This window comes from Copadichromis virginalis, linkage group LG10 (assembly GCF_057382275.1).
Source record: "Copadichromis virginalis isolate Kocher_CV1m ecotype Utaka linkage group LG10, C_Virginalis_male_GT1.1, whole genome shotgun sequence".
NCBI classification, from domain to species: Eukaryota; Metazoa; Chordata; class Actinopteri; order Cichliformes; family Cichlidae; genus Copadichromis; species Copadichromis virginalis.
The window spans coordinates 19986659-20058747 of record NC_140627.1 but is presented as its reverse complement, the minus strand read 5'-3'; the positions used below and the strand labels follow the sequence as shown (position 1 = coordinate 20058747).

The 72089-nt window shown below is 39.9% G+C and overlaps 3 protein-coding genes and 2 long non-coding RNA genes across 6 annotated transcripts; 3 read left to right on the top strand and 2 right to left on the bottom strand.

Moving 5' to 3' along the window:
- The first annotated feature begins 2235 nt into the window (after nt 1-2235).
- On the top strand, nt 2236-3885 carry LOC146700334 (claudin-4-like). The gene has a single exon (XM_085470504.1). It carries the CDS (start codon nt 2246-2248, stop codon nt 2849-2851), a length of 606 nt encoding a protein of 201 aa, XP_085326630.1. The 5' UTR covers nt 2236-2245; the 3' UTR covers nt 2852-3885.
- Nucleotides 3886-6380: 2495 nt separating this feature from the next.
- On the top strand, nt 6381-9424 carry LOC146700333 (uncharacterized). Its single transcript, XR_014922548.1, has 3 exons — nt 6381-6663; nt 7897-7999; nt 8847-9424. It is a non-coding gene; the product is annotated as an uncharacterized LOC146700333 (long non-coding RNA).
- Nucleotides 9425-23736: 14312 nt separating this feature from the next.
- LOC146700332 (uncharacterized) lies at nt 23737-27542 on the top strand. Its single transcript, XR_014922545.1, has 3 exons — nt 23737-23922; nt 25355-26364; nt 27041-27542. It is a non-coding gene; the product is annotated as an uncharacterized LOC146700332 (long non-coding RNA).
- An 897-nt stretch (nt 27543-28439) lies between these two features.
- On the bottom strand, nt 28440-33087 carry LOC146700331 (uncharacterized). 2 transcript variants are annotated; one of them, XM_085470503.1, is made up of 3 exons: nt 32907-32970; nt 32594-32674; nt 28440-31474 (listed from the first exon to the last, which is right to left on the bottom strand). In XM_085470503.1, the coding sequence occupies exon 3, from the start codon at nt 31448-31450 to the stop codon at nt 29699-29701; it is 1752 nt and encodes a 583-aa protein (XP_085326629.1). In that variant the 5' UTR covers nt 31451-31474; nt 32594-32674; nt 32907-32970; the 3' UTR covers nt 28440-29698. The 2 variants fall into 2 exon arrangements, with proteins under 2 accessions (XP_085326629.1, XP_085326628.1); XM_085470502.1 differs by lacking the exon at nt 32594-32674 and having other exon boundaries at nt 32907-33087.
- A 6646-nt stretch (nt 33088-39733) lies between these two features.
- On the bottom strand, nt 39734-41537 carry LOC146700330 (claudin-4-like). Its single transcript, XM_085470509.1, has one exon. It carries the CDS (start codon nt 41496-41498, stop codon nt 40950-40952), a length of 549 nt encoding a protein of 182 aa, XP_085326635.1. The 5' UTR covers nt 41499-41537; the 3' UTR covers nt 39734-40949.
- Between the last annotated feature and the right edge of the window lie 30552 nt (nt 41538-72089).

The window sequence follows — 72089 nt, the reverse complement described above, 5'->3', positions numbered from 1 at the left end:
CAGTCATAACAATACACAATATTTTATAATACACATATTTATCTTTAGTTGCACGGTCTTATCTGATTGTCTGTTTCTGAAAATATTTTTCTTTTTTGCTTATTTATTTGTTTTTTAAATTTGTTTATTAATCAAGGTCTGCATTTGCTAATGTGGCTGTTTAGGATTTTTGTTTTTGCTATACTTTTTGTTTTGTACTGTAAATGCAGAAAAGTAGTGTTCACATATTTTATATACTAATTTGAAACTAATGTACTCATCAAATAACTTTGACACAAGTCACAGAGCATTTGGATGTCCCCCTCTACAATTCAGTAAAGTGAGTAATAGTTGTATGCTATCTCATGCTAAAACAAAATGATCACAAGCTGAACAGGGAACGGAGCAACAAATTGCAAAGAGGGCTTCCCGAGATAAAGATAAACCTGATATCATTCAAACCACCAACATGTCAGTCCATGTGTGCCATATGTCCTTTCCAGGAACTTAACATTACCATCTGCTGTCAATAAATCTCACATTTCAGTGAAACTGAAGCAAAGACATTGTGGCAGTGCAAGGCGAGGAAAAGGGTGAGGTGAGGCAAAAAGAGAAAAGGGAACAAATGATGATGTTACAAACACAAAGGCAGTGGTGTGGTGATTGGGAGTCTGAAAGCTTCACAATTATAGAGTTGTGAAGTTGAACAACCCAACAACGTCACACTGATAATTTGAAACAGATAATCTGTAGTTTAACACTATGGTAATTACCAAGAAGGCACTCAGGTTGGTTATACAGAGATGTGGTTCAGAGTATAAAGTAAAAAATGTAATGCTTAAGTGAGGAACCCAGATTCAGCCACTTCCTGCAGAAGTCTTTTCTGCAGCTTTCAAGAAAAACCATCAGCTTAGCTTCATCATGACAGCTGGCTGTAGGCGGATTCTAGGTTTGGTCTTGGCTATCATCGGTTTTCTGGGGAGCATCATCACCTGTGCGGAGAGTTGGGTCAGAGTTGTGTTACATCAAGTGCAGCAGATATTCATATGAATTTTAGGTGATGATGCTGAGATCCATTCACTGAATTCCACCTTCATACCAACTTTAGAGTGTCCAATATAAAGACAGTATAAACAGTGTACTCTCGGTGTAGAGGATGGAAATCAACCATGACATATATACCTGTTTACACTGAACATATACTCACATATGTACTATGTCACCATATGTACTCGTATACACTGTATACATACCTACACTTGGATGTTTAGACCCACACTTTTAGATCAAATATTATTCACAAGTATATTAATGAAGTTTGTGCCACTTGTTGAATGAGCATATGTGATCAATACTGTCTGAAGTGTAGTGATTAGGAACAAAAAGTAACCTTTGATTGTATTATGGCCAGTGGTAACTAGTCCAAACAAAGAGTTAAATAAACTTGGTCCCACTAAGCTGCACCTGGGAGCCTATCCGCTGCCAGAAGGTGGTGAACCACCCATCTCTAACCCATGAAGTAAAGAAATTTTGACCACCTGAGAGTGCACCGGGGACACTTTTTGCCTGTCTCCAGTTGCCAAAGTTGTGAAAAACCCTTCTTTAACAGATATAGTAGCCCACCCCTGGCAGCAAACCTGACAAAGCTGTCAGGAGGATTCATTTTTTTCTGTCTGCAGTATGTTTGATATCTGACTTTTGCCCTTAAAACTGTCAAAAGGACCCAATTAAAATGATTGATGTTGGGAACAGCGCTCAGAGTTATGGAGTAATGCCAGAAAGTTATCTAACGCAAGGGGATGCATCCATTGCACTTTTGAATGTGTGTGACTGTTAGAAAGCACTTAAGAACAGAAAAAAGTGCTTGTGTGAATGAGTGAAAGAGGCATGTTGTCTGAAGCGCTTTGAGTGCTCTGGGAAAGTAGAAAAGAAGAATCAGTCCGCTTACCATTTCACAGATTTCTTGAAAAGTCTGTGTGGGTCATCCAATAAATAACTCCATATCTTTTTCAAATGATTGATTGATTGATTTTTTAAATCTGCTAATATCTAACATACAGATTTTCTGTATGAAATGTTCTTTTGGGGAGTGATTGGTCTTTATATGTAACTTTGCATGCATCAGTGAAGACGCAGTCAACTTCTCCTTTAATTATTACAAGCACCTAAAAACCACTTCCTGCCTGACTTTCATGCAGATAAATTACTGCAGCTCTCAAGAACACACCATCTTTCCTCTTTGAAGAGATCAGCAGATCTCATCACGATGGCTGACTGTAAGCTTCTGGGTTTGGTCTTGGCTATCATCGGCTTTTTGGGGAGCATCATCACTTGTGTGCTCCCCATGTGGAGAGTGACAGCCTTCATTGGTACCAACATCGTCACAGCTCAAGTAATCCATGAGGGCTTGTGGATGAGCTGTGTGGTCCAGAGTACGAGCCAGAAGCAGTGTAAGGTCTATGATTCGGAGTTGGCCTTATCTCAAGATTTGCAGGCTGCCCAAGCGCTCATCATCATCGCCATCCTGTTAGGGTTCTTTGGGATCCTGTTTGCTGTAGTTGGGTACAGGTGCAGTAACTGTATAATGCATCAAAGACAAAATAGCAATGTGACTATAGCTTCTGGGGTTATCGTCATCATTGCAGGTGTCTTGCTCCTAATCCCTGTAACTTGGACAGCCCACGCTATGATTAAGGATTTCTACAACCCACTCTGGTCCGCTTCTCAGAAGAGGGAGCTGGGATCATCGCTTTACATCGGCTGGGGCTCTGCAGGACTGCTGTTCCTGGGAGGAGGCCTCCTCTGCAGCTCCCGTCCTCGTATGAATGACACTGACTGTGAGGTTAGGTACTCCAACCATCGTGCTGTTTAAGTCCTACATTTAAATACAAAACTAATGAGAACAAGAAAAGTTTCATCTCCTGTTTTTCTCCTGAGTAAAACAACAAATTAGATATTTTATTTGTACGCTTTAGGAAAACTGTATTGCAGCAGAAATCACATTGTACTTCCGTCAATTAGGAAAGTAACATGATTCAAATAAGCAGCAATGTTTGCAGTACAAGTGTTTAACTTTACTGAAGTTTTTACTTCTTACTTTTTACTTGCATCCAGAATATATTGAGGGAACACAGTTCAGTGTTTTGAATCTCTTTGTGTGCTTAAAGAGATTCAAATACAGCAAATTGCAATACATTTTCTAAGATATTTTACACCATGATAGAGATTTAGTTCACATTTCTTTGTTGTTCATGCTGTGTAATATATATTATATAGGTTATTCTCACTGAGTTTTTTTTCTGGGCTCTTTAGGAAATTCAAAGGATGTGCATTAGAAACTGCCATGAAATCTGACTGTGTAGTCAGTGATTAAAGTCTAGAAGTCTAGGCCTCATCTTTGACTGGTCTTTCTTTTTTTGTTGAATAGTTTTCTTCTGTTTTTTGTGGCTTTCTTATAATGTATATGTAATATGAAATTAAGGTAAACATTAGAAGCATGTAAGATCATGTGTTTGCTTTTTTAATCTTAGCATAGCCACTCTTTTTTTTTCAAGAGTATAATAAACAGAGTAAAAAGTAATTCGTGTTTTCAGCTTATGGAGTATTTCTTATATTTATGGGACTAGATGCGAATTAAATTGAAATCAGTTTAAAAATATATTCTGTGTTTTTATTGGTTTGTTTGTAGTACATGAATTTTAGTCTTTCTGTAATTAACTGGTTCAATATTAATGATCATGTCACAGATTTGCATTTTCTAGCTGAATAGTTTTCAGATTGTATTTGTTTTGTGTTTGTTGTATTGCATATGCAGCAAAAATTATCAAGCATTTTTACAAGCAGGTGATTTCATGTGTTGTTGTTGTTTTTTATCATGGTGGGGGGTTTTGTCAAAAGGTGAAATAAAATGAGCGAACAAGTCTGTGTTTATAGACTTCTCCCTTTTTGAAAGACTAATGAGTTTTGTAGACTTTTTTTTATTCAAGAATGAGATGAAAGATGAAAGACAACGCTACCACACTTAGCTCTTATTTCCAAGTTTTATTAGAACATACTTGTTAAAAAGACTCAATGGTCATTTTGTTTCGTGTTCAGCATCTATCGAACTTAATACAGTTTATGAAATTTCTTTTTTTTTTAATTCTGTCACAAAGTTGAAGAGACTCAGCATTAAAAAATTCTACCAATTATGTCATGGTTCAGGTTTTATAGGGTTAGAATAATGGTTCAAATCTTTGGTCAAAACTACTCAATTTAAAATGGGTCCAAATGTCCAACACTTTTTACAGTTCTGGTAAATTTTATCACCCTGAATAAAGTCAAACACACAGTCATTTTTATTTCTTTTGATGTGTGATACAAAGGAGATGGAACCAAAAACCAGTGGTGATTAAACGAAGGAAACGAAAGCAATTATCGGAACATATAAACTTAATCAGATGGCAGTGATGACTGGAAAAGAACAAATGAGGAAAGTAAAAATTTAGAAAAACACACAGCCTGCAAAGTAAGCCAGAAAGGTCCAAACTCACACAGAGGGGAACAGTGGACCCGGCCCACTTAGAGCGCAAAGGCCGGGTCCTCAGGAGGATGCAGCCTCTGAATTTGGACACCCCCGCTGTTTCCGGCCGGACAGTAATAACGGTGACATTTAACTTATTTTATCCGATAAATAAACACTCTAAAATTACATTTTCTTGTATATGTATATATATATATATATATATATATATATATATATATATATATATATATGTATTACACCCCCCACCCCCACCCCCAACAGCACTGACGCAGTCTGACCAGAAAGAGAGTACCAGTGTGTTTATTTGGTAGTTCAATGAAAGGCGTCAGTTAGTTAGGAGGGAGGAAAAGAATCAGCGTTCATGTTTGCAGTTTTGCCTTGTTATATTTAAAAAAAACACACACACAAACACCACATTTTAGGAATTATGTGTTGGTGTTTTCTTGTTTGTTTGTTTTGTTTTTGTTCTAATTGAACACTAAAGCGACAGCTCCAGCAGTGGCCAATGGCTCATTTAAGTTTGAGACCCTTGGTGTAGTGGGTGATTTCAATTCCAAAACTTTTACTTTCATTATAATGATATGGGGAGGGGCTTGATTAAACACTTAACTTGCTAAAATTAGCTTTGGGCTTTTAATCATATGTTAGTTTGTAGTTATTTTAACTAACAATATTTTTAGGAATTCACATTATGTACAAATGAAATGAAATGAAAATTTAAAAAGTAGTAATAATAATAATAAGAAGAATAATAGCAATGACACAGAATATCTGCAAGGTGAAGCCTCGCAAGTGGGGGAAAATACAGGAACCACTATGAGGCCACTTCTTTTCCAGTTTAGAATATAATTTAGTGCCAGGTCTGATTATTAGTCTATTAAAGACACACAATCATCCTTTAATGATAAATCCTCAAAACAAAAATCGAATAAAAGTAAAGCCAAAGTAAGACGTCTTATTTTCTTTGTTACTTTTTCATTACTCTTCTCTTCTAGGCATAGCTTGAAATGAAAAAGTAAAGTGAGCATCAAACCATTGCTACAAACGTTTGTGGCATTTGCTGTTTGGACTGCGGTTATCTCTAAGCTGTTCTTTATATTTCAACCTACTTTCAGTGCTTTCAGGGTTTCTACGTAACCATGAAGTGAAGACGCAGTCAACTTCTCCTTTAATTATTACAAGCACTTCCTGCCTGACTCCTTTCATGCAGATAAATTACTGCAGCTCTCAAGAACACACATCGGCTGGGGCTCTGCAGGACTGCTGTTCCTGGGAGGAGGCCTCCTCTGCAGCTCCCGTCCTCGTATGAATGACAATGACTGTGAGGTTAGGTACTCCAACAGCTGCCCTGTGCAAGTCCTACTTTAAATGCACAACCCGCTATTGAGAACAAGAAAAAAGATTTTCACCTCCTTTGTGTGCCCCGGGTAAAACAACAAATTAGATATTTTATTTGTACGCTTAGGAAAATTGTATTGCAGCAGAAATCACATCATTTTCTGTCAATCAGGAAAGTAACATGATTCAAATAAGCAGCCATGTTTGCAGTACAAATGTTTAATCTAAGTTTTTACTTTTGCATATATATATCTATATATATCTATATATAGATCTATGTGTGTGTGTGTGTGTGTGTGTGTGTGTGTGTGTGTGTGTGTAAGAGAAACAAAAGGTAGTTTCAGACTCGGTCCAGCAGATGGCAGATATCTCTCTTAACTCAAATTGGTTGAATAAACGTTAGGTGATTACAGACATGGAAAATGAAGATAAAAAAAGAGGCGGGCATTCAGAGGTTTTTTTTACAGTTAGGAGGAGGGTTTCCAAACACCTGTGTTGTACCTCAAAGTGCTTTACAGTCAGAACGGTGCCTTAACGTCAGTGTGGCGCATCGCATACTTTTTTATTAAGAGGTGTATTTTATTTACTAGCTGTCAGCGATAAAGCCAATATCGACAATGTTCTTCTGTTGCCTACGAGGGCATTTTAGCAGACTTTTCGCGTTGGTTTTCTTCGTGCTTGCAGTTTTGGAAGCAACAGAGTTTGAGGGTCGACCCCAGAAGATGCGGGAGATTCGGGCAACCGTGGCTGATTTGGCCTGGCAGGGAAGGACCTACCTGGGCAGGCTAGTAGGGGAGCAGACTTTGCTGTCGGTGGAGAAGGTAGCTGCTATCTTTCTATATCTATCTATCTTAAAGAAAAACTATCTCTATATATTCATTGATTTATTTATTTATTCATTCATTCATTAATTTAGTATAGTTTTTCTTCAGGCTATGATTCTGTATTATTTTTTTCTCATTGTAGTTGGAATTATTTTTGTTTTTAATTCTTTATTCTGAGAATCAAGTTTTGATTTGTCTCTGTGTTTGTTTATCTTTCCCTCTTCGTGTCTGTTCCAGCGTGTTGCTTCTTCCTGTTTTATTTTGGCCGTCTTTTGTCTCTGGTGCTTTGTGCTAATAAGCAACTTCAGCAGAGTGTTCACTTGCACTTTGACATGTACTGTGTCCCTCGTGTGCTTTTCTAAGAAGAGTTATAGTTTAAAATTTTGTTGTTTTGACCTGCATTGTTACTTTACTGAGCAATACAGCTGCCTTCTAGTTTACCTTTTGCTTCTGAATGTTGCTGTTTGGGTCCAAGAATGGAAACAAAAAGGCCTTGGATTGTTTTTCAATTGATTGAGTCATTCATCCAGTTTATTTTGGATTAGTAAGGATAATAAAATTGAGAAAAAAAAAAGTAAGGATAATAAAAGTTTATCAATGTCGACATTAAGCCCACACACTTTTTTAAACAAACAAAGGGCCATCATTCAGGTAGGATTTCTCACTTTGCTCTGACTCCTACTCCCTGCTCTGGCATGTTTAGCTTACCTGGAGTCATGTGACTCAGTGGCACTGAGCAGGGCCATGTTGGCTGAAGGGAGTTGTAAATGGAACACTGCAAACATAATGTGTGCTGGAGAGAAAAAATTATACTTTGCCAAAATCACCAGTTTATATAAAGATGTGAAAAGACAACATGGTTTTTAAGAAATTTCCATTCCTGTTTTATCAGTGTCTCAGTGAAAAAAAGCAGAGGCAAACTGTGACCCCACTGCTAATGCATGGTGTGCATATATAGATTTAATGACTATGGACATTCCTAAATGGAATATCAGTAACCCCTCTTCATAGATAACTGTGTGTTTGTTTTGGCCCACAGTTACTGTATATGTCTAACAAGATCAAACTGACAATTCACATGAGTAGATGCTGTTTGATACACTGAGTAAATGCAAGCAATATGAGGTATAAATGAGGTAAATCTAGGCTGTAACTTACCATGTCTCCATCTGTCCACCCCCTTCTTTTTTTCTTTTTACTTCTATTAACCCCTGTTTCCCCACCTTCCAGGATTTCCTTCAGGTTATAGGTGTGGTTGCTGAAAGTGTGGCTAATCATCTAAATGCAGTACTACAGTACATCTTACAATTCCTGAAGGCTAATGAAATTCAAGGTAAGGATGTTTTTTTCTGATGGGCCAGTGACTAGAAAACTACAATGAAGTTTTAATTTTAGACATGCTCAAAAAGTGGCATTGCCCTTCACCTACCATTTACACTCACCAGGCTCTGGGGAGCAGATGCTTAGATAGCACCAACAAAGCATAGGCTGTATGTAAAGATGGAAGACTTGTTCCTTCTGCACAAAAGGGTAATTTAGACATTTCAGAAATAGCACTGCTATTGTGACTGGCAGAGGAAGGACTGTGTCCCCACAGCCTTTAACATTCACTTAGGCCTGTTGCTGCAGTATTGAATTTTCTTTGCTGTTTTGGAGCCTTACTTTTTTATAAAAAGAAAAGATTCAAGATTCAAACCCAGTATCCCAATGCACAGCAAATTGACTGAGCCCAGATTGTTGGGTTAGGCTCAAATCTACAAACAACATTCTCACTTGGATGTTTTTTCTGGTCTAGTTTTGTAAGAGCTGATGGAGAGCTGTGATGACTGCATCCTCTGTATGCTCGATATTCAAACTGGTGCGGGTGAACGTCAGCAGGGGGTGAGGATGTAAGAATGAGTCTCAAAACAAATCATAAGCAAACAACAAAAAAAGTAATATTAAATGTAGAAACTGATCTATAGTAAGATGTTCTGTTCAATGTAAAACTAAAGAAAAATCTTGGTGTTTCACTCCACCTGCTGATCGGACCTACCAGACTCGCATTCAGATGATTATTCCCAATAAATAATTGATTCAATTCAAATCATAGAGTGATGTGCTTTATAGGAAAGCTATTAATAAACACACAATAAAGGATTATTATATTAAATGTCATTGCTTGTGTTTGTTGTCCACAGTTAATCTCCCCATCAGCAAAGTCACCCCAGAAGGACTGATCTTTATTGCACAGTGGCTTCTCAAGGTTATTTTTTGGTACTGCTTAATTTCTCATGCCTTCCAGTTGATTGGTTGGTTGCTCGTACGGCTGCTGAGACTCATGCTAAAGCTGCTGAGAGTCATGGTGACTTGCTTGCTTCCAGGCTGGTCGGGAAAATTGTTGGCCTGGAGGAGCAAGTTGAAATCCTGGCCAAAGTTGAAGGGGGAAATAAAATTGAAAAAAAAAGAAGAGCAGCCAAAAAAATTGATTGAAAGATTGAAATCCCCCAGCTTATCTTTACCCAAAAAGTGAATAGAAGGACGCAACATTCGGCCTTTGTAACGGAAAAGTGTTAAAACTGAGTTTATTTACTTGTGTTTTTGCTAATAGTTAATCATGCTTAATTCTAATCATAGTATAATCAAGAATAAATCTAATCAATATGAGGAGTAAGATTATGTTGTTTGAGTAATGAAATAATTTTGATGCCTTGCTTTTTCACCTAGATTGTGGGAGCATTGTTATGACTATAGTGCATCCTTGGCTCTTTCTTTGTGAGTGAGTAAGATTGTCAAATACACAGTCATAACACAGTCATAAAGAGAAAAAGTATGTTTATATGTGATTGAGCTATTGAGAAATCATGTTGAAGTAAAACAGCATATAAACTGAATGAGACATGATGAAGAACATATTCATTCATGTCATATAAATGTACAACGAAATACAGTATATGTATGAGAAAATGTAACCATTTTAATGAATGATTGAACTTTTCTTTAGTTAATCTGTCTGAAAGGTTATAGAGAGAACAAAAGGGTGTGGCTTATCTTTGGGACAATGTGAATGTCATGTGGGCTGATGGTGGGGTTAAAGAGGGGAAACGGAGATGAGAACAACATGTATAAAAATCCCATGCAGATGGAAGAAGTTGTTTTTTGTTGCAGAGTGTTGTTGAGTGGAGAATTAGAAGACCTTGGAATTCACAGTTAGGATTTTTTGCAAGAAACCCAGAAGATTTCACCTTCTTTTTCCAAACCACCATGGATTATAAATTGGATTGACTATTTTGGGGATTTACTCTGCTCACTGCCACCATGTTGGATTGGAACTTCGAGGAAGTTTTGGGAATTTTGTACAGAGTTCTTTGAATGTGCGTCATTCTGCATGGTAAGGAAGAGACTCCATCTGTTGCTAAGGTGTTCTCTCTCTTCTCTTCTACAACAACATCAAGACCAGTAGTAGATATTTAGCAACATTTTAAACTTGATTATTTTTAGATTTCATAATCTTTTATACATTTTAAGATGATTAAGATGTTTTCATTGTTATTATCTTTTTGAGCTGTTTGTTTTACTCCAGCTACTGTTGCTTAATTAAACAAGCTTATCTGCAATTAAAGTTAATTTTATGAATGTTCCTTCTTTTGGGTTCTTTTCTTAAAAGTAAAGGTAAAACTTGTGAATGAGTACTAACATCATTTCAGGGTTCTGGGGCCTATTTTCCAGGCCACAAAAGTAAAACCTGGCAAACCATAGATCATTCGGGGGGAGCGAATGTTAATGGATGTGGCTGCTGATTAAATCGTACTGACAGTTGCTAGTGTTGTTGCATCATCTAGCAGACAGGGGGGTATTTAGGCAATCTAACATTTACAGTTTCACGGTTTGCCAGGGCAAGCCATGTGGGGTGTGAAAATCAGGACCCAAGATGCAGGCACTGACATTGATGGGATGAGTGAGCTTTTAATTATGAGTGAAGAAACTACTGACAAAAGTGGAGATGGCGAGGAAAGGAACTAAGAAATAACCTAAACTGGAAAAACCTAACAAATGAAACTGAAGCCAAAACTCACGGAATGACATGCAGAGGAACACAGGAAGGAACGCAGAGGAAACAGGGAGACTCGCGGAGACAATACAGACGAACCAACAACAAGCAGAAAGAAACAACACACACTAACATAAGACACAGACCTTCACAATAAAACAGGAAACTGAACACACATGCAAAGAGACAGACTCAGAGACATGGACTTTGTACAGAGACCTGACTACACTGGAACAGAAGGAACACACAGGCAGGGTAGACTAGGCACAGAACAGAGGGAGCACAGAGCAACATGAGGGGGCAAAGGGAAGAAAAACTTAGGACCTAGAAATTCAAAACCAAAACACCGACAGCAATAATGTGGCAAATAAATAATAAACAATTCAACTCACTGGATCACAGACCCCGGACCATGACACAGAGAAAGTAAAATTAAAATGAATGGGATGGGATTAACATTTGCTGGGGAGCATGAGGAATCAGATATTCATATTTTTTCCCTGGTAATTTACTACATTATTCCACAAATATATATATATATCTATATATATCTATATATATATATATATATATATATATATATATATATATATATATATATATATATATATATATATATATATAAACTCAAATCACTAGTCAAAAGAAAAACAGCAGTTCACAACTTACCCATGAGGGTTTTCTGTGGGCAACCGATAGAGGGCTTGCTCACAGAAAACCCTCATAGGGCCCTCTGTGGGTTAGAAGATGATATTTCTACCACTTGGGTCTCCATGAGGGTTTTCTATGTGCAACCCATAGAGGGCTTGCTCACAGAAAACCCTCATAGGGCCCTGAAAGGGGAAAAACTGCTATTGGCCAAATGAAGTTGACTAGAGAAATTGAAAACACACCAAACCCCATCACTATATTTCCTGGAATATGAAGCTGAGCAAAGGGAGCTGATTCAAAACATTAGTAAAAGGAAGTTAACCTGGATACTTATGATATACTGTAAAAGAACTTAAGATAAAGTTATCAGACTGCATTCCACTTACTAAGACAAACTCGTTTGATAAGATATGACGGCTGTTTTTTAAAATTTGTTGTTTGTTTTTAATAGTGAGCTCATGGCGCAGTGGTATAGAACCTTGCATAATATGTGAAAGAACCCTTTGAAGTCTCTTTCCCTGGAAGCAGACATAAAACCCTTGGGGGGTTGTGCAAGAAATAGTATACTTCAAAGAAAATGTGCAGGCAGCTGGGTTACCTAATGGCTTACCTGTTGTAACCCCTTGTGAATGAGGGAATAGCTGAAAGTAGCTCTTCTTGTTTTTTAGTTGGTTTGTTTTTATTTTTTAACAACATTCTGGGCCTTGGTACCGATGTGAAATGTAGGGCACATCCATGCCCTGCACTGTTGGACCCACTGTGGGGCTAGATCTGCTTAGTGTGGGCAGTCAACAGACAGCCTATACTATGGCCTCGCAACATTTCACTTTGATACTGTGATTTTGTGGACTATGTTTACTTGGATTTTCACTAATTGATTCTAGTAAAGCCACTGGTAAACATTCCTTCCACAACTGTGTGTACATACAAAAGCAGAAATATTACTCAATGCAATTTCTGGAGAAACTGCAATGGGTTTGTTACTGTGCTAAAAGGTTGAAAGTAAATAGGTTAGCTAAAAAAGCTGAGGAGAATTGGCACTTAAAAAGTAGCAAGGCCTGTACCTGATAAATTGTCCATGGGTGTACCTAATAATTTGGCTGGGTACACAGGTTAGCAGCTGTAGTGGCTAGGCACAATGGGATACTTAATAAAATGGGCGGCCACTTTATTAGCCACATAAGTGTGCCTTATAAATTTAACCAAAGGTGTATGCCAGTTTGCTGAAACACAGATAATTGGCTCAAAAATATTGGCATGTTTGTATATCCCATACTGTATATCCATTGTCAAAATCCCAGAGAGTAGGCTGTTAACTATCAGTTCTTCCCAGCTGTTTCAATTGCGTAGCTGTGAATCACCATGGTAATGGCATTTTGTGGAACTGGAAGGATGCAACTGTTAGAATTTCTCTGAAACATGCTTGGCACTCTGGCATAACGACTTATAATACTTTATAACAACTTATAATACTTGAGTAATTTAAATCTATGAGTATAATAAGAAGTTACTCTATAGATACAATGGGGCAAAAAAGTATTTAGTCAGCCACCAATTGTGCAAGTTCTCCCACTTAAAAAGATGTGAGAGAGATGACTTTGTCAAAGGGCCATATTTCCTACCTTTACAAACTAGTTTCTCCACCTAGCGAATCTCTTTTCCATAGGACCAAGATGAAATGGGAGTCACAACTCCACGTGCGTCTTTCTGAGAGGAAGCTGTAGGGGCCATTAATTCGTCTTTTAGTTGTGCCAGACTTTCATTAATACAATTTAAAGTTTTCCACCTACTACACTACAGTAAAGAAAAAATGTTAAAATTATATCCAGATAAATGTGATGATAAATGTAATAGATGCTCACAGACACCTTGCAACCTTACTCACATGTTTTGAGCGTTCCCCAGGCTGTCTGAATTTTGGCATCAATTCTTCAAAACAATTTCAGATATATAGGTGTAAATCTAACTCCGACTCAACATATTGCTATTTTTGGCAAACCACCAAATAACCTTCGTATCACAGCTATCCAAAATAACCTTATTGCCTTTGCTTCTCTTATTGCCCGAAAAAGAATTTTGTTGTTGTGGAAATCATCTCAGCCACCGTTAAACAAAGTCTGGACTTCTAAAATTGGAGAAGATACAAACAATTCTCCCTCAGACGCTCGTCGGATAGATTTTTTACTTACTGGAAACCATTACTTAAATACTTAGAAAAGTTACCAGCACCAGAAATCTTTTTGTAGTCCAACACATGACCGTGCACAAATTTTCCTGCTATTGCTGGCAGTACCACCTCATAAGAGTACTTCATTTAAGATATACCAGCATTATTAATTTGCTTTGACCGAGGAGCATGCAGTCACCAATATTAATATTAACTAATGTTGATTAATGGTAATATTAATCTATAAGGATAAGTACTAGCACTTTATTAGCACTTTATTGTTGATTTTTGTTGTTGTTTGTTTTGTTTTTGTTTGTTTGTTTGTTTGTTTGTTTGTTTTTTGAATGGGTTAATCCATCTTTCTGTAACATATTCATCTTTAAATTATTATGAGGGAGTGGGGGGTATTCATGTTATTTATGTTTCTGAATGTTATAAAAAAAAAAGAGAGAGAAAGAAGAGACTATCTTTTCTATGTGTACCTATGTGCTTTATGACTGTCTGGCATTTGAAAAATAAAAATTGGAAAAAAAAAAAAAAAAGATGAGAGAGGCCTGTAAATCACAATCAAGAAAATCACATTGTCTGATTTTTAAAGAATTTATTTGCAAATTATGGTGTAAAATAAGTATTTGGCCACTTACAAACAAGCAAGATTTCTGGCTCTCACAGACCTGTAACTTCTTCTGTTAGAGGATCCTCTGTCCTCCACGCCTTACCTTCTTCTTCTTCTGTATAGGGTTTACTGGCGGTTGGCAAACAGCAAAATGGTGCATTACCGCCACCAACTGGTATGGAGTGCGGACCGAAATGACAAAAAAAAAAAAAAGGGTCTGCCTTAAAAACCAAAAAACAGCCCGATAACTTCCACTTACAGAGGTCGTGCGAAACAAATCAATCAAGTCCAACTTCACTTCCATATCGTCCAGCTCACTCGTTACCTGTATTAATGGCACCTGTTTGAACTCGTTATCAGTATAAAAGACACCTGTCCACAAGCTTAGTCACACTCCAAACTCCACTATGGCCAAGACCAAAGAGCTGTCGAAGGACACAAGAAACTAAATTGTAGAGGCTGGGAAGACTGAATCTGCAATAGGTAAACTCTGGGAGCAATTATTAAAAAGTGGAAGACGTACAAGACAACTGATAATTTCCTCAATCTGGGGCTCCACACAAGATCTCACCCCAGAGGGTCAAAAAGATCACAAGAATGGTGAGCAAAAATCCCAGAACCACACAGTGAATGACCTACAGAGAGCTGGGACCAAAGTAACCAAGGTTACCAATAACACAATACACCGCCAGGGACTCAAATCCTGCAGTGCCAGACGTGTCCCCCTGCTTAAGCCAGTACATGTTCAAGCCCGTCTGCTAAAGAGCATTTGGATGATTCAGAAGAGGCTTGGGAGAATGTCATATGGTCAGATGAAATCAAAATAGAACGCTTTGGCCAAAACTCTACTTGCCGTGGTAGGAGGAGAAAGAATGCTGAGTTGCATCCAAAGAACACCATATCTACTTTGTAGCATGGGGGTGGAAACATCATGCTTTGGGGCTGTTTTTCTGCAATGGGACCAGGATGACTGATGTGTAAAGGAAAGAATGACTGGGGCCATGCATCATGAGAGTTTAAGTGAAAACTTCCATCAGCAAGGGCACTGAAAATAAAACATGGCTGGGTCTTTCAGCATGACAATGATCCCAAACACACCGCCTGGGTAACGTAGGAGTGGCTTCATAAGAAGCATTTTAGGGTGGAGTGGAGTGGCCTAACCAATCTCCAGATCTCAACCCCTTAGAAAATCTTTGGAGGGAGTTGAAAGTCCATGTTGTCCAGCAACAGCCCCAAAACATCACTGCTCTAGAGGAGATCTGGAGGAGTGAGCCAAAATACCAGCAACAGTGTGTGAAAACTAAATAGAAAAGACCAAGGGAACTAAAAACAAACAGACATGAAGATCCTAATCTAAATAGGAAAAAACATCAATAAAAAAAACTAAATTCAAAACATTAGTAAAGTAATCCAGGCATGTGCAAAAACACCATCAAAAGTCAAATACAGCCTATTGAATAACACACTTCACACAGGTTTACTGAGATAAAAACCTCTTTAAACATTCTTCAGTTCTATGGAAACTAAAGGACGTGTTAGATAAGACACATCCTCAAATTTCCTTAGAACCCACTGTGATGTAAAAGAGAAACTTGGCAGAAAGAACAGCTTGGCTTGAAACCCAAAGTTGAGTTATCATTGCTGTATCATTGCTGTGACTGACATATGAAGTCTTTCATTTTCTGCAGGCATTTGTGATCTTTGAGATTTAAAATATATGCCAAAACTCTGTCTACAGAAGCATATGTCACAAAACTAAGTTAATCATTTTAGTATTTGAATGATGTCCCTATGACTAATAGTATGGGAGGAGATAGGTGCCAAAGCTGCAACTGATGTATCTAATATAGTGGCTGGGCACACCGGCATACATAATTATTAAAAACTTCAATGCTGAAAGCTTGAAGGTTGTTGCCTGCCATTGCTATAAACATTTGAAATGTCTGAAGCTTTATTTTATTGACCCAGCTCAACTGCATTGTATTATGAAAACATGTACCATGCATTAATGTAAAAGCAGAATAGGATGCACCGAATGAATCAGAAACTGGAGCTGCATTTGTTGAATTTGCTTTAAAAAATGTAAATAACACATAAATGGGATCAGAAGTGCCTGAAAAGCTGAAAGGCCTTGGAGTTAAATAATCATTCCTGGACAATGGAGCTGACTTAATGGCCTGCTTTATTAAGGATACTGATTAGTTTGTCAAAGCTGAACCTAATATAGTGGTTATCTGATAAACTTTTCCTGATACAGGAAACAGACTTGCCTAATAAAGTAAACAGGTATAGAAAACCTACACATTAACTTTCATTTGACCATTGTCTATCCAGACTTGAAAGCTGAGTTGGACAACTTCCACAAACCAAACAACCTCTTTAACACTAATGGCAAAAGAAAATTACAACTGTTTAGCCTCCCAGAATGTTAAGTAGGAGCATGCAATCACTATTTTATACCAGCTGCAAAACTAATTGACAACTTCTAACAGAAAAATGGGATGTGGCTCCAGAATTCTGCACAGCACTCTATTACGCCCTTATAACTACATATTAAATGTAGAGTGGAGTACGCTCCCTTGGACTTGTTCGTGCTGGTATAGTTGCCATTATCGTGTTGGAGTTTTCTGAAGGAGGAGTTGGTATACTGGCATCAGGAAGTTCAAGGCATCCAGCAAGTGCAGCTTTCAGGAGGTGAGTGATTATCACCTCCTGAAAGCTGAAGTGATTCACTTCCAAAGAATGGAAATGAATCACTTCAGCTCCTGTTCTGCTTTCTTTTTCTGTGCTAGTTTATTAATATGGGTCCTGTTCTTTCCTCTGAAAAAAGGAGCACTGCAACAAATTTCTGTAAAAACTGCAGCACAGTTTTACTGTATTTTAAAAATCCAGTAGTATTCTGTAATCAGCAAAGCATGGGAGCTCTTGGAAGTTAATTCGATTGTTATGTCAAATATACAGTCTATTGAGGTTTTGCAGAAACTTGACCGCCTGTGACATTAACTTGTCAGCCATTGTGGACGTGTAAAAATAATACTGAAACAGTGAGAAAGCAGCTAACTCCATTGCAATATATTTCACACCTCAAATATTTAGTAAACAATTAAACAAATAAAAGTAAACTGCAACAAATTACAGGTAAACTACTAACTCTTTTACACTACATCCACACCTACATGGGTATTTTTGAAAACGCAGCTTTCTCTATGCGTTTGGGCCTTTTGTCCACAAAAAACTGCATTTTGATTTACCGAAAACAGAGACTTTAAAAAAAACCCCACTCCAGTCAGGTTGGAGATATTCGAAAACTCAGTTTTTGCGTTTACATGTGGACAAGGAATACGGTGTACGTCATGCAACGTCAAAGGTATGCCTTTTTTGGGGCAGGGGCGTTTGTGTGGGAGCCCCATTTATAAAAAAACCCCCAAAAAAACAAACACAGTCCATTATGTTAGCAGTGTCCAAGCTAGCATAATTTATTTATACACCCCGTCCCCCAGGGCATGAAGCAGCAGATGGAGGCCCCAGAGTGCAAGAGCCCAAGGAGGACCATCAGAGGGGCAACCGTGTCACCCTCGGTTGAGGAGCTGAGTGGAGCCCCAGACGAGGGGTCACACAGCAGCCAGGGAGCAGAAGCCACAGGGGTCTGCAGTGATGTGCCCGTGGAGCTAGATTTTTATCAAATTTTAAAGAATTAGTAGAGGTATGGTAAATACAAACCAAGCCAATTAAATCATGGTGGCTCAAGAGTTAAGGAAATACTATGAAATAACTAAGTTTTACATGTCATATCCTAATTTTCATAAACACAATCTCACCCATAATCAAGGCAGCAATAAAGCAGCCAAAGTGATTCATTTGCTGATTTATTTGATTGCTTAATGTATGTGTGTGTTATGATTCCTATATTATCAAATGAATAAAACCTTTCCTCCCAAAAAACATGCTGCCTTTCCGCTCCAAGCTCAAAGTACTGCTGAAATAATGTGTGCAACCAGGCGTGCAGCGTGCATCCAGAAAGGAAGAACAAAGTAGGAAAAACAATATTTCCTTCAAGGGCAGAGAGAAGAAATGACCAAAGTATAGCAATCTTTCTCCTTAGATACATCTAACCTTTACATTATTGCCATCTTGTGGCCACAGTCTGCTATTGTTGATGAAAACTGATTACCTCAATCTCTGGCAGACTCTCACTTTAATGTGGGCGTGTCCATCTCCCGATTACACTGACTGAGCTGGGCAAGCTGAGACACCAGCAGCTTTTTTCCCCCCATAGTTTTCACATGCGCATTGTGGATGAAACTCTGGTATTTACCGGTATAAGCTGCCTTTCACTGCTCTGAGGCCATTGAGAGGAATGAGATTTATCTATCTAGCAGTATAATTGTAGTGCAGTATAATTAAAAAAACAAAACTAAATGTGTGTTTGTTTTTACATGTGTTGTAAAAACAAAAGTAATTAGTTACAGTTTCTAGTTCTTCAAAAAAGTAACTGAGTTACAGTATTATAAAAGTAATTAATTACTAGGAAAAGTAACTTTATTACTTTAAACTGCATTTCATTTCCTACATACAAATCCTCTTTCCCATTAATATAACACTACACTCATGGGTGAAAAAGGAACAGGAAGAAGAACAAATTCTTATTAGCACCTGCCCCCTATCTGAAATCTAATTATCCCTACAAGAGGGCGCCAACAACCCCAAAAACACTCTTGCATTGTTACATATCAAGACATGTTAAACTAAACAATAAATCAGTATAATCAACAATATACAACACTACTAGATGGCAAAGAAATATTGTTCCTTCCATATTTAGCCCAAATTACTTTTGTGTTCTTCATACTGATTTATCATTTTAAGTATTTAACACATTTTAAAACTGTGCATATTTGAGATTGAGATTATCTCGAAGAGAATTCCATATTCTTATACCTTTAACTGTCGGACACATTTGCCTTTGTGTGGTCCAGACATCCAGAGGCCCCAGAGTATGAGGACCCAAGGAGGAGAGGGGTTGCAGTGGCGTGCCCGCGGCTCTGCCGGCAGCCAGCTATGCCAGAGAGGACCAGGCCTCAGGCCCAGAGCCCAGAGGGCACCCCACACCCCGGAAGGGGCCCAGCCGGGCCACAGGCGCCAGGCCCCGCCAATCGGCCACCAGGAGTGAGTCGGTACATATGAGCGCCCAGCCCCAGGCACCAAGAACCACCAACACACCAACGTCTGAGGGCATCAACCACCGGCAGGGAGTGTGGTGAGGGGAGATAGGCCTCCATTCCTCGGAGAGCCTGAGATGTACCCAGAAAGGTGGAGTCTAAGACCCAACCTGACATATAGACACAGACGAACAGGCGCACGCAGACACAAACGTGCATTCCCACCCCCATATACACAAATAAATACTCGGCACTCACCTGACGTGGAGACAGACACAAATAGACACTGTACACAAAGTCACACTCCCCAAACATACTCCATATCCCAAGTCCAGGTACCCCTGCCCCCAGAGGGGTAAACTGCACCCGGACCCAGGAGATTCAACCCTTCTCTCTGGGGTGGAGGAAAGCAGACCACCTCCTTATCTGCAGTAGCAGGGAGGCTCCGCATCCCAGACCCCAATCCAACGGCCAGCACCTCCTCCCAGCCCCCCAGCCCCCCAGCCCCGACGGTTAACGGAACGGGGGTGTGTAAAGACCCCAAACCTCCCTCCACCTGCTCATATGTAGTGTTGCTGCCTGCTGTTCCAAAGTGCATTTAAAACACAGGAGGGCATGGTGCTTCCTGCCAGAGAGCAGCCCAGCTCCTCCTGAAAACTCTCAGTGTCTATATGCATTTAAAAATTAAGGTAGGGCACCAGCGCCAGAGGTGGGTTTGAATACACAGACCATCTTCTGGACGCTGTATAACGGCACGTTATTTTAATTTGGTCTGAAAAAAGGTCTGAAATACAATTTTTGACTCTTTGACACTATGCAATATATTCATATTTATATTTATATTCACTATTGACTGTAACTACGCTCAAACTGTTAATGCTATCTTATTTTAATAAACAACACTGTCATATGCAAAACTGGGGTGGCACTTGGGGTGGTAAGGGATCATTTTAGGGTGCCACTTGCCACCCCATGCCACCCTTCTTGATCCGCCCCTGGTGCTAACACTTAATGTGATTTATCAAAAGCAATGGATAAATAAAATGGGTCTAGTGGTTTGATTTTATGGCAAATAATCAATTTTAATAACATTTAGGTTATGTTAGCAGTAGCACCATAAAGTGACAAATAAACCATTTGGTTGACCACTTTAAAAAAAAATTATTTAACACTTAATTTCACTTTTTTAATGCTGTCCAGTGACATACATCTGTTAAGCAAGTCCTCTAACACTATCATATATCAAAAAAGTATATCTTCCTACCTTAGTTTAATCAAAAACACTCAAAATATGTTGGATGTTTTTTTAGTTTCTGACTTCCTGGTTGGGAGAGGGATAAGAAGAGCCAACCTTTTACATTCACAGTGCCTTCTGGTGGATTTTTTGGGCATTACAGATGTAAACCAATTGGTAGAAAAGACTCATTAAGGTAGGCAAATTGCAGTGAAAGCCTCAGTTAGATATAGGACCTGAAAATGTGCTCTACCAATTAGTTGAGCAGAACGCTAAAGAATTAAATAGAAAGAAAATTAAAAGAGAAATTTCTTCCCTTTAATTATCTTTTTTTTTTAATCTTTTGCAGCTTCAAGTCAAGCTTGCTGAGGTCACAAAAACAAAAGGAGAAACTCGACTTTGCAGCAGTGTTTGGAGCTTTGTCATTATCAGCAAAGCAATAAGTTCTGTACAATATTTAGTTCCTTCAGAGCTACATTTTGTAAAATAAAAAACCCCCATATAGTTAAACCCAATATTTTTTGATAAATTACTTTGACACATTAATTGAAAATGATGTCATACTGTATTCGTTCGCAATCAGGAGATGCTGCACTGTGCATTGGCAATAACTGTGAAATGCTGGATGTAATTAGAAGACACCAATATGTCTTCTAATCTCCTGTCTGTTTGTAATGTTTAACCCTTTTATGCATGAATTATGACAACCTCAATCAAGTATTTTTATTCATCTTTAGGCATAAAAAAATATTTTTTTGAACTTAATTTTTTAAAACATGTGCTTTTAAAAGAGCCACTTACACATGTCCACTGGTTGACCAGTAGGTGTCAGGGTATGGAGTGACACATCAGTGTCCAATGTAGTGGTTTATGTGCAAGTCAACACTGACACAAATACAAGAAAACAGCCTTTGAATAGCTGTCCACTGTAGTGACCACTGTCCGTGAAAGGGATAATGTACTGCTGCATGGGCTGGGCTGTAGTTACATCCTAAGGTTTTAAAAACTGAGCTTTCAAATGAATAGTGGTAATAAAAATCAAGAGAGGCCGATAGTGATCACTGCCTTTTTTAGGGCCTTGTTCAGATTAAATAGATCAAGCATTAAAATATGTTGAAAGCACAACAGCCTTAATAAACACAGAGTTGTTTGAGCCTGGAAGCAGAGTTCATAGATCATCTCTTAAAGACCAATTGACCAAATTGGTTTTCGTACGCTAATAGATAGAAGTTGACATAAGAGGGAAAGATGAGACACCGCCCACCCACACTCATTGGATTAACATGTAACAGAGTTCCTATACTTAAAAAACTGAAATCAACTTTGAAGGAAAAAAGCAGCAACGTTTTTATAGGGTTTGGCAGCCATTTAACTTGTATGTAAGTATGTCAACAAATGAGCTCGCAGATGAGGGCAATAATTATGCATTTATTTGTATAATTTTTTGCCCTAAGTTTTGTCATCTCGGTTGGGGAGGTTTGTTTGTTGTTGCCATGAACTGGCTGTGTACCAGCCAGACTGAGGACATCAAGTGCAGGACTCAGGAGACAAAACATGAATTTTACACAGCTTTTCTGCAGGGGCTTATGAACTTGAGAATAAAATACGATCTAAGAAGTACTATAGCTAGGATAAGGATCAGGATGCACACAGCATTAAGAGTATGTAAGACAACAATATGACAAAGAACAGGGGGGAACTGAGGACTTACATGAGGTAATCAGGGAGATGGAGCACACCAGGGACCACAGGTGAACTACATTTGATTAACGAGACAGGGAGAGCAAAACTGAGGCTGTATCCCAATTCAGGGTCTGCAGCCTGAATTGGCCCACCTGGCAAATGCTCGGTGGGCCGAAGATGGTCACTCACAGTGGACATAAATGGTTTCTTTCACTCCTCTTTCAAAACTCAAAGGTCACTCTTTCGAGGATGCCAATCTTCACGTTTTGGACAGAGAGGACAGATGGTCCTCTTTGAACAGAGGCGGTGGTTTACGACACCAACTGTCTGCTATCTATAATCCAGTTTTGAGATTCCTTCCCAGACGCTTTAACGCCCACTGACACCCTGGGCCATATGACCTCAGGAAATCACATGATAGGGTGGGGCCAGGTTTCACAATGAGCTCACCCGAAACCTTGGCTGATTGTGACCCACACCCGCTTTCACACCTTGGCTCATGTGATTAGGTAGAGGATCATCAGGGGGTCCTTTGTCCCTCTTTGGGGGGATACTCCCACTAGGTTTAATGCTTTGTATCTTGTTCTATTTAATCTGAACAAGGCCCTAAGAAAGCCAGTGATCACTATTGGCCTTTCTCAATTTTTATTACCACCACTCAATATACCAATATACTAAGTATATTGGGTTTCACTGTATAGGGTTTTGTTTTTTTATTTTACAAAATGCAACTCTGAATGAACTAAATATTGAACAGAAAATATATTGTAACATTCTGCAATCTCAAATACAAATTTCAAAAAGTAAATTCTTGAAGAACAGAAAAGATATTCATTGTCAAAGATATTATTATATATTATAAAAATATTAATATATTGTGGAACTATGAGCAACTATGAGCAAAGTTGTGTACAGTATTGTGTACTTACTGCTTTGCTAATAGGGACAAACTTCAGGGGAGTTCATAATGACAAAAAGCTCCAAACACTGCTGTAAGTCAGGTTTCTTCTTTTGTTTTTGTGACCTCAGCATGCTGTACGGAAGAGGATTAGGGCCACTGGAAAAAAAAAAAAAAGAATTCTGACTTTAATCTCAGAATTCTGACTTTATTCTCAGAATTCTGACTTTTTTCTCAGAATTCTGACTTTAATCTCAGAATTCTGACTTTTTTCTCAGAATTCTGACTTTTTTCTCAGAATTCTGACTTTAATCTCAGAATTCTGACTTTTTTCTCAGAATTCTGACTTTATTCTCAGAATTCTGACTTTATTCTCAGAATTCTGAGATTAAAGTCAGAATTCTGACTTTATTCTCAGAATTCTGACTTTTTTCTCAGAATTCTGACTTTAATCTCAGAATTCTGAGATTAAAGTCAGAATTCTGACTTTTTTCTCAGAATTCTGACTTTAATCTCAGAATTCTGACTTTTTTCTCAGAATTCTGACTTTATTCTCAGAATTCTGAGATTAAAGTCAGAATTCTGACTTTATTCTCAGAATTCTGAGATTAAAGTCAGAATTCTGAGATTAAAGTCAGAATTCTGACTTTAATCTCAGAATTTTGAGGTGGGCACCTGCAGGCTTCCAGCTTCGGTGACAGCGATGTGTCCAGTTTGGCAGGTGGAGAACTAATTCACTAAATATGGTGGATATAAGTGACTTTTTGCGTGGCCGAGGGGTCCCCGAAGATGCTATTTTATTAATGGAAGAGCAGAAGGTGAGTAACTAAAAAGAGAAATAGTTTGGTGTCTCCTATTTTTACAGGAAAACAGTTACGGTACAGTTACGGTTAGCTGTTAGCATGCTTGTTAGCTTATAATGTTATATAGGAATGAACGTGTTTCACGATGTTACAGTATACTAGGTGAATTGACGTTTTAACTGTTGTTGATCGCAGGATCATCCCAGATGGGTTCGTTGCATTTTATTTTATTGTTCTACTATTTCAGAGTTTTTCAAGGCAGTTAAGCGGAGCTGTGTTACAGATGCTAGCCGCCTGCCAATATCACTGATATATTTGATGTGTACAAGTAAGTTACACTTAGTACAGCGGAGGAGAGAAGCTGTAATGAATGTTTATGCGGATATTTCACTCAGAAAAATGGGTGGCGTTCATACACAGCCACCGACACAGCCCCGGTTGTTGTTCTGACGGTGGCCGACTGACGATCCCCTCACAACATGTTAGCTAACACAAACTAATGTAGTGCATGTAACTGTGTATACGTTAGTGGTACAGTGTCGGAAGAAATGAGCAAACTGTTTATAATGTCAGAATGACATCATCTTTCTCCTATATATAAAAGTGCTGGCTGAGGAGCGCTGCCGGGTTGAACTTTGACCTCGGAGTGACGTGACGTTTGTTCGCACAACCAATAGAAGTGCAGAAAGTCGCAAATCAGGCATATTGTTCGCATAAACACAAAAATAAATAACGAAATAATCCCGATATTGTGCCAAAGACTGATTTACAATGTTACTTTGTGTTCTATGTGTAATACCTTTGCTTAAATGACTAAATGGACTGTGTATTTATGACTCTGCGTTATAGTCTTACATACATAAGTAACATTCATATGTACAGATAAAAATGTACAGAGCTATGTACACAAGCGTGTACACAAAAGTCTACTGCTGATCGAGCTGCTCAGTGGTCGTACAGTCTCATGCAGAGAGCGTGGAGGTGTTGTCCATGGTGGATGTTAGCTTAGACAACATCCTCTCCTCCCCAGTCTGCTCAGTGGACTTTAGCAGACCGCTAAAGCTGGCCCTCCCGACCAGTTTGTTAAGTTTCCCCCTGTCCCTCTCTGCCATTCCACCACTCCAGCAGACCACAACATAAAAGACAGCAGACGCCACCACAGTGTCGTAGAACATCCTTAGAAGACGTACTACCTACATCATAACCAATCAAGTCCCGCTTTTTTTTTAAATACAGAAGAGGATTTATTATTTACTGAAAGGCTATGCCTTAGTTTGCTTCTTTCATTATTGTGTTTCGCCCTGCATAAAATAGATAGCTTTTCTGATAACTACAGTCAATACTCTCCTACTGGCATTAGCGGTGACCTAAGAGGCTTAACTTTAATATTGCTTTGCAGTGTAAATGTTGCAGAAAATGACTGTCTTTTCTTTCTTCCTGTGTGCAGATTGACTGTGACGTCATAGCGCTGATGGATGACGCAACTTTGGCAAACTACATTCCCTCGTACGGAGACCGAATTGCCGTCTTCAATTTCTGCAAAAGCAAGCAACCACTGTCAAAAAGAAAACTAGGACTTCTGCAAAAAGTTCACCTCTCAAAGTGAGAGAAACAGTGGCTGACATGTCAGATTTGGATGACTTAATAAGACTGTATTTCAGACTTTCTTTCAGTAACAAAGAAATACTTTCAATTTTAGCACATAGTCATCAGACAATTATAAGTGTTCGAACTCTAAAGAGAATTTGTAAAAGACTTGGGCTTTTTAGAAGGAAGAATCAATCAAACTTGGAGGAAGTGCTAGCCTTTGTCCAACAAGAGATCATGACAAATGGACAGATGCAAGGTTATCGTTGGCTACATCTACGTGCAATTCAACATGGATTTGTGGTGTCACAAGATACTGTAAGATGCATAATCAAATTGCTTGACCCTCAAGGTGTGGAACTGAGACGAGCTCGACGGTTGAGAAGACGACAGTACAGCTGCAGAGGGCCAAATGCTCTCTGGCACATGGATGGCTATGACAAGTTGAAACCATATGGTATTGCTATCAGTGGCTGCATAGATGGTTTTAGCCGCTATGTTTTATGGATGGAGGCTTATACTACAAACAGTGACCCTAAATTGATTGCAAGTTATTTTCTGAAAACAGTTTCATGCATCAGCGGATGTCCAGAAAGGTTACGTGCTGACCGAGGTACCGAAAATGGTTGTGTCGAACAAATGCAGATGTTTTTACGGAGAAACCACACAGACAGTTTTGCAGGTGAGAAAAGTTTCCTTTACGGAAGAAGTACGGCCAACCAACGTATAGAAGGATGGTGGGCTACCCTACGCAAACAGAGTGCACAATTTTGGATGAACTTATTTCAAACTTTTCAGGATGATGGCCACTTCACAGGGGATTTTTTGGACAAAAGTCTTATCCAATTCTGCTTTCTCAATCTTATTCAGGTAAAAGCATGTGCTCATGCTATGTAATGTCTTAGCTGCATAAATAGAAAATATAAATATGGTTAGAACATTTTTTTTCTTTAAATTAAATATGAATTTTATTTCCATTTTAATATGTCTTGATGCATGCTCAATCAGCCAGGTAAGGAATGTTTTTTGACAGAACATTTCTCACACTGAAAACGCTACATCCAGATGAACAGAATCAACTTTTTGGGATTCCATTTTAATACTTTGATGGAATTGTATTCATGTTATCAGTGGAAGTAACTGCACCTTTCTCAGCACAGGTTCATGGAGCATTTTTTTTTTATTTATTGCCACATGGTTTAAATTACTATGGAGTCTGTTACCTAGTGGTCCTTTGGGCACGGTTTCAGAAAGCAATTCTATCATTTGGTTAATTCTCTATTGAAAATTTATTGTAGAATCATTGCACACTGAGTATAAAGTGTTGGGCTATCTATTCAACAGCAGAATCATGCAGCACCATTCTGTGTCCATGTGCTGTTTAGTGAAAGTGCTCTTTTGTTGTTGCTGCTTGGTTTTACATTAATTAGAGGTCAGTTTCTATGTCTGTTGATTAATGAGTTAATAAGCCTCAACTTTGGCTAAATCTACTGGTACATGGTCTGTTTCATATACCAGTACTTATATTGTGTTGTTTTTCATGTAGGATGAACTTGATGAAGTTGTGAACACATGGAACTCGCACAAAATCCGGCCAAGTGGTAGTGCAGCATCGGGTCGACCAGTAGTAATGTACTCATTTCCAGAGCTGCACAGTGCTGAGGATAGACTGAAGCCTATTTCTATGGAGGATATCACTTTGTGTATGGAAGAGTGTAGCCCAAAAGGTCAACACCCCTGTGATGAAACAGTCTTTGAACTGTGTTGTCTGCTTATGGTAGAAAATGAATGGGATGCCCCAGGAGATCCACTTGGTGCTGCGGATCTGTACATTAGGTTAAGAGAAGAAATACTGCAAAGTATTTAAGGAACTTCAGTGTGTAAATGTACAAATAAATACAAAATATTTCTCTTTATCTTGATAACGTGATTTGATAGTAGGTGCCATGTCTTACAGGTACCTTTTATGCAGGTATTTCTGCACTGCATTAAATGAAAAATGTTTTTCTACATTCACACTACCATTAAACAGAAATGTTTATATATTACTTGAAAAAGCTGAATATTGTGATATTATCAATCAGTTATGAAACACATGTCAATCCTTTTAAAAGGCCATACATTAAACTGCATTTACAAATGTTATATTTTTGATTGAATCATAAGTGGTGTAAACCTGCCTACCAGTAAATTGCAACATAAATTTCTGTGTTTTGTTGCCAGACATGTGCATAGTATATAAAATATAAACTGACCAGCTCCCTGCTCATTGTTTTCTGTATCAACCTTTACTCTTAATATTCATGGCTGGAAACCCAGGCACCAGCATATGATATGCTAAGTGCCCGGGTTATCTGTGGTATGTTTCAGCAAACCATAGTAGCATTAACAATTCTAGGTCTTGACAACAGCATGTTTCTATAAACGTATCATTGTTAATATTTAAAGTCGTTATGCCTTTTGGGGAGCTTTTAGTGCAATTATATTAAAGCAAAGTTATTATAATCATTTACCCATATGAAGATCCATCACTTAATTATTAATGTATTTCACTTCTGTTAGTTGTAAGATATTTTAGCTGGTTTTTCATGTAAAATGACCACGAATCATTGCTATACTGATTCAGTGTTAGCTGTTGTATACAAGGCTCCTTCATGATATGAATCCTAAAATTATAAGAAACATACCAAAAATATTTTGACTTTTATTTGTAGTATCCCAGCAACAATGCAACAAAACAGTTCCTGCAAGTGGAACCAAGTTATTGTCCCATTAAGTGCAACATGTTTTACATTTATATTTGTGTATCTTTATGAAATATTTGAAATTAAAAATAAATGGTATTCTTCCATGTTACTGAGCTCATGTGTGGCAGTCTCTTGAATTCTGGCATGTTCAAATAGATATGGAGTTTGATGAACATATTCAAAACAACAATACAAATGTACTGTGTACAGTAACATTTTATTGGAAAAAGTTTACAAGAAACCTGTTCTTTCCAATGCCAATAACATGGCTAAAACTCATAACCGTATAAGCTGCCCTGTAACAAGAATGACTCAACTTTTAAAACAAACTTATAGATCTCATATAGTCTTGTTATGCATCAGTATACATCAGTGACTTACTGTAAAGACCATGAACACTGGCTATTGTGGTATCACATATTCCTTCAGTGTCATCTATGGTATAGAAATAAAAACAAGTGTGAATGACTGAGAACATACATGCATACAAATAAAAATGCATAATTTCTGGCAGTAACAAGACATTTTTTCAGGTGTTAAGATTAATACTATATCTGAGAACATGACAATTTGGCATTACAAAAGGATGCCTGAATAATCACAGTACTTGACCACTGCACTGAAGTGTACAGTGTTTATTTATGATCTCAGTAATCAATAACCATCTTCAAAACAGACTGAATCCTTTAAGCAGCTTGAATCAATTTGATGGATGAATAACAGGTATGCTTAGAAACAATATGACATTAAGAAAATACTGGAATTTAAAAAAATATTTTCACCAACTTTATATGGAACCTTTGTAATCAACAACAAATGCCAAACTTTGATACCTTAACCTACCTTAACTAAAAATTGCATATACTGTAAAGCAAAATGTTTTCAGACATGACAAATGCTAAAGTATAAAATTGTACTTATTCCTTTTACAATACAGTGTTGCATAACAGCATTACTTTTACGTTATAACTATGTTCAGTTTTAGCCCTGACCTAATAAGAAAATACCATCTGAATGAATTAGTCTTACTACTAATTACTTACAAAAGTATTTGACTGTGCTGAGCTCTCACACCACACATGGTGCATTAAAGAACGTTTAAGAGCAGTTTAATTATAGTTTATAGATCTTAAGTAATCTTTCTTCATGCTTTTGCTGAAGGTTTCTGTCTTACAGCTGGAAAGCTTGGATTTGGTGAAGACAGCTCTGGATATGGTAGTAAACAGTGTACCCGTTCGTTTTGTTTTGTGACTGTATCATGTAAAACTCAAAATGATAAAAGAAAATGAAATATTAGCCAAAACTAGACTTCTAACAGAGATGAGAAACTTCTCTCTAATTAAAAAAAGTATACTGTATAAGTTCAAAATACATAAAAATACATATTCCTAACATCTCTTTACAGTTATGCTCTAGTGTGCATGAGCAGTTCAAATGTAGCGCATTGCTGTGAGAGTCTAAACAATGTCCATCACCCAGACATTACTTTCAAGAACTGCATTAAATTCAGAACGAAAATCTGGGAAGTTTTCATAGCTGTTAGCTAGCTGCAGAACATTCCCACACGTGCGTCCGACTGGTCTTCTTGTAAACTCTGTCATATCTTGAAATTGCACATAAATACTGTTTGTTACTATAAGGTCAGATCCGGTGCAGAAACGCATAAATTTCTGAAGTTTAATGTTATCCAGCTCTCTGATGAATCTTTTGAGATGATTTTTCACTTCTTTTTGTTGTGGAGTCAAATCCACAGCAAATTTCAGCAGCTGGCACACTTTTTTTGAAGTTGGTTGCAGTTCAGAGAATAACTTGGTCAGTCCCTCCGGACTGAGGGAGATATGGGGGTCGATGATCTCCCGCCAGCAGTCAATAACAAACATTGGTTTTTGGACAAGCTCTTTGTGTGCTATTTCATCAAGGATTGTAGGAAGAGTCTCAGCAGTGATTCTTTTTCTACAGCCATAACTGTCAAGAATTTCCACAAGATCATCCAAGTCAACTGCAGAGAAATCTTTTACTGCTTCCATCAAAACATCACATTCTTGGCTGCTGACAAACTGTAGAAAGTGTGCTTTAAGATCACTGTAAACACCACTGAAAAGCACTTGTTCCATAAAAGGGATTGCAAGTTTATTTGGAAAATACTGACATTCTTGGTAACCTTTCAGGAGTATTCGCCCAACTGCCTTCCATTTTTCAGCAGGAAAATCATGGCGAATGAATGGCACTTTAATGGTTGCACCTAGGGTGCATCGCTCATAAAATTCATGCCAGAAGCATGTGAGTACATCTCTTAGTATTCCTGATCCAGTGCCTGGTTCTTCTGTGTTGTCTGGAAGTATGCGCTTCACATTCAGTGTTTTGGTCAAAATCTCCTCATCAGAGAAAGCAGTAATCATGTCATGTAAAGTGTCAGTATGACGTATGGTGATTGTTATTATGTTCTCTGAATTAGGTGGACTGAGGGGTACAAGAAAACCCTCATAGACTAATGTGTCTTCTGTATCTTCTTCAGCATCAAAAATTGGACCAAAAGTAATTTCTGGATCATCTAAAATTTCTGAACCAGCGATGACTTCATCAAAATTACCCCTGACTTCCCCCACTTGCAATGGATTAATATCACTGCCACTGCTTTCTGAGACAAACACCACTTCAGATGTCTCGCTGGCATCTTCTTCAGGATCTTTTGGTTTTGTTGCAATGTAGAAGCGTAACATTGTCAGTCTCGCTGCCTCATACATATTGCCAATAGACTGGCAGGTATCATCAGTAAGGTGGTTCTGTTTAAAGTCCCAAACCTCAAACTCAAAATCTGTTTCACATCCCTTAGGAGATATGCCATTAGGAAAAAAAAGTTTCTTTCCTTCCTGAAGAATATCTTTTAATCCAGCATCAGTGGCCATTTGAATTTTTCTAGTGCCACCTCCCTGCTTCGCTCTCACCTGTTTGGCTATTTTTCCATCACAATGTATCCATCCTATCTCAACATTGCGTGTTGCTTTTTGCTTCTTTGTCTGTCTTATTCCTGCATCTGTATGTGAAGTGTTCTCCTTTGGACTTTCTTTTCTGGTTTTCATTTTCTCACGAAGTTTTTGCAGAAGTCCTAGTTTTCTTTTTGACAGTGGTTGCTTGCTTTTGCAGAAATTGAAGACGGCAATTCGGTCTCCGTACGAGGGAATGTAGTTTGCCAAAGTTGCGTCATCCATCAGCGCTATGACGTCACAGTCAATCTGCACACAGGAAGAAAGAAAAGACAGTCATTTTCTGCAACATTTACACTGCAAAGCAATATTAAAGTTAAGCCTCTTAGGTCACCGCTAATGCCAGTAGGAGAGTATTGACTGTAGTTATCAGAAAAGCTATCTATTTTATGCAGGGCGAAACACAATAATGAAAGAAGCAAACTAAGGCATAGCCTTTCAGTAAATAATAAATCCTCTTCTGTATTTAAAAAAAAAGCGGGACTTGATTGGTTATGATGTAGGTAGTACGTCTTCTAAGGATGTTCTACGACACTGTGGTGGCGTCTGCTGTCTTTTATGTTGTGGTCTGCTGGAGTGGTGGAATGGCAGAGAGGGACAGGGGGAAACTTAACAAACTGGTCGGGAGGGCCAGCTTTAGCGGTCTGCTAAAGTCCACTGAGCAGACTGGGGAGGAGAGGATGTTGTCTAAGCTAACATCCACCATGGACAACACCTCCACGCTCTCTGCATGAGACTGTACGACCACTGAGCAGCTCGATCAGCAGTAGACTTTTGTGTACACGCTTGTGTACATAGCTCTGTACATTTTTATCTGTACATATGAATGTTACTTATGTATGTAAGACTATAACGCAGAGTCATAAATACACAGTCCATTTAGTCATTTAAGCAAAGGTATTACACATAGAACACAAAGTAACATTGTAAATCAGTCTTTGGCACAATATCGGGATTATTTCGTTATTTATTTTTGTGTTTATGCGAACAATATGCCTGATTTGCGACTTTCTGCACTTCTATTGGTTGTGCGAACAAACGTCACGTCACTCCGAGGTCAAAGTTCAACCCGGCAGCGCTCCTCAGCCAGCACTTTTATATATAGGAGAAAGATGATGTCATTCTGACATTATAAACAGTTTGCTCATTTCTTCCGACACTGTACCACTAACGTATACACAGTTACATGCACTACATTAGTTTGTGTTAGCTAACATGTTGTGAGGGGATCGTCAGTCGGCCACCGTCAGAACAACAACCGGGGCTGTGTCGGTGGCTGTGTATGAACGCCACCCATTTTTCTGAGTGAAATATCCGCATAAACATTCATTACAGCTTCTCTCCTCCGCTGTACTAAGTGTAACTTACTTGTACACATCAAATATATCAGTGATATTGGCAGGCGGCTAGCATCTGTAACACAGCTCCGCTTAACTGCCTTGAAAAACTCTGAAATAGTAGAACAATAAAATAAAATGCAACGAACCCATCTGGGATGATCCTGCGATCAACAACAGTTAAAACGTCAATTCACCTAGTATACTGTAACATCGTGAAACACGTTCATTCCTATATAACATTATAAGCTAACAAGCATGCTAACAGCTAACCGTAACTGTACCGTAACTGTTTTCCTGTAAAAATAGGAGACACCAAACTATTTCTCTTTTTAGTTACTCACCTTCTGCTCTTCCATTAATAAAATAGCATCTTCGGGGACCCCTCGGCCACGCAAAAAGTCACTTATATCCACCATATTTAGTGAATTAGTTCTCCACCTGCCAAACTGGACACATCGCTGTCACCGAAGCTGGAAGCCTGCAGGTGCCCACCTCAAAATTCTGAGATTAAAGTCAGAATTCTGACTTTAATCTCAGAATTCTGACTTTAATCTCAGAATTCTGAGAATAAAGTCAGAATTCTGAGAAAAAAGTCAGAATTCTGAGATTAAAGTCAGAATTCTGAGAAAAAAGTCAGAATTCTGAGATTAAAGTCAGAATTCTTTTTTTTTTTTTTTCAGTGGCCCTAATCCTCTTCCGTAATGCTGAGAGACTTAAAGCTGAAAAAGATTTTTAAAAATGATAATTTTAGGGAAGAAATTTCTCTTTCTATCTATTTAATCAAACATTTTATACCTCAGCTATCTCATTCTTTCTATAGCGTTCTGCAAACTGTGACTAACGTGAGGAGGCTTATTTTTGGCTGCAGGTATCCCTGTATCCTTCTCAGCAGCACACATGTGGGGACCATATAACAGTTTAATAATACTTCTCCCTGAGCTTTGCTTCCTCACAAGACCAAAGCTGTCATCCTTTGTTACACAGTCTTATCGTCGTCCACCTGGATGAAAAAGAATTTACACTAAACGTTGTTTTTGTTTTCTGATTCTGCAAAAAGACTGAGATCAGCAAAGGCCAGAGAACACAAGATACACAAGATCCAACAAAAAAAAAATAATACCAGCAGGGAAATGGAAAATGCTGTCTTGGTCTTACTAGATGTTGCTGGTCAGAGTCCACACTTTAGCAGAATGCTTCTTGTTCCCACTGGCCCATGCGGACAGATAACTATGCAGAGTTGCCCTGGTAATCTGAAAAAAGGGAAACAAAATAAAACGGGATTTCCCTAAAAAACATCTTGGAATCCGTAATCATAAATGGATCACAAATTTATAGAAAATAATTTATTTTTATTGATTCAAATCAATTCAAATCAATCAAATTAACGGATTTGTTTTTTTATACTCGGAGATTGTGTATTTAATTGTGGCTTCCTCGGTGTGTAATGATTTTAATGCAATTGTTTAACCAAAGGACATAAATAGAAGCACCAGTAACGAACACAGGTCATCCCACTAAGACAAGGCATTACACAAGGAAAATAATACCTTTACAAAAAATGTAATCATTTAACAAGAGCAATACATTAACCTAACAACAATTCTTAACAAAAAGAATACAAAAGTTAAATAATACTCGACCAAATGCACAACACAAAAGTAAATCCATCTCATATACACTATCAAGAGGTTACTGTAAAATCTACAGCAATTAGTTGGCAGGTAGATACCAGTAACTTACTGTAAAATCACAGTAATATTACGAGTACTGTAATTTCCTTTACAGTACTAGTCCTGTACTTTTGATTGACAGCATTACTGTGATATCTTTTATAGTACTTCCAAATGTGATGATGATGATGAGATAGCCTTTATTTGTCAGTTGCAGTTGCCCACAACCGAGATGACAGACCTTGCCGACCATACATACAATACACAAACATCACATTGGGGAGACAGGTCAGGCTAGGTAGCAAGGGAAAAAAACATCAAAATGTGTAACACAAAAGGATAGTCCAGGAATGTACAGATATCAACACACCATAGCACAATTGTTGGGTCTGCGCTTCCACAGGCCCCGTTGGTTTAGAAACGTATTCCCGTTAACGACAAGGAAGCAAGACAATCAGCGATCGATCAGTTTTACTTGCGCAAGGGAGGCCCCGGTCAGTGTCTCAGGAAAGCACTGTGAATCCAACCACAGATGACCTCGACCCCGGCCTCTGCTTGCCGCCTTTTATTGAAAACAGTTACAGTACACACAAGCACCACCCACAGTAAAACACCCCTATAGTTCTAAAAGATAAGGTACTATGTGTGTATGTGTGTGCACGTGTAAGCACGTGTGTGTATGTGTGTGTGAGTATGCATGTACGGGAATGTGTGTGTGTGTGTGTATGCATGTATGTGCTAGCATCTGTATGTGTGTGTGTGTAAGTGCACGTGAATGTGTGCGTTTGTGTGACCTCCTGCTCACCAAAAGGGTCATAAAGGCAAGAAGTTTACTAAACAAGAAAACAGAACCCTCACACAGGATGTGTCCTTATAATAAAAGACTATAGCCTCCCCCACCATTCAACAGGCTGGGGGTCAGATACAAAGGAATGTCTTTGATCATACAGTTTGAACTGAGACTTACACATTTAAGTACAATAATGGCAACATTTAACAATTTGACTCCAACAACAATAAAACACAGACAAGCAACATGGGAGAATATCCCAGTGTGCACAGCTGGATCTGGGACCGCTACAATCTTCAATCACGCCTCCAGCTGATTCGCTGTCCCCATCGGATGGGAGGTAAGCATGGGAGGAGGCGTTGGATTCAGGGGAGGGACGGTGATAGTGTTTATCAGTATCAATGTACATGTTCCGTGTGTGTGTGTGTGTGTGTGTGTTTCCCGTGTTCAGCTGAGAGAAAGTGTCACCACGCCCGATTAAGCAAAGGTCAACAGTCTCCAGTGGACCCAGGTGGCCTTGAAGGAGGGACAAAGAGTTCTCACAACAGTCCTGTTTAATAAATGTAATTTCATTTACAGTGGAATTTGTAGTGGAATTTCTTGTACAGCACACTTTTTTCTGTATTATCCATTTACAGTAGTAGTGCAATTTATGGTACTTTTATTGTTACTTTTACTATTTACAGTGTTACTGTAATATATTCTGCAGCACTTCTACTGTGACCTCTGTAATTTTCTGTATGGTAGGGGAGACCGGGGATAGTTGTACCATTTCTGACATTTCTGTCTGTAGCTTGGAGCTCTTTTAAGGTTGTGGATCCAAAATGTAATGCAAAGGATTTACATGTCTCTGTTATTAAATAGTACAGCTATTTTCTGTGCAACACAATTACTAATTGTATGGTATGGTCTCAAACACAAAAAGTGAAATGTTACAATTAACCCCATGGTCTGGGTTAGGAATTACACCTGTGTTAACCTGGTGTAATTCGACATATTGTGGCTGTCAATTTTGTTCGGTTTATTAGTTTTATTTTTCTGTATCAGTAGCCAGTGCAGATATTGTCTTTCACCCTTTTTTTTAATATGTATGTTGTTGCAGACAGTGATAGTCTCTAAACTGAGCACTTCCTAACTACATTCATACACTTGATATACAAACTGGAGGAGCCAGGGATCAAACCACTAACCTTCCAATCAGTAGGTGACCTGCTCTACCTTCTGAGCTACAGCCACCCGGTAGTAAACATGAGTGAACCCTCACTAGGTTGTGGATAAAATGTACACTCACAAACCTGTCAAACCTGCATTTGAAACGTTGGCTACCATAGCAGTATAGTATTGCAACATGGCATTCGGGTCTTCTAACTAAAATAGGAACATAAATAGTGCCATCATTGGCGGTCCTGACCCACATCTGGTTGACATACACCCTGCCATGACACCAGTCAGTTAGAAGTGCCGGCTTGATGCCGGATCGGGGCCAGACCCGTTTTCTATGAGCCTGGGCCACATAAACCAAACCATAATCGGGCCAGATGTGGCATGCCATCACATAGTGCTATCATTGCCAGGCCTGGCCCATATGTGGATGACACACACTTACTAGGGGTGCAACGATACTCGTATCGATATTGAACCGTTCGATACAGTGCTTTCGGTTCGGTACGCATATGTATCGAACAATACAAAATTTTTAATTTATTTTATCAACTTTTCTTCTGACGATGCTGTCTGTGTTGAGCGCTCAGTGGATCTGCGCTCGACAGTGCAGCCTAGGTGGAGTAGTCGAACGCAGATTCACTGAGCGCAGGGCAAGCTAGCAGACAGAAGTTAAGCTCTCCTTGCAACATGGCAAATTGAACCTCCCCCGCCCTAATTCAGATGTGGCGTTTGGAACTATTTTGGTTTTCATGTGACGTATGACCCTGAAGGTAAGCGCGTCATGGACTAAAGTAAAACAGTATGTTGGATGTGCCACGCAATGCTCAATTACATTGGTGGGAACTAGTGTGTTAGCACAGTTAGCTCGTTAACGTGTTGGCCGTCCAGCCCCATGCACGGGGCGATCCGCGGTAGCTCGTTAACGGAGATTTGCCGTGTTGTGGCGTTAACGTCATTTCAACGAGATTAGCGCTGACAGCACTAGTGGAAACACAACGAATATGACTGCACATTTACTCCAACATCATCCTAGTGCAAAGACAAGTGGAAGCAGACAAAAACAACAAGCACGCATGCTACAAACTTTACCCGAGTCATTTAGACAGCCGTTAGCACATGATTCTCCTTATGGGGACCTGATATGTTTAATATGCTGCTGAGAATATAGCCCAGAAGAAGCGTATAGTATAGCTTTTATTTTGGAAAGAGCCATTTCTCTGTAATAAACTCTCTTTTCCAAAGATGAGTGATTCCTCAATCAGATATATATATATATTTTATTACTTTGTTGTTTCAGCAACATTAAATTTAAACACTGTACTTTTGAGTTAAAATATATATTTATAATTTTAATAAATGACAAATTAAAAAGGCATGAACATTTTTTTTGTATCGAAAAAATATCGAACCGTGACACCAAAGTATCGAACCGAACCGTGAATTTTGTGTATCGTTGCACCCCTAGCACTTACCATACCAGAAGTCAGCCAGCACTGCTGGCTTGACACCAGATCTGAGCCAGACCTGTCTGCTATGTGGGTAGGCACTCTCCACCTGCTAGTAAAGTAAGACCTAGAAAACCAGTCTGTCACATCTTCATACCCAGTATCCCTCCTAACCTCTGTCTCCCTCTGTTTCAGAGACCCATGTTTGAGTTCCGCACCCCACACACATTTCCCTCGTGTACTGTCTTTCTCTTGTGTACTTCAAATCCTAGTAAAGATTGATTCCAGCTGTCTGCATCCAAATCTGCGTTTTAGGTTCACATGTACTTACTCTTCCACAGGTCCGCCTTGACAACAATACCAATGAACCAAAAAACTAAAACAGTACAAATGTACATGAAACAGCAGGGCATCCCACGGAGCGGCAGCTGCTTTAGTATCTAAAAAGTAACAAATTGCATTTATTAGATTGCCAATTAAATTCAAAGCCAAATGCAAAGGAAAGGGCGGCTGATACATACGAGGCCCAATGAAATACTCCACTTAGACAGGAGAGGAGGCTTCCCAACCCAGCAACAACAGGTGACACATCATGCCAGCAATTTCTACCGTGCAAATGGCTCAAGTCAAAGATTAGGTCCAAAACGAATAACACATCAAACAGTTAAATACATACTTCTTCTGTTGTATTATGCTTGCCCGGGGAGGAGTAGTAAACCTTGCACCCCAGCACAAACAGGAGATGCCACAAGCAAGAATCCTCTAAGTGCACAAACAAGTTGGATTAAGCAGACAGGTCATAGGTCAGCAGATTCAAAATGGCCATGATCACTCATTGACAGCAGGTTTAAATCATCCGGCTACATTAATAAAACCTTTCCCCCATGAAAGAGAGAATGCTCTTCCTGTGCAAACGGGGTGAGTGAAATGCACAACGCTGAACTGTTGCTGCATTTTCTGTAGTTAAATTTCATGTATAGTCCACCTGGTTAGTACAACCACATGTGTCAGTTCAGTTAAGTAGCAGTTTTAATGTCCACAGAAAACTAGCACAGTGGGTATATAAGTATTATATGTTAGTAGTTGTGTAGTTGTCTACATCCTCTGAGTGCTCGATGTTTCTGGTGATAATGGTGGGTATTGGAAATTTGATCTATTTTCAAACAATAAGAAAGCATGTACATTTACAGTATTTTTTGGCTACCAAGCAAGTAAAGCAGACTTGTAACCAGTGTCTAATACATGTAGGCTACAAGAAATCAACAATGTGAAGTTAAAATATAATTTAAAAAAAAAACGTGCAGAATTTAAGTTTTTTTTAATAATTAATAGAGAGACTATGCTGTGTGTGCAGTAAACATGAGCATTGGTCAGTTATAAAGGTATGTGCAATGTGTGTGTAAAATGTAATACATTGGTTTAGCACTATTGTCCCACTTGGTTTCCTTAGAAATTTCCCGACAGGTCTTGAGTCTTGGGTTGTTGTCATTATGTTTTCTTGTGCTGACCTTTATGCTTTGATTTATTCTATTTGCTCAAATTTTTGTTGTCATTGTGCAGACTCTTCTTCTTCTTATCATTGTTATTGTTGATTTAAAAATCAACAATAACAATGATTTTTAAGAAAGATTTTTAAGATTTTTAAGTTGCCTTTCTGACTGTCTGCAAGTGCAACTGGATTTTCTCTCTGTGTTTGAGTTGAACAGTCTAGTTTAGAAAATATTATATATTTATAAGTGTAAATTGTAGATTTATCTGTCAGTGTTAATTACATTTAACTCATTCACTGCCATTGACGTCTATAGCCGTCAATGGCAGTGAATGAGTCAATGGGTTTAACTCATTCACTGCCAATGGCTGGCAGTGAATGAGTTAATTACTTATTTAATTAAACAATATTTTTGTTTGAAGGAAATCTCGGTCCCCGGTTTCTCCGTGGATCGGGTTTCCTCCGAGGCGTGGGCACCTATAAGCAGAGTTTTGTATAAGATTCAAAATTATTCAAAGTAACACTCAGGTATGCCGTTCAGCTGGGTTAGTTACGACGTCGGGAGCAGTTAGGAGAACAAAATGATACAGAGACTGTTCAGGTTGCTTTCCCAAAATCAACTCAAAGGTTTATTCATCAGACAACAGTTTATATAGAGGAAAAAGGTTCGTGTGTCAGCAGATTCTCAGTTCAAACCGGTACAGACCAAATAAGGAAACGTCTTCCTGCCTTGTGAGCAGAGAAGTATCCTTTGTATAGTTTATCAGTTCAGCTACAATTTATGATCATCCCAGCAAAATACACTCCTAGACATAGAATACAGAGTTCTTTCATTAGTGAATTCTGAAACAAACCACCTGGCCTTTAACAAGCTCTTTTCTAGGAGATAAAGAAGGGAGGATGGGAGTAAGGGAGTGATCTCTGTGGTGTTTTCAACCTTGAGGTACCATCCTGTGATTCTTACACATTAATTCTTGGGTCACAGAGAAAGAGAAAAACAACTAGTAAATGGGCCTTATTGAGTAACAGTTTTCCTGTATAATATCACTATAAAACAATATCCTGTAAATGCTACCATGGTATCAAAATATCACAACGTTGTTCAAGTGGAAATCTAAAATGGATGTTATAAATACATATTAACAAATGTACTTAAAAATAAAAAACAAATCTGTGCTGTATTTGTTAATATTTGTTTTCTTCAGGTCTTCTTCTGTCTTTTTTAAAACAGAAAATATGTCCCAAACTAAAATATTTTTTCAGAGTCTTTATTTAGGCTTTTGACATTAAAACAGAGACAGTGATGTAAAAGATTAGCAACACATGATCTCTCATGATTAGAAATATAAATTTTAATTTGACCAAAATTGTATTGATATGCAATAAAGCAATAAAAGTAAAAAAACAACAACAACAACAACAACTCAAAAGAAAAGTATTCAAAGAGTAAAAGAAAATCACATTATCATCAATATGGAAGCAGTTTATAAGAAATATATTGAAATAGTTATCAGGCTTAGACTTAAACCACTGCATACACATTCTATAGGAATATTACACACACAGCGTAATAATTTCACACGGGAGGGGGGGGGATAAAGAAAGAACTTAAGTTACACATTCATATTGATAACATTTCTTCTTACTTTCATTAAATTTCAGGCTCTATTATTGTCATCACTGAAGGGAAAAACAGAAGTTCATAAAAGAAATGTTTTATGAAAACACTGGAAACAAACATTACTCTTGTTTTCAATGGGCTGGGGGGAAAAAAGCAAGCCTTACATAGCTGTGATAATGAATGCCTTTCTTTCAGTATGACAGTATCATTCCTGTCGGTACAGGAGCAGGCCTCCTGCCAGGACCAGAAGCCCAGTGGTGAACCAGCCAATGTAGAGTGAGGCTCCCAGCTGTATGCTGACACCACTGTCATAGGACTCACGAATGGTGATGTTGGCCATCCAGCAGACAGGTATGAGCACCAAGAAACCTGCAATGATGAAGACAACTCCAGAAGCAAAGCCCACTTTGCGTTTTTGCCCATCATCCAACATTAAGTTAATGCGCTTGTTCCCGGCCACACCAAGCAGGATTCCAAAGATCCCACTGAGGATTGCGATAATGACGAGTGCTCTGGTAGCTTTCATGGCGTCTTCTACCAGTGGTGGAAAAACCTCATATCCAACGCATTCCATCTTGCCTGTGGTGTATATTTTACAGACTTTCCATAAACCATACCAAGTCCCATAAATGTCATCACGGTACACAGAAGTTCTAATGACTTTCCAGGCAGGGAGACCACAGATCATGATGGTCCCCAATACACCGATGATGGCTAAAGCCAAACCCAAAATCTGTCTTCTACCAGCATCCATAATGAAGCTCTTTTGATCTCTTCAAAACAGGAAGTTGGTGTGTGCTTCAGAGCTGCAGTAATGTATCTGTTCAGTAAGTGCTCAGCAGGCATCTTAAATACTCAGCGCAAATGGGTTGTGGCTTTCTCACTCACTTGGGGGTGTGTCCATATGAAGCCTGTGTTGATGCCCCTTATCATTATTATTAAGAGCAGCAAAAATTAAGAAAAAAGCTAAAATAGAAGATAAAATAGAATAGTATACTATACAAAATACAGGGTGGGCTATTTATATGGATACACCGTAATAAAATGGGAATGGTTGGTGATATTAAAGTCCTGTTTGTGGCACATTAGTATATGTGAGGGGGCAAACTCCTCAAGATGGGTGATGACCATGGTGGCCATTTAGAAGTCGGCCATCTTGGATACAACTTTTGTTTTTTCAATAGGAAGAAGGTCGTTGTGACACATCAAACTTATTGGTAATGTCACAAGAAAAACAAAAACAAACAAACTCACACTCTTTGTATGTATTTCTACTGTCATATTGCAAAATAGGAAGTTAGAACAAGTTATTTTTCCATTTTATTAGTTCCTCATATTTACTTACACTAACAATGTGAACATTGTTTCTCAATCACCATCATCCCTAACTTATTCCAGTGCTGAAATACCGCAGGTGTGGTGACACATTCCATTATGGGAATGGCCACCACTTAAGCTCTCTTCAAGAGCGATTCCAGCTGTGCAGCTTCCAGCTGGACTTTTTCCATCAATTTAGCACTTTTGCAAGTTTACACGGTTGACTATGATGTCATCATTTAACAGTTCTCCAGGTCACAAAATAGGCTTGAATGATCCCTTCCACGATTGTGTGTGTGTGTGTGTGTGTGTGTGTGTGTGTGTGTGTGTGTGTGTGTGTGTGTGTGTGTGTGTTTCTTCTGTTCAGTTTTATTGCTTTTTCAGCTATAGCCTTCATGGACGATACAGTCAGAGGTCTGTTTCTTCACTTTGTCAGTGAAGCCTTTATTGTTTTATGTGTATCTTGAGATTTGTAGCCTTGGTACACATCTCTCCTGACTTTATTTGCTAAACTGTTTTGTTTATTTTCAAGCACCATTAGTGTAACAGTGGTGGCTTGTCGACCAAGCATGAAATGGAACAGATGGTTACAGAGGTAACACTAGTTCTATGAATGAAGATCAATGACCCTGTTGGTGTGGTCACTCAACAGGCTGGTGTGGTCAAGGTGAAAAAAAACTGAAAATGATCCCATGGTGGCACAGCTGTATATATGCTATATTAACAGGAGAGTGGTTAATTTGGTATTTTATTTCTCCTAAACAGCTCACACTAGGACAGGCTGACTCATACTGTGTCATTTCGTGCTTCATTTAAAAGAAAACCCCCACAGTAACCTCTGGAGTCATTGCTCTCTTCCTGATTTCCTTTTTGTGTATGTTTGGAACGATTAACATTTCAGATCATCTAAAATATTAAAATATTAGAGAAACATAACAAAAATAAACACAAAATGCAGTTTCTAATTTAAGATGTTCATTATTTTGGCCCACATCTTTGCAGTATTCTTGTATTTCAGCCACACTGGAGAGAGAACCAGCTAATTGTAACTGACGTCCAAATACTTTTTGAAACATATGACACATACTTTTTTTTTCAAATGCAGCTTTTCATATATATATATATTTTTTTTAAAGAAAGAAAAGTAAAGAAAAGAAAAGATCTGCCTATTGCTATGTGGGTAACTAATATCACAGGTCTGTCTGTGTTGGATCTTTTTCTCCATATGTTTATCTTCGGCTTCTGTCACCTATATTTTCTCCCCATTAGGTTACAGCTGAACAATTAGTTTTAAAAATCAAATGTTCAATTAGGATTCCAGCTTCATGTAACAAAGGTTCAAGTTGAGCAAAAGAAAAGATGTCTGTGAAGGTTCTCAGTCATCTAGGTCATCGTACTCTAAGGAGCTTGGAAAGAAAAGCGTCTGGACTTCTTGTCATGATCCTGGGTTGGTGACAAAGTGTTGAGTTTCTTGTGTCTCAGAGTTTTTTTATTATGATCTTAGTTCTCTTTGTTGCCCCAGTTTTCTATAGTCTAGTGTCTTAGTTTGGCTTTCTTGTATTCAGTTTAGTTTTCCGAGTTTTCAGTAGCTGCCCTCTGTGTCTCTTTGTTGTTGTTGTTCTCTGTGTTTCTTAGTTGCTCTGTCTCCCCTAGTCAAGTCTGCGTCTGTGCTACTTCCTGTTTTACTTTGAAGGTCTGTGTCTCATGTGAGTGCATCCTACTTTGCTTCCTTGTCTCATCAGTTCTGATTTCCCTCATGCTGTGTGTGATTCTCCGTGTGTCTCCTGGTGTACATTATAATTCGTTTTTCCCAGTGTAGTTTTGTATTGTTTGTGATCTGTTTTCCAGCAATAAAGCTGTGTTTTTGTTTTTGTCCCCGTGAGTTTGCATTTGGGTCCAATTCCTGCCTGCACATAGCCGGATCATGACACTTCTTTAAATTGCTTGAAGACGTTTCACCTCTCATGCGAGAAGCTTCTTCAGTTCTAAGGTCAAATGGTGGGGAGTCCCAGATTTAAAGGGTTAAAACATGTTGAAAACACAACAGCCTTAATAAACACAGGGTAGTTTAAACCTGGAAGCAGAGTTCATAGATCATCACTTAAAGACGAGATTGGTTTTCCTACACTAATAGATAGAAGTTGTCATAAGATGGAAAGATGAGACACCGCCCACCCACACTCATTGGATTATCATGTAACAGAGTTTCTATATTTAAAATAACTGAAATCAACTTTGAAGGAAAAAAAGCGGCAACGTTTATTCCCTGTTTTGTTTTCCTTAAGTTTTGTATTCTCATAGGTTTGGGTTCTTGTTTGTTTGTTGTTGTCATGAGCTGGCTTTGTACCAGCCAGACTGATACAGGACTCTGGAGACAAAACGTGAATTTTACACAGCTTTATTGCAGGGACTTATGAACTTGAGAATAAAATACAAACTAAGAAGTACTATAGCTAGGATAGGGATCAGGATGCACACAGCATTAAAGGTAAGACAACAATGTGACAAAGAACAGAGGGAAACTGAGGACTTACATACACATGAGGTAATCAGGGAGATGGAGCACACCAAATTTGATTAACGAGACAGGGGAGCAAAACTGAACATACATGCGTGAAACAGGGGGCTAACAAAATAAAAGAGGAAGTAACACACACACTCTAAAACTTGACACTGGGATTGGGGACAAACAGACATGGAGACATGGCAGACTGATGAGACAAAAGGATGAAACGCAACAAAAAGAATATGGGAACAGGAAATGAAAAAACACAGGGACCAGGAGTACAGGTGTATTAACCTGACAAGGAATGAGAAGACAAGACAGGGAATGCAGAAAGCCATGGAGAGAGAAAAAAAACAGATGACGACAAACGGGGACAATCAACCAGGAAACGGACCCAGAAAGATGGATAACAACAGAAGTAGAATGTAAAAAATACTGGCTCAAGGAACCATGACAGTTGTTCTGGGTACAGGACTCTGGTAGACAACATTTGTGTCTATGGCAAGGAAAACAACCTCATCCTCAATACAGATATGACCAAGGAATTAATATTGGACATCAGGAAGAACCCCCCTCCCCTGCAGCCTCTTATCATCAAAGGGACGGTGTAGAGGGCCAATAGCCACAGATTCCTGGGACTGCAGGTTACATCAGACCTGAGCTGAACTTTCAACCAGAGATGGGCAGTAACACGTTACTGTAATCCAATTACTTTTTTCAAGTAACAAGTAATGTAAGGGATAACTATTGCAAAAGATGTAATTAGATTACTATTACTTTCCCATAAGCGCGCTGCATTACTGCGTTACTAAACTGTCGTGATTTTGTTTGTTGCTGTGCTCTCAACACCACAGCAACAGTGAAAAAAAAGCCCAGGAAAGACTTCTAATTAAATCTGCTCCTTACTATGTAAAATAAAACAGGACAGTGGGGTAAATTTTCGACCATCTCACACTTCTGTTTAATCAGTTTTCTGTCTGACATTTTTTCAGCTGTGTGAAAACTATAACTTTAATCTCAGCCAAACCGATTTACTCAGGAACAAATAAAACACTGAGAAAAGCCAAACAATAACATTTGTAAGTTATCTCAGTGACGTATATATCATGTTTAACTTGAGTAGCGAAAGACCACGGGGGGTTTGGAAACGATGTGCCGGGAGTTCACTGCTAGCTATGGAGCTGGTGGGTAACGGATGTCTCAGAAAACGCTGGAGCACTTTTGTAAATATGTGATATCTTGATAAACCGAGCTGATATTTGAAGTTTACACGGCATTCTCGCCTGAAAATATCTTAAAAGTTTATTTTGTGACCCAGAAAGAGTAATAAAAGTAATATTAAAACTAAGTAGATGCTGCCATTGTTGGAAACTGGAATTGGCTGAGCCTCGCTATGAATTCTGGGATATGGTGGGTCACGAAGGATACACCCGACCCATCCTTCAAATCTGGGGAAAAGAAGGACGCATTTGTCAGCTGTATTTGGAGGAGTCTTCGAATTTAGACAGCCTTTGTCGCGTCACTGTGATGTAATCAGCCTACAAATGCGGCCTCAGGAGGATGCAGCCTATGAATTTGGACACCCCCTTTGTTTCAGTCGGCTGCTTGAACCACCACCGTCTCACCCAGGGCTACAGAGGACTCATACACAGCATCCTCAGCACAGGCATTACTGTCTGGTATGGGAACACCACACAAGCAGAGAGGAAGGCTCTGCAAAAAGTCATAACGTCTGTGGAGAGGATCATAGGAACAAAACTTCCTTCCATGGGCTCTCTGTAAACACAACACTGCCGAAAAAGAGCAGAGAGAATTATTAGGGACCCACACCATCCAGCTCACCCTCTGCTCAGACACAAATATACAAACATATAATCTGAGACACAACAGAGTGGACACAACAAGGTTTTTCAACAGCTTCTTCCTCGCAACTGTCAGACCGATGGCAAAACCAAAAACCACTGAAATCTTAAAATAACACAGCACTACCTCACCTCATTTTGAATGTATGAATGTACAATGGAATTAATCACTGATTGATGTGCAATATACTCACTGAAACAGATTTGTGAAAATGTGCAATATTATGTGTGCAATACTAGGAAGTATATTGCCACCCTCTCTGTACAGTGTTTTTGTATATAGTAAATATTATGATTGCTCCATTCTTTGCTTTATTTCTATTTTGTTGTTGTTTTTTAAGTTGCTTTCTTTTTACTTTGTAAAAAATGTAACTTGACCTGGAGAGCTCTGCACAAGAATTCAAATGTGCATGGACTGTTGGTCCCATGCTCAATGTAACAGGGCGGCCCTTAGCGGCTGGAAATACAGTGAGAAAGACCAAGGCAAGTGTAGTGGAACAAAGTATTTATTTGCTATATGGCTCTCCTTAAAACAATTAACTTGTCGAGCTTCTTCACAGCACAAAAATCCCTCCTCTAATGACAACTGGCAGCCTTAAATATGTTCAGCTGTCACAGACTAAACCATTATTCCACTCTCAGGTAAATTTTTAATCCCAACCTTCCACCACAGTATACAATATATCAATAAGAATAAATAAATACATAAATACATTTTCACATTTACATATTAATAAATACTTCACACTTTAATGTTACACCAAACCCAATATTATAAAAACCCAGAAACCCAAGCACAAAAAGATTCACCACACTCTCTTTACCAATGGTCTCTCCCGGAACCTTTAAATGGTGTCTGGACCCCCGGGGAAACATTTGCCCAAACACCTTGAAGAGGACACAGGCAAGAAAGGTGAGTAATCATTAACTTACAAACACTTATTTGCACCACTTTTATCCCTAGATTTCACACACACATTTGCATTAGTTTTCCTTATTGGTAAACCTTAATCACAATCTCAATCACCATTCTTCTCTCCTGACAGACAACCACCACATTCCTTGATGAGGAGCAGCTGTGCAGGATCTGAAACAAGGCCACCAACTGATTTTAAAATTCCCAATAAATAGTCAATAAATATTTAAACTTCTTGTGTGCAAATCCATGCTTAAAGTGCAATGCTAAATAAAGTGCTTGATAAGGTGCTTTTAATAAAGTGAAAGGTGTGCTCTAAAGTGCTATACAGACAATACAATATAAATAAATGCAGTAAGGGAGTCCTCTTCCTTACACTCAAATAGCAAATGAATCTTGAAAATTCAAAATAGGACAGGAAGTGAATTGAAAGAGGAATTGGTTGGGCAGGTCACGCAGAGACACAGACAGAAGTTAACACAAAAGCCACATTTCAGTGAAACTGGTTCTTACATGGGAAATTGTTTCTCCTCATTTTCCACCGGCTTCTCAGGTAGATTCTGTATGCACACATCAGTCACATGCAACACACACATAGAGAGACCACTCAACTCACACATGTATAAAGATATGAGACAAATCAGATTCCTCTTTAATCAAATACAGCATTTATTCAGAACAATCAGATTAACAATATAACAACAAAACAGACCCTTGGTAGTAGCAATGTATAATATCAATATGGTTTAAATCCAGAGCAATAATCTTCTACATTCTGCCTTGTTTTTCTGCTATACCAACCAAGAGCACTCAGTATGGAATATAACCATCTGGAAAATGCACATCTATTCTGTAGAATAGATCAACAGTTTCATTATGACTGCTGGTGTAAGACAGCCTTGGTCATTGTCAGCTTTCTGGGGAGCATCATCATCTGTGCTACACTATCCATTAAAAAAAGAAGCCAAAAGTACACAGACAAAAACTTACATCAGTAAATGCGGCTTTTCAACATGACTAATTTCTTCTTTGAAATGTTTTTTTTAATAGTGGGTACAACTATGACAACCTGACAACGACTCAGGGTATGGACACACATAGAATCATCTTCAAAACAACCCAATCGACAAGAAAAGGCCAAAACAGATTAAAGATTGTTCTAAGCCTGTTTAAAAGGCTTGATCTCGTGGTGCACTTGCGATGGTTGGTTTGTGTGGATATTTTAAACAAGTGTTTCTGTAAAGTATGTGTGCTGCCACAATGAAACTGGAGCAATAAGAACCATAAGATACTGTGGCTCATATCACTCCACTTCCACCCTAAATACGTTCTGCATGCACATGTTATTTTCATGCATTGCATACAGAAGCAATCAGGTTAGTTTTTTTTCAATTTCTATTTAAAAAAAGCGCCCTCTGCTGCATGTGTACAAAAACAAAGTCTGAAATTTGGTTAAAATAGGCAGAAGTGTTTATCTTTTTGGTTTAAAACACAGACTACTGTAAGAGCACGGGTGAATTTTTGGTTCCACAGGAGCAGACCAGAGAAAGTTCAATCAATCTGCCTATGTTTAAGCCAGAGCCTTTGGATAAGTCAGAGTTGTGTCAGTGGCAATTTTTTTTACCTTCTTACCATTTAAAAATGCATCTCAAACTTATGTGTGGCTATATCTCTATAGCGAGGCTAGTGTATATTGATAACTTTTAGAACTATTGCGAGAAAAAAAAGTGAACGGAAATGACATGACTCTTTCATTCAACAGCTCTGGTTTAAGCAAGTGCATGTGTAGAGAAATCAGGATTACCGTGGCAACAGGTCAATAAAGAGCAGACTCTTTTTAAATCCGGAGGACTGAGGACTAAATGAAAACGTGTCAGTCCTGACCATCAAATTTATATTATAAGAAAACAGAGAATTGTCATATTAATTTTTAATTTCATTTGAAAGCCTGATGCTTAACATTGTCCACCCCAGCTGTGAAACTCAGAAACCAGTCTTACTTGTTATCATCTATCGTCCACCTGGGCCTTACACAGAGTTTCTGTCTGATTTCTCAGACTTTATATCTAATTTAGTTCTGAGCTCAGATAAAATAATTATTGTGGGTGATTTTAACATCCATGTAGATGCTAAAAATGACAGCCTCAACATGGCATTTAATCTGTTATTAGACTCAATTGGTTTCTCTCAAAATGTAAAAGAACCCACCCACCACTTTAATCACACTCTAGATCTTGTTTTAACATATGGCATAGAAACTGAACATTTAACAGTGTTTCCTGAAAACCCTCTCCTGTCTGATCATTTCCTGATAACATTTACATTTACAATAATTGATTACACAGCGGTGGAGAGTAGACTTTATCAAAGTAGATGTCTTTCTGAAAGCGCTGTAACTAAGTTTAAGAATATAATCCTCCCACTGTTATCATCTTCAATGCCCTGTACCAACATAGAGCAGAGCAGCTATCTGAACGCTACCCCAACAGAAGTCGATTATCTTGTTAATAATTTCACCTCCTCGCTGCGTACGACTCTGGATACTGTAGCTCCTGTGAAAACTAAGGTCTCTAATCAGAAGTACCTGACTCCGTGGTATAATTCTCAAACACGTACCCTAAAGCAGATGACTCGTAAGCTGGAGAGGAAATGGCGTGTCACAAATTTAGAGGATCATCATTTAGTCTGGAGAAATAGTTTGCTGCTTTATAAGAAAGCCCTCCGCAAAGCCAGAACATCTTACTATTCATCACTGATTGAAGAAAATAAGAACAACCCCAGGTTTCTGTTCAGCACTGTAGCCAGGCTGACAAAAAGTCAGAGCTCTTTTGAGCCAACCATCCCTTTAACGTTAACTAGTAATGACTTCATGAACTTCTTCACAAATAAAATTTTTATCATTAGAGAAAAAATTACCAGTAATCATCCCACAGATGTAATATTATCTACAGCTACTCTTAGTACCATTGATGTTAAGTTAGACTCTTTTTCTCTAATTGATCTTTCTGAGTTAACTTCAATAATTACTTCCTCCAAGCCATCAACGTGTCTTTTAGACCCCATTCCTACAAAACTGCTCAAAGAAGTCCTGCCATTAATTAATTCTTCGATCTTAAATATGATCAACCTATCTCTAATGATCGGCTATGTACCACAGGCCTTCAAGCTAGCTGTAGTTAAACCTTTACTCAAAAAGCCATCTCTAGACCCAGCAGTCTTAGCTAATTATAGGCCAATCTCCAACCTTCCTTTCATATCAAAAATCCTTGAAAGAGTAGTTGTCAAACAGCTAACAGATCATCTGCAGAGGAATGGCTTATTTGAAGAGTTTCAGTCAGGTTTCAGAGCTCATCACAGCACAGAAACAGCTTTAGTGAAGGTTACAAATGATCTTCTTATGGCCTCTGACAGTGGACTCATCTCTGTGCTTGTCCTGCAAGACCTTAGTGCAGCATTCGATACTGTCGACCATAATATCCTATTAGAGCGATTAGAACATGCTGTAGGTATTACAGGTACTGCACTGCAGTGGTTTGTATCATATCTATCTAATAGACTCCAATTTGTGCATGTAAATGGAGAGTCCTCTTCACACACTGAGGTTAATTATGGAGTTCCACAGGGTTCAGTGCTAGGACCAATTCTGTTTACATTATACATGCTTCCCTTAGGCAGCATCATTAGAAGACATAGCATACATTTTCACTGCTATGCAGATGACACCCAGCTCTATCTGTCCATGAAGCCAGATAACACACACCAATTAGTTAAACTGCAGGAATGTCTTAAAGACATAAAGACCTGGATGGCCGCTAACTTTCTGCTTCTTAATTCAGATAAAACTGAGGTTATTGTACTCGGCCCTGAAAAGCCTAGAAATATGGTATCTAACCAGATTCTTACTCTGGATGGCATTACCTTGGCCTCCAGTAACACTGTGAGGAACCTTGGAGTCATTTTTGACCAGGACATGTCCTTCAATGCACATATTAAACAAATATGTAAGACTGCGTTCTTCCATTTGCGCAAAATCTCTAAAATTAGAAATATCCTGTCTCAGAGTGACGCTGAAAAACTAGTTCATGTATTTATTACTTCCAGACTGGACTACTGTAATTCATTATTATCAGGATGTCCAAAAAACTCACTGAAAAGCCTTCAGCTAATCCAAAATGCTGCAGCAAGAGTACTGACAGGGACTAGAAAGAGAGAGCATATTTCTCCTGTTTTGGCTTCCCTTCATTGGCTTCCTGTTAAATCCAGAATTGAATTCAAAATCCTGCTCCTCACATACAAGGTCTTAAATAATCAGGCCCCATCTTATCTCAATGACCTTGTAGTACTATATCACCCTATTAGAGCACTTCGCTCTTGCTCTGCAGGCCTACTTGTTGTTCCTAGAGTATTTAAAAGTAGAATGGGAGGGAGAGCCTTCAGTTTTCAGGCCCCTCTTCTGTGGAACCAGCTTCCAGTTTGGATTCGGGAGACAGACACTATCTCTACTTTTAAGATTAGGCTTAAAACTTTCCTTTTTGCTAAAGCATATAGTTAGGGCTGGACCAGGTGACCCTGAATCCTCCCTTAGTTATGCTGCAATAGACATAGGCTGCCGGGGGATTCCCATGATGTATTGAGTTTTTCCTTTCCAGTCACCTTTCTCACTCACTATGTATTAACAGACCTCTCTGCATTGAATCATATCTGTTATTAACCTCTGTCTCTCTTCCACAGCATGCCTTTTATCCTGTCTTCCTTCTCTCACCCCAACCGGTCGCAGCAGATGGCCGCCCCTCCCTGAGCCTGGTTCTGCCGGAGGTTTCTTCCTGTTAAAAGGGAGTTTTTCCTTCCCACTGTTGCCAAAGTGCTTGCTCATAGGGGGTCATATGATTGTTGGGTTTTTCTCTGTATCTATGAAGCGCCTTGAGGTGACTTTTGTTGTGATTTGGTGCTATATAAATAAAATTGAATTGAATTGAATTAAATTGAATTGAATTAATGAGCTCAGACTGTTCTTGCATTATCACAGACAAAATATATCAAATTAATAATTTTTTTATAATGTCTATAGTTGTCTTTTGCTCAACTTGGACTTTTGTTACATGATGCTGGAATCCTAATTGAACATTTGTTTTTTTAAAACTAATTGTTCAGCTGTAACCTAATGGGGAGAAAATGTAGGTGACAGAAGCTGAAGATAAACATATGGAGAAAAAGATCAGACACTGACAGACCTGTGATATTAGTTACCCACATAGCAATAGGCAGATCTTTTCTTTTTTTAAATAAAAAGCTTCGTTTGAAAGTTTTTTTTATGTGTCACATGTTTAAAAACATATTTGGATGTCAGTTACAATTAGCTGGTACTCTCTCCAGTGTGGCTGAAACACAATAACTCTGCAAAGATGTGGGTCAAAATTCTTCCACAGTACTGTAAAAGACTCATTGCCTGTTATCACAAACACTTGCAGATTGCAGCTGTTGCTGCTAAGGGAGGCCCAACCAGTTATTAAGTTTGAGGGCCAAATAACTTTTGCACACAGATTTGGATTTAAAAAAAAAAAAAAAAAAAAAAAATATATATATATATATATATATATATATATATATATATATATATATTTTTATTTTTATTTTTTTTTTTTTTAGATGATCTGAAATATTAAGCATGCCAAACATATACAAAAAGGAAATCAGGAAGGGAGCAAACACTTTTTCACCCCACTGTATTTTGAAGCTGTTTGCTATGCTTTTTTTTCTGTGTGGAAATAACAGATGACTTCAGAGGTTACTGTGGTTTGTCAAATGAAGCACGAAAGGCCACTGTGTCAGCCTGTCCTAGCAGGGCTCTAGAGTGCGACCAATTTGGTCGCAAATGCGACCAAATTTTTCAGTGGTGCGACTAAAAAAAAAATTTGGTTGCACCTGTGCGACCAACTGTTCGGGTAGCAAAAAAAAAAAAAAAAATCTGCAACCTTCCCTGTGGTCAACAACAGACACACATTATGCCCCTATCGTGGACTAAACCAATCAGAGATAGTCAGGGGCGGGACCTCTCTGATTGGCGTGGTCCAGTGCAGTGCAAGTGCAGATGGAAGTGGGAGGTGAGTAGCTTGAATAAAGCGATATCAATTCATTAAATCCTGAATCGACTTTTAAATATAACTGTGTTTTGCCAGAAACGCCAGTTTCTCAGATTAAAGCTCACAAAACCATTTCTTTTTTTTTTTTTGCCTGTCCCGTTTGGCTCTTTTGCCATCAGAATTGTTGTCTAAAGGCAAAGAAAGATGCCCAACGGATTTACTTTACCAAACTGACCATCCCAGCCTTGCCGTAATGGTCCATTTGATTCACCTTTTATTGTTTATTTTATTTTCACTTACTGAATACGGGACAGACTTGACTGGGGGAAAGAAGGGGAGAAAGAAAGAGGGAAAGAGAAACAGCTGAGAAGAGGGACGGGGGAGAAGGGCAAAAGACAAAAACCAACAGAACGGGCAGAGAAAAAAAAATGCATATATCAATCACCTGGATCACCTGCTGAGAAAGAAAAAAGAAAGCAAGCAGAAGAGAACAAGAGTAATAGAATAAACAACATCACAATGATATATGGGAATATGACAGTAAATACTAAATGTTAAACATTATTGTGCAGCACATAAGATCAACAGAACACAGTGTGCTTTGAGGTAGGAGCCAAAAAGGGTGTAGTTTGTGGGTGTGATCACCCGTGTGTACACCTGTGAGCATGGACGCGCTTGTTTTTTGTTTTTTAAAAGGTTCCTTCATGTAATAATCTGCTAGAGGGTGTGGGGGGGCCACAGCCCCGTCCCCCAGGGCGTGAAGCAGGTGTGGAGGAGATCAAAACTCCAGACATCCAGAGGCCCCCAGAACACAAGAGACCAAGGAAGACCAACAGAGGGGCAGCTGCGCCACTGTCCCGGAAAGAGCTGAGGAGAGTCCCAGATGAGGGCTCACTCAGCAGCCGCGGAGCAGAAGCCAGGGGGGGGGGTTGCAGTGACGCGCCCGTGAGCTCCGCCGGCAGCCAGCTGCGCCTGAGTGACCGAGCCCCAGGCCGAGAGGCCGGGGGCACCCCACCTCCGAAGTGGCCCGAGCGAGCCCCAGGCTCCAGGCCCCGATAAGCGGCCACCAAGGAGTGAGCCGGTGTGTACCTGGACGCCCATCCCCGGACACAAAGAACCACCAACGCACCGATGTCTGAGGGGGTCCGCCACTGGCAGGGGAAGTGGTGGTAGGGGGAGATAGGCCTCCAAACCTTGGAGGGCCTGAGATGTCCCCAGAGAGGTGGCGCCTGACACCCAACCTGACATATAGACACAGACATACAGGCACACACAGATACAAACATCCATTCCCACCCTCATGCTCTCATATGCACTTACTCCACACTCAACCAACGTGGAGACAGACATAAAGAGACGTTGTACACACGATCACACTCCCCAAGCGTACTCTACAAACCGGGTCTAGGTGCCCCCGCCCCTGGAGGGGGGAACTGCACCCAGACCCAGGTGGTGTTTCCCTTTTCCCTGCGGTGGGGGGAGGCAGACCGCCCCGACTCCGCAGCAGCAGGAAGGCTCCACACTCCAGACCGCAGTCGGACGGCCAACTCCTCCTCCTAGTCCTAGCCCCCCTGCTCCAGCAGGTCGCAGAGAATGGGGGTGAGAGAAGACTCCAAACCTCCCTCCACCCGCTCATTGTAATGTTGATGCATGTGTGTTCTAAGGTGCATTTAAAACCCAGGAGGGCTTGGAGCTACCTGCCAGAGAGCAGCAGGTAAGCGCATGGTCCCTCCTGCTAGCCCTCAATGTCTACGTGTATTTAAAATTGAGAGGTGGGCAACGATGCCAGGGGTGGGGTGTACACCCTGATGGTACTTTGGACTCTGTGTATCGTGCCCACCCCCAAGATCCTATATGTATGTGTAATGAGAGTGTGAGTAATGTGAATGTCTAAGTTGTGGGATAAAATTGAGGCAGAGGCAGCCAGAAGGGGACAGAGGGGGGGGGGGGGGGGGGGTAGCCTCCTCTGCACCCTGGTGACATACCCCTACTCCAAGGCCCTGCATGTGTGGGTGGTTGTGGTGGAGCGGGAAGAGGGAGGCAGCTGGAGATGGGGAGGGAAGGAAGGGAGGGGCAAGTGACCCCTCCCTGGGGCCAGCTCCCCCGCTGACCCCAGTAGGCACCCCCATACTCCGCGACCCGCCAGGGAAAGGGGGCCCAGGCCCATCCAGACCGGGCCCAGTGCAGCAGCGCCGCCCGGCCCCACAGAGCCCGGGACAGTCCACCCAACCCCACCACAGAGAAAACTGCACCCACCCCACCATCCACTCATCTTCCAGACTACATAAGACAATAAACACCCAGGCTGAGATCTTCCTCCACCTCTCCTGTATCTCCCCCTCCTGCAGAGGGAGCTCCTGAGGAGAGGAAAGCTCCTGCAAGATGTGACAATCTCCCCCACCAGTTGAAGAGCCCCCCAGGTGGCTCGACGCACCGGCGGCACCCTGCTCCAGGGCTGGGCCCCCATGCACCCACCCGCCCACAACCCCGGCAACACACCAACCAGGACCCAAGCCCCCGAGGCCCGGTCCGGGTCCCAGCCCAGAGATGGAGCGCCCCCAGAACCTCACGCCCATCCCGGACCCACCCAGGGGCAGCCAGGCTACCAGGTCAGTAACCCACGTCCGTCAGCACAGACCCTCCCCTAGCCCCGCTGCACGCAGCCGCGAGGAAACAGTCACCTGAGAGCCAACAGAGCCCCTAACCGGACATGATCGCTACCCCGGGTTGAGCCCCCCAAGGAAGATGCCTCCGGGGAACCCCCCGACGCCCTAAGCCTGTCCCTACCCCCACACCAATCACAACAGTGAAGGCGGGACCAAACTATGACCCCCCACCCCCACTAGGTGATGGAGCTGATCAAAGGAGCCCAGAGCAATTGATCTGATGTGGTGGCAGAGGCTGTATCAAGACTAATGTAATCTAATAGATAATTTCTATATTGGTTAGAATTAAGATTATTTTTATTTTTCCAGTTCATGAGGACTGTTTTCTTGGCTATGCATAGGGCAGTGAAAACCATATGGGCGATATTCTTTTCTGAAGTGACATTATCTAAGCTGCCCAACAAACACACTAAGGGGGAAGTTGGAATGTTACATTTCAGACACTTCGATAAGTCTTCACATATCTCGCGCCAAAACTTCTGAACTGGTGGACAGAACCAAAGAGCGTGGATATAATTGTCCGGTGAATTGGTTTGGCAGTGTGAGCAGTTGTTGGTAGATGAAAAGCCCATCTTGAACATCCGATGACCTGTATAGTGCACTCTATGTAATATTTTGTATTGAATTAATTGAAGACTGGGATTTCTAATTAGATGAAAGGTTTTTAAGCAAATCTGAGACCAGAAGTTTAGGTCTAAGTTAACTGATAAATCCGCTTCCCATTTTGCAATAGGAAGTGATATTGATTCATCTGTTTTAGAAAGCATTCTGTATATTTTGGATAGTAATTTGGGGGGTTTAAGAGTAAGAAATTGAACCACACTTGGTGGTGTTTGTAGTTCAACTTGACCCGGTTTAAATTTCTTTTTTACTATGGATTTAATTTGTTGATATTCTAAAAATCTTTTCTTGTTGATCCCATATTGTGTAACTAGTCCGTCAAATGAAATAAATTCTGTTCCTTCTAGTATATGTTCTAAATATTTGATTCCTTTATCACTCCAATCTGAAAAGTTTATCATATTATTGTTTTGTAATATGTCAGGGTTGTTCCAGATAGGTGTACGTTTGCATGGGATTAATGAAGACGCCGTCAATTTTAGAAACTCCCACCATGCTGTCAGAGAAGAGCTGATGTTGATGCTTTTAAAGCATTCATGTCGTTGGATGTTTGAGCTGATAAATGGTAGGTCTGAGATCTCTAGATTATTGCAGAGTGCTTGTTCTACATCTAGCCAAGGTTCATCTAAGAGGGTGTGTTTTAGCCATCCTGAGATAAACTGAAGCCTGTTGGCTAAGAAGTAGTGCTGAAAGTTAGGCAGTTCTAGTCCTCCTTTATCCTTGGTCTTTTGTAGTGTTTTTAAGCTTATACGTGGGGGTTTATTTTTCCAAAGGAATTTGGACATACATGAATCTAGAGATCTGAACCAATCTTGTGGCGGTTTAGTTGGGATCATTGAGAATAAATAATTTATTTTTGGTAAGACCATCATTTTTATAGCGGCAACCCTTCCCATGAGTGATATGGGTAGACATTTCCATCTAGCCAGATCATCTTCTACCTTCTTTAAAAGTGGGATATGGTTTAATTTAGTTAGATCTGCAAGCTTGGGAGAAACATTAATACCTAAATATTTTATATTTCCCGATTGCAGTGGTGTAGAAGAGGAATTATGGAAGGAGCAATTAATCGGTAGGACTGTAGATTTTGACCAGTTAATTGAGTAATCTGATATTCTTGCAAAAGAGTTTATCAATTCAATCACCCCAGAGATATTGGTTTGTGAATTTTGGAGAAAGAGTAACACATCATCCGCATAAAGGCTGATTTTATGTTCCACGTTCTTGCATTTTATGCCCTTAATTACTGAATTCTGTCTAATTGCTGCTGCTAGTGGTTCAATAAAAATTGCAAATAGTGAAGGGGAGAGTGGGCATCCCTGCCTGGTGCCCCTCAAGAGACAGAAGCTGGAGGATGTCTGGTCATTTGTTCTAACACAAGCTGTTGGGGAATTATATAATATTTTTAACCAGTTTATGAAAGAGGATCCAAAACCAAATTTGTGTAAAGTTGCAAATAGAAATTTCCAGTTAACTCTGTCAAATGCTTTTTCTGCGTCTAAAGAGAATATTGTAGTTTCTAGGTTTTTACTGTATGAGTGTCATGGTCCTGGGCCATGTTGGCCCAGTATTCTTGGTTTCTTGTATTTTCGCTCCTTATTTAGGCCATGTTTTCTGAGGTGTCCTGTTGTGGTGTTCCCTAAGTGTTTTCCCTTTGTGACTCTTACCCCCTTTGTGCCCCTCTGTGTATTTATGAGCTCTCGTCTCTCTTTGTGTTTATTCCATGTTTCCCCCAGCCTGTTATGTCTGTATTCTCCCCGTGCTCTCTCTCCTCCTGTCTGAACCTCTGTGTACTTCCTGTTTTACTTTGACAGTCTCTCGTCAGTATGCGTCATGTTGTGTTCACTCCTGCCCTGTCTCGTTATGTTTATCAGTGTCACCTGTGTTCCCCACCTGTGTGTAATCTCCCTGTGTTCTCTGAGTGTATTTAAGTTGTGTCTTCTGTCATGGTAATTGCTGGTTCGTCTGTGTTGTTTCCCCTCGGTCTCCCTGCGTCTCCCTGTATGTATTTCTCCGGACCTCCCTGCATCCTCATTCTGGTTTGTCTTATTAGTTTACCCAGTTTAGGTTTCCGGTTTCATGTTTTGTCGCCACCGCTGTTTGTACTTACACCCCTGTCAATAAACACTCACCTGCACCAGAGCTGCCGCCTTTTGGGTCCTTTTCTACATTCCACACAGCTTGCCTCGGCAATCCGTGACAATGAGTAGTCTATCAAATTAAGTAATCTACGTGTATTTGTTGATGAGTGCCTACCTTTTATGAAACCAGTTTGGTCAGGATGAATTAAGAGGGGGGTTATTTTCTCCAGTCTCTTTGAGAGAGCTTTGCAGATTATTTTAAGGTCTACATTTATAAGGGATATTGGACGATAGCTTGAGGGATATACAGGGTCTTTGCCTGGTTTTAGCAGGAGATTGTTTGCAGAATTCATATTTGATGGAAGTCTGCCCTTTTCTTTAATTTCCAACAACGTTCTGTAGAAAACTGGTGCTAGAATCGACCAGAATTCTTTGTAGAATTCTGCAGGAAAGCCATCTGGACCTGGAGCCTTATTATTGTGCATACTTATCAGGGCTTCCTGGAGTTCACCTGGTGTCAGTGGTGAATCCAGTGCCATTGCTTGAGTGTCCAATAATTTTGGAAGAGTTATGTTGTCCAAAAACTGATCAATTTCTTTTTTAGATGGGTTTATTTGTGGTGAATACAACGTTTTATAGAAATCCCTGAAAATGTTGTTTATTTGTATCGGTTCATATAATGTGTTCCCAGATGAATCTTGAACAGCACATATAGTTGTTTTTTCTTTATTTATTTTTAGCTGGTTTGCTAGAAATTGACCGGATTTATTACCATGTTCATAATTTTGTAGGCGTAGTCTTTGTACTAAGAATTTTGTTTTTTTATCAATTATCTCATTTAATTCTAGTTTTGTTTTGCGTATTTTGTTCAATGTTTCCTGATCTTGGTGGGACGCGTAGGCTTCTTCTAGTGATTTGATGTTTTTTTCTAATTCCTGAATATTTTTGTTTTCTTTTTTCTTTTTATGTGATGAGAAAGAAATTATTTTACCTCTCATCACAGCTTTCCCTGCTTCCCATAGAACAGAAGCTGATGTTTCGGGAGTGTCATTATAGTCCAAATATGAAGTCCACTCTTTTTTAAAGTATTTAATAAAGTCTTCATCTTTAAGTAGTGATATATTAAATCTCCAGTTTTTTCTTGGCGTAGTATTATTCTTGTGCATTAGTGTTAAAGATACAGGACCATGATCGCTGACAGCTATAGGGTGAATCTCAGTGTCTGAAATGTCGTTCAGCAGTGAGCTGCTGACCAAAAAATAATCCAGACGAGAGTAGGAGTGATGGACATGTGAGAAAAAAGTATATTCCTTACTGGTGGGGTGAAGGGAGCGCCATGCATCGCAAAGACCAAAGTCACTCATATACTGTTTGATTATATTTGTGGACTGCCAATTACGCTGAGTTCCCGCTGTATTGAGCCTATCCATGTCTTCATTTAGTCCAAGGTTGAGGTCACCTCCAAGAACAAGTGTGCCATCTAAGTGTTCAGAGAGTGCACTGAAAAAACCGTGAAAGAATGAGGGATCATCAACATTTGGACCATATACACTTGCAATACATAGCTTTTTATCACGTATAGATAGTTTAATGATTAAGAATCTGCCCTCTGGATCTATAACTGTATCGAGTACTGTGAAATTAATATTTTTATGTATTAAAATTGCTGCTCCCCTTTGTCTAGAATTATAACAAGCTGAGAACACATTGGGAAACTCAGGTGTTTTAAGTTCATTCGAACCTCTAAGAGGTCTGTGGGTCTCTTGTAATAGGACAACATCCGCCTGTAGTTTTTTGAGTTGGTTAAATATTTTTAACCTCTTTTCTCTGGAGCCAGCTCCATTTATATTCCATGTAATGAACCTCAGTGTACCCATAGATGTTTGTGTATAACTAGGGATGTATGCTGTGTGCGTCGCTTAGACAGGTGGAGAGAATACGTCACTTGTTCATAAATAAAGAGAAGGAGAGAGAGAAAAAATGTGTGGCGAGATGCTCCCTGAGTCTGACTTTGTGTATGCATAGTTACTAATATGAGTAGGCTTGGCTTAAGTGTGTGTGTATCTTATATGACTGTGTGCGCTGTCTGACTGATGTAAATGTGCTGCCGTTGAGCGCATGGTGCGTATGTGTCGAAATAAAGGATGTTTGTGGATGAGTGTCGAAGCAGGTGATCGAGGCAGTGAAAGGAATAAAGAAAGAAACCAAGGACAGGGGTGAGCAGCATAAAACCAAGAGGGGGAAAAGAGAGGAGGGGAAAAAAAAAAAAAAAAAAACGAGAAGAAAAAAAAAACAGAAACAAAACGTAAACATTCCAATTAAATCACTGACGGAGAGTGACGGTGTTAATTCTGCTATGAAATCACACTTTAAGATGCAATTTGATACTGGTAAGTTAAACAGATGTTAATGCAAGTTAGTGTGAGTGGATAGGGAAATGGTGTAGCTGATTCTTATCTGGTGTGAGGTTAATACAGCCACGGAGTGATGTTGGGGTCGCGGTGGAGCTGTCCGTCCACGTACAGCCGGTCCACAGCGATGACAGCGCAGGAGCCCTTCTGGATGAAGCCGCGTCGGATTGGGAAGAGGACCCTGCGTCGTTCCAAGATCTCTTTGGGGAACTGGTCGTTCACACTGAAGTCCGTTCCTTTTAATTCCCTGCCGCGGCTTTTCACATGTTGCTTTTGTTTGAAGTGGCCGAATTTGGCCACGATAGGACGTGGTCTCCCGGCCGTAGCCCGAATGGGGCCGAGGCGATGTACCCGATCGAAGACGATGTTCTTCACAGTGACCTCCGGCAGCTTCAGGTGGGTTTTGATGAAGCTTTTTACCGTGGTCTCCGCGTCCTCTCCAGCGGCTTCTGGAATACCAGAAAATACCAGATTATCACGCATGCTACGAGCTTGTAGATCGATAACTGTTTCTTTTATTTTTTTATTTTCTCTATTGAGCTGGGTAACATTATCTGTGAGACATTTCACCGACTCCCTTAGCGTGGCATTTTCAGCAGCAAGCGTTTCCACCTGCTGCTGGCTGTACTCCAGGGATTCTCGCAAGCATTTAAATTCTCGGTGAAGAATCTCCACCAAGGACAGCCTTGCGTCGAAACTGGACAATCGCTTGTCGATTGACTCCAATATGTCGGCAATATCTTTGCCGGCTGGCGATGTTGAGCCGGGGGAATCTGCCGGGCGTTGTCTTTTCGACGACGGCGTCTCAGCTTTGGCCGGGGAAGCTGCACACGGGGTCTTCTTCATCACGAGATCCTGAAAGCACTGATCGATGTAATCTTGGAGAGTCTCTAAACTCTCCTCGTTGTTCTCCAGGGTGTTGGAGAACAGCAAATGAGAGCAGGTACACGGATTCCACACAAAGACGTAAACACAGAACGGACCGACGCATCAGAATCAACTTTGTCTTTCTCGGCTTTCTCACCCGACGGCCCGTAGACGGACACGCTGTCGGAGCTTAGCAGTTCTGATGCGTCCGGTCCGCGCTGTGTTTACGTCTTTTTGCGCTGATTCTGAGCTGCAGGTTTTGTCTCTCTCCAACCAAAATTCACCGAGCCAGCAGCAAAAGAAGCAGCAAACTGCGCTTCACATTTGATCAATGTCGTCATGAATTTTGCTGTTTTGCTTCCACGACTATTAAAATCACACTTCATGCACAGCTAGCTCTCTCTCTATCTCTCTCTGTACTTCAAGAACAGTTTTCCGTCTCCAATCTCTGTTTTCTGTATTATTCATTCGCTTATTACCCACCAGTCTACCGTTGTTTACAGCGCTGTCGGCTGCTGTCTTTTTCTTTTCTTTTTTTCACTTAAATGACGGACAAGAAAGCCTATTTTTTCTGTTGTTCAATACTGAAGAAATTTAAACTTTATATGCAGAACATTGTAGAATATTTTTAAGCTTATCTGCTATAAAAAGCCAGACCAGGAAAATCTCCTTCATGTTTTTCTGTGTTTTATTCTCAGTTACTTTCACACAAAGGCATCTGCTGTGATGTTCACAATTCTGAAGAAGTCAGTACTGATAAATGATCAGAATTATAATATTTCTGACTGACTGAGGCTAAGTTGAATCGAATCGGGACTTTGAAAACCGGAATCGAATGGATTATAGAAATCAGTGATGATACCCAGCCCTAGTGAGCAGCCTAGGCATGACAGAAGTGGATGTAGCTGTAATAGGAAAAGAACTATTGCTAACTTTTCTGTTAAGTTAAGGCCTGATCCTTCTGAAATTCATAGCCAGTGCTCTGACACGGTGTCATCAATCTTTGAATGCTGAAAAAGCACAGTGTATCCAGAAAAACACATTATATTATATAAGTTATTATAAAATTTGTGTGCGCCTAACTTGTGTGCCGGTACGCCTAACTTTTTAAAGTTAGGCGTACCGGTACGCCCATGGCAAAAAGTTAGTCTAGAGCTCTGCCTAGTGTGAGCTGTTTAGGAGAAACCTTGACCACACCAGCCTGTTGAGTGACCACACCATCAGGGTCATTGACCTTCATTCATAGAACTAGTGTTACCTCTGTAACCATCTGTTCCATTTCATCCTTGGTAAACAAGCCACCACTGTTACACTAATGGTGCTTGAAAATAAGCAAAACAGTTTAGCAAATAAAGTCAGGAGAGATGTGTACCAAGGCTGCAAATCTCAAGACACACATAAAACAATAAAGGCTTCACTGACAAAGTGAAGAAACAGACCTCTGACTGTATCGTCCATGAAGGCTATAGCTGAAAAAGCAATAAAACTGAACAGAAGAAACACACACACACACACACACACAATCGTGGAAGGGATCATTCAAGCCTATTTTGTGACCTGGAGAACTGTTAAATGATGACATCATAGTCAACCGTGTAAACTTGCAAAAGTGCTAAATTGATGGAAAAAGTCCAGCTGGAAGCTGCACAGCTGGAATCGCTCTTGAAGAGAGCTTAAGTGGTGGCCATTCCCATAATGGAATGTGTCACCACACCTGCGGTATTTCAGCACTGGAATAAGTTAGGGATGATGGTGATTGAGAAACAATGTTCACATTGTTAGTGTAAGTAAATATGAGGAACTAATAAAATGGAAAAATAACTTGTTCTAACTTCCTATTTTGCAATATGACAGTAGAAATACATACAAAGAGTGCCCGTCATATCAGGTGTGGTTTTCCATAATCAGAGCTTATTTATTTCACTAAAAGAATAACTGCTGTCAAAGAAAGTGCAAAATCCTTCAAAGTAAACGTACTTTTCGCTTGGGTAGCTCTGTGCTGCTGAGTGGGTCACACAATGTGATCAGCTGGATCGTGTGGTATGCTGAGTAGATTATGACCTGGCTCCATTTGGATATCAGTGGCTTGTTTTAGTTTAGTTGAATTGTTGAATAGTTTGGCCTCAAATAATAAGGGCCTAAAAAATCTCTTCTTCTATTTTGGACTGCGCTTATTTCTAGGTCATGCTAAAAATAGTTCAACCCACTTGTAGTGTTCCTTTCACCCTGCTAAATTCATATATAAAGAAGAACTGATGGTCTTTGTATACTACAGGTGTATTTTTCATTGTCTGGAAGTAAACACTGTGTTATGTGGGTGTTTTTTTGTTTTGTTTTTTTAAATCACATTCAGAACATGTAACATCTTTAAGTATCATTTTTACTTTGGATGTACAATGGTTAGTCTGCATTTTGAAATGTCACATTCCAGGCACTATAAGTGAGATACTGATTATAGTGTGACACACCGTATTGTATAGTCACGTTATATGTTTTCGTGTGCAATTTTGTTCATCAAGGGCCTTAATTTTGTGATTTTTGTTGAAGATCCAACAAATTGTGCGACCTTAAGTTGCGCCACAAGGGGGCACTTCCGTCCTAGTGACACGGTTTAGTGTGCTACCAGCTCTGTCTTGTCGTCTATCTTATCATTTACCTGTTTTTTCCAGGACCAGATATAATCTGTTGGTTGCTGTCTCACTAGGGACGTGTTACAATAGCATGTCAGTGTGTGTGTATCAAAAATATTTTCTATTTTGATGCTTATTGGCATTTTTTCAATAAAGAAATAATTATATGAAAATTACATTGTTATTGTGCTTCCATGGCTTATTGTTTTTTTTCCAGGCAAGTTTTGATGGGTTGTTATTAGGGGTGCAACGATATTCGTATCGATATTGAACCGTTCGATACAGTGCTTTCGGTTCGGTACGCATATGTATCGAACAATACAACATTTGTAATTTATTTTATCAACTTTCCTTCTGACGATGCTGTCTGTGTTGAGCGCTCAGTGAATCTGCGTTCGACTACTCCGCCTAGGCTGCACTGTCGAGCGCAGATTCACTGAGCGCTCAACACAGACAGCATAGTCAGAAGGAAGAGTGCAGGGCAAGCTAGCAAGACAGAAGTTAAGCTCTCCTTGCAACATGGGCCTCCCCCACCCTCATTCAGATCTGACGTTTGGAATTATTTTGGTTTTCATGTGACGTATGACCCTGAAGGTAAGCGAGTCATGGACTAAAGTAAAACAGTATGTTGGATGTGCCATGCAATGCTCAATTACATGGGTGGGAACTAGTGTGTTAGCGCAGTTAGCTCGTTAACGTGTTGGCTGTCTAGCCCCATGCACGGGGCGATCGGCGGTAGCTCGTTAACGGAGATTTGCCGTGTTGTGGCGTTAAGGTCATTTCAACGAGATTAACCTGAAAGCACTAGTGGGAACACAACGAATATGACTGCACATTTACGCCGACATCATCCTAGTGCAAAGACAAAAACAACAAGCATGCTACTAACTTTAGCCGAGTCATTTAGACAGCTGTTAGCACATGATTCTCCTTATGCTGCTGAGAATATAGCCCAGAAGAAGCGGATAGTATAGCTTTTATTTTGGAAAGAGACATTTCTCTGTAATAAACTCTCTTTTCCAAAGATGAGTGATTCCTCAATCATATACAGGGCTCGCAAAATCGCTAGCCCGAAGTCCTGGGGCTAGCGATTTTTCCAGTCGGGCTACCAAAATCTAGCTCTGCCCTGCCCGTCGGGCTATTGTAGGAAGGAAAAATATATGTCAATGCTTTTGCATTCTTTCAGAAATGTAGCTGGGTAATTATGTCATTGGCATCGGTGAGCCACTGTCAATATGTGACATATTGAAATCGCGTTTGAATTTGCGCTTGTTTTTTTGCTTTCACTTTGCAATCATGCGAACTGTGTATAGAGAGCGACAGCACTGATCTGTGAGTGATGATAATTTGTGCACCAATTCCTCTGACATCGTCTTATTAATCGTTAGCTTACTATGCAAACATGACAAGTGAAATCTCCCGCAGCAAGCTTAAACATGTGAGAGGTTGATCGCGCAGAGAATCGCTGAGCTTATGTGAGTCCGTGTGTAAAAGCAGCAGGATTTATATTTTAGTTCTGCTGAGCCAAATAAGACAGGTCAGGGTGAAGAAGTGACAGCCAAAGAAAAGCTTACCACAAAACGGAGAAGTTATGACAAATCAGACTATAAGGCAAAAAGAAAGTGCAGCTTTATGGTTTCATGGACAAAAGAATTTCTGTGGCTGCAATATGACGAGCTAAATAACCAGGGCTGCACATAAGTGGTCCGCAGGTGCGCATTCGCTGTCAAAATAAAAAACACGCACAAGGGTTAGGGTTAAATTTAAAAACTGTACTTTTGAGTTAAAATATATATTTATAATTTTAATAAATGACAAATTAAAAAGGCATGAAAATTTTTTTTTGTATCGAAAAAATATCGAACCGTGACACCAAAGTATCGAACCGAACCGAACCGTGAATTTTGTGTATCGTTGCACCCCTAGTTGTTATGGGTTATGTTCTGTCTGGCATCCTGTGCCTGATCTCAGTCAGATGGTTAGCAGCTCCTCAGCTGTCATTTTGAGCTAACATTTTATATTCACATGGAATAGGTGACTGGTTAAAAAGAAAAAAGAAAGCCGTATCTTCTACTTGTAGCATAATGAGTATTTTTCCGTTTCACCATCTCAACGTTGCTGTGGTTTAACTGCTCGGCAGTTTGTAGAAACTGTGTAGGTCTGGTGTGAGTCACTACTCCCCCCACTCGTGGTGCAGAGTACACCCTCTTGTTTTTCCACACTGTGGCCAAGTGAGCCCTCACTTGTGGAGTGAGTCACAATAAAGCTAGCCGCACTGCCAGCCGCACCTAAAATGTTGTTGCACTCTTATACAGCTACTGAAAAATATATCCACCTGTGCATATTTTTCTCCCAAAAATGTAGTAAAGCAGGTAAAAGATACCTCATGCCAAAAGAAAATTATCATACGCTAAACAGACAATGAAGCAGGAAGCTTTAACAAAATGACTAACACTGAGCAGTGCTGATTTTCTAACACTGGAATATTTCTAACATTTTGAGTTATTTTCCAGTGTTAGAAAATCAGCACTGCTCAGTGTTAGCCATTGTTAATCTTCAAAACTGACTAGGTTACTTTTAAACATATAACACTGCCAAAAGTGTTAATTTAACACTCAACAGTGTTGTATTTAACACTCAGAGGTGTGGACCCATATAGACACTCTCTAGTGTTAATTTAACACTGGAGATTTTGCTGTGTGTAAATAAATACTCAGCCGTTACCTGCCTGCCTCCACTCTGCCACTCTTCATCCCTGGATTGCCTTGTTTTCCCTCTTCACCAGTAAACTAAAGCAAGAGGATCAAGAAAGCAATGAATCCACAAAATAAGAGTAATACTGTCAACTGCGGTGCAGGGAACCCCCGAGGATCGCCAGCCTGAGGTAAGTATAAAAATACGTAAGTCCTGCCTCCTCAGACCCAGACCATGATATTGACTGCATTTAGCTGGATTTGAACAGACAGTATGTCTCTGAACACCTCAGAATTCATCCGGCTGTTTCTGTCCTGTGTCACATCATCAATATACAGTAGTGTCTCAGTGACACTGGCAGCCATGCACACCCAAGCCATCACATTCCCTTTGCCATCTTTTACAAATGATGTGATACGCTTTGGATCATGAGCTGTTACATGCCTACTCCATACGTTTTTCTTGCCATCATTCTGGTAGAGGTTCATGTAGGTTTCATCTGTCCAAAGAATGTTTGGTCTCTTTATGTTTTGATCAAGAGCCATTTTTTGTGCATCTGAAGAGGAGAAGTCTATCTTATGGCCAACCTCTGGCTGTATCCAGTGTTGGGAAGGTTACTTTTAAAATGTATTCCATTACAGAATACAGAATACATGCCCCAAAATGTATTCTGTAACGTATTCCGTTACGTTACTCAATGACAGTAACGTATTCTGAATACTTTGGATTACTTAATATATTATCATGCTTTTTACAACAACGTGAATGTACTATTGCTGTGTGATTTATTACTATTACTGAAGGTCCGCGACTCCGAACTGTAGTAAAGGGACCTCTGACTAATACGGCGGGGTCCCTGTCGGCTCGTAGCCGAAAAATAGCTTTACTTTGTTGTGTGGGTCAACTTTGCTTGCGAGAGACAGAGAGAGGCGTTGAAAGGCTGCTCCAACGGAACTTATTGTTTTCGGAGGAAAACACGAACAAAGTGTACAGTCGAGTCTTAATAGCTTACTTACAACTGGGCTCGTCAGGCTCTCTTCTTGGCTGCAGTGGTTATTATTATATTTACATGCTTCCAGCTCCCGTTTTTCCTCGATGACAACTCGTACCTTTCCACTCCCCTTTTTCTCCCTCCTCGCGCTCACAAACCCATAACGTGTATGGCAGTCCATTCTCCCTGCAGCACGGACTACACTGCCCATGATGCTACATTCTTTAGAGCTATGCTTGTAGCATTCTGCCTGTTAGCTTAGCACAACAACAACAACAACAACGAAAAGGCGCTCTCTCACCCAGAAACACACAGTCGCAGAGAGAGAGAGAGCGTCGCCCTGTAACCATGGCAACCGTAACGCTGCCGCCTGGAACAACAGAACGTAGCTGTCAAACAAAACCCAAACAGTCCTGACCCGCGACAATATGAAACAGGAAAGTACCGCAGTGTAATCCATTTATTTCAACAAAGTAACTGTATTCTAAATACCACCTTTTTAAACGGTAACTGTAACGGAATACAGTTACTCATATTTTGTATTTTAAATACGTAACGGCGGTACATGTATTCCGTTACTCCCCAACACTGGCTGTATCTTCCTCTGGCTGTAACTTCCTAGATACGGGTTTGTTGGCATATTGATCAACGGGTTAAAGGACTTACGGTGAGCCTAGCTACAGTGCTGAAGAAAAATCGAGGGTTGTTCTTATTTTCTTTAGTGATTAAATTATAAGATATTTTCAATCAATCAATAGATTCAAGTACTTCCAAACAAGTTGAGTTAAAGAGAAAGAGTAGGTTGTCAGTAGTTAAATGGGTGGGCCTATTTGCAGGTAATGCATGATTTAAATTTTTACACAAACAAGCGAAGCGATCTGCAGTATTTGAGTTGATCATACGAGATCTGCATTTAGGCACATCTGATTTCATGGGCTGACCAAAGAGAGGAAGCTCAAATACTACAGGCATGTGGTCAGAAAAATTTATGTCACAGATTTCAATGTCAAGATGTGACAAGCCACAAAATGGAACCAAATCAAAAGTATGACCATGTTCATGTGTTGGGCCGTTAACTGATTGAACAAGAATAAACGAGTCTATCAGATTTAAAAAGTTATTGGCCAGCGGAGTGTTTGAGCAGCAAACGTGAATGTTAAAATCCCCCACAATTAAAACACTTTCAGAACTTGGTAAATTCTTGTCAAGAATTCAGAAAACTCTTGTATGGAGTTCTTATTATATTTCGGAGCACACATTGCACCGGAGTAGACAAACAAATTTCAAATAACTGCAGTTCAAAGCTGCTGTAGGCGTCTGCTGTTAACTGACAACAGTTGAAGCTGTTTTTATAAACAGTGGCTAATTCTCCGCCCCGGCCCGTGATTCAGGGTGAATTGAGGTAGTAGCAGTTTGGAGGAAAATGGGCTAAACTCACACAAGTGGAGGCATGTTTCAGTCACCAGGAGAAAGTCCAAATTACGAGTGGTGAAAAAGTCATTCAGGATGAAGGTTTTGTTAGCTAATGACTTGGCGTTAACCAGGGCCAGTTTAGCTAACGTATTCACCGCGGGCTCGGATGATCGACGTAGAGGGCGAAGATTCTGGTAATCCACTCCACCCCTGCGAAGACTAGGGGAAGGATACTATGGATGCTGGATATCTTGAAGTGGAGTCACCAGTACAATCCAACGAAGTGCCAATTACAGGGAACGCCAGGAGATAAACGACTTGCTGTCCGAGGCAAAGTTCTTTAGAAGAGCATGAAGATTAACCAACGAGAATACTGCCGTGTAAGTAGCAACGCAGTTTCTGAGTTTTACCAGTATTCCACCCCGTTTCCCTCATCTTACGTAGGAATTCTTCCTGAGGGGAAGGCTAGGTGGATAATGGCGGAGAAACAGTGGTACGGTTAAGGTGGGACTGGGTAATTGTTACACAGTGGAAAATTGTGTTTTTATATTTTGTTTTGGATCAGACTGTGTTGGTACATAGTGTCGATTTTATTTGCATGATTTTATTGTAATAGTGATATTGCATGTTTGTTTATTGATATTCCTATTGCATGATTTTATCCCCATATTTATAGTGTGTGTTTAGTGTTGATTGAACAATATGCTTTTTTTTATTCCACTGTGGATTAAGCGGACAATTGTAGGCACCTGTGAGGTGGGGGCGTTCCCCGAGGTGGCCTATCAGCCGCCAAACTGACTTAAGGGAGATAGTGAGTGCAAAGACTGAAAGAGAGACACACGAAAAGTGAAGAGCTGGAAACAAAACGTGTGCAAGCCAGCATATGAACAAAAGGACCTCCGGCCTAACTGTGGGGCGCCACGAGACATTCGGGGATCTGCTAGCATAACCCGGCGATCCAGTCCCAACGGACAGAATAGCGACCGTGGGAGGCGACGCGTGAAATCAACAGTAGGGCAGGGGTACGCCTCTGCCTGCATCTGTGAGTATCGCTTTCCCACTGTTGGGCGCTAGGCGTAGCTTTGCCGGGGAAGGGTAACAGCGGCTGCGCCGACAACATTGCTGGCCCGTGTCTGTTGTTTCAGGGCGGAGCTACGAGGGAGGCCGTGCGCGGGTGTGGAGAGTGGCTGGACTGCATGATCGCGCACAGTCAGGTGGAGATAGGAGCCTCCTCCCTGGTCGAGTTTTTAGCATAGGGAAAAACATTCATTAAGCTTTGTATTTTTAGTGTTTAATCATTCCTGCCGGCAGGGTTTTTAGCGGGTTGTAAACACTATTTTTATTGTATACGGGGATTTTAGCTTGTATTTGGGGTTCTGACCGTGTTTTATCCTGAAAATAAATGGTGTGTTTGAAGCCAGCTAAATTTCTGTGCTCTGAGCGCTGACCCACTCACTCCTCTTTCTGCTTGTATGTATACAGACGTCGTGGTGAAGATTTAGGTCCACCAGTTTAGCGGCTACATAATTTTGGCGTTTGTCGACAGGATACAAGTTTGGGGAGCAGTGTTCCGCACCTGGAGTGCAGATATAGAGATGATGATGCCAGTGTATCCGGGTGCCCCTTGGGTACCAAAATATAAGGGTCCTGAAGCAGATGTTTCATATGGAGACTGGAAAGAACAAATACAAGGTTTATTCAATGCTCAAGAAATAGCTGAGGCCCGGAAAGTAGAAATTTTAATTGGGGCTTTAAGCGGTGAGGCAAAGCGTCAAGTAAGCGTGTTAGAAGAAAAAGATAGAGACCAGATTAGGAAAATATTCGCATATCTAGATTCTCTATATGGTGACAATACCTCCCTAGCGGTTTTGAGGTCACCGTTTTTTAGCTGTATACAAAAACAAAATGAGTCTGTAAAATCTTTTACCTTAAGGTTGAGGGAGTTGCACTGCAGGCTACAACAGCGCAATCCAAATCAAGCACCTACTGAAAAGTGTTTACAGGAACAGATGCTGTTGGGCCTGCGGGAGGGCCCGTTGTCACAAACCCTGCGAGCCTACGTGCGTCACCATCCAGAAGAGGATTTTTGCAACAGTCCATCGGGAGGCGTTGCTCCTAGAGGAGGAACAGTTGGGACACCAGGGATTGCAAACTACGTGCTTGGCAGTGGGTGAGTCCAGGTGTGTTAAGCCACCTTATGAACCAGACTGGAAAGAGACATTTAAAAAAGAAATTATGGAGGATGTCAAGGGTCAAATGCGAGATCTCGTCAAAGATGTTGTTAATGAAA

Coding starts and splice junctions, on each gene's coding strand:
- LOC146700331 (XM_085470502.1), bottom strand. CDS start 32,981: ATGGTGGATATAAGTGACTTTTTGCGTGGCCGAGGGGTCCCCGAAGAT. Junction 31,475..32,906: donor TATTAATGGAAGAGCAGAAG/GTGAGTAACTAA, acceptor TCCTGTGTGCAG/ATTGACTGTGACGTCATAGC.
- LOC146700330 (XM_085470509.1), bottom strand. CDS start 41,498: ATGGATGCTGGTAGAAGACAGATTTTGGGTTTGGCTTTAGCCATCATC.
- LOC146700334 (XM_085470504.1), top strand. CDS start 2,246: ATGGCTGACTGTAAGCTTCTGGGTTTGGTCTTGGCTATCATCGGCTTT.